Here is a 72,089-nt window from a genome sequence, read left to right on the forward strand (position 1 = left end):
ATCTATATGGGATTGACACTCCCACACCCTGACTGCTAGCTACAGTCCCCGGCCGACCAAGCCAAGGGGTGAAAAATGTCACATTCATTCCGACGCTTGCAGGGCGTCAAGTACTCTATTGTCAATCAGTATGGTTACGAGTATCTCCATGTTTACCTTATAATTCATGGTCTTAAGGTAACAAGAATTATCAATGCATTTCCTTGTTTTAGACTTTGCTAGTTGTATCGTTCATTCGATACTGTCTGGAGTCTGTATTTTCTTGTTTTAGACTTTGCTAGTTGTATCGTTCATTCGATACTGTCTGGAGTCTGTGTTTCCTTGTGTTAGATTGAGCCAGGCGTATTATTCATACGATACTTTCCTGGAGTCTACGTTGTCTTTTGTTTTAGTCAGCAGTATTACTGCTGAGGTATATGTTATTTTCCCCTGGTATTTTCACTTGTGATTTTCTCATTATTACTTTAAAGTAAATACTGTATTCTGATAACGATAGCATTTTTGGGGAAAATTACTCCTTAAAACGTAAATCCGTTGGGTCTTGGTAGAAGACTGCTTTTATTTAGAAAATATAGGATTTTCTGGAAAAGACGCTAATACACCGTAGATTCTAAACTACTATCTTTCATAACGTTATTTTGAATAAAAATGCGTATTTATACAAATGACACTAAATACTTATGGACTCACCAGCATTATAAAATGTTGGTACTCGCTTTCAAAATAACTTTAGGTCAACGATAGATAGGTACATCCTGGGAGCTTTTGTGAAGTCAGCCTAGTACCAAGCTGCATCTATATTATTCCTTGTATTACTTCGTTGTTGCTATGAAATGTAACCTATGTTGCTATGAAATGTAACCTATGTAAAACTATTACTATTAATGCAATGGCTGTTGTACTTTGATTACTATACTGCATATGTTGTGATACTTGACATGACGTCATCCACCCCAGAACGTTTCCGTCGTTCTGGTTTTGGGGTGTGACAGATGTTATTTTTGTATAGGCTAAACTTGGATGATATTTTTTGAATAATTTTGAATCATAGTTACCCTCCTAAGTCATTTCCCTTCTTATTTGTCAATTAACTTTTCCTTTAACCAATATTGATAAAAGATGCGGTCACCATAAGGTAACATTTCAAAAAAGTGCAGTTCGGTGATACTTTTTATACAGAGGTCTTACTTGGATTGTATTTTTTGTACAGGCCAAACTTGGATGGTATTTTTTGAATAATTCTGAAGCATAGTTACCTTCCTAAGTCATTTTTCATATAAGGTTAATACTTTGTAAGGGTGATGTGTTTTATGTATATATTTAGTGTATGTGATGTATCGTTGAACTATCTTATCATGTTAAAAAAAAATTATGATTGGTATCGTAAGTTTAACTTGTTTATTGGTATGAGTTGAACCTTCATTTATCTTTTGCAACCAACATGACTTTTCGATGAACTTGGTAGAAACAATTCATATCAAGAACACAGCTTGAAGTAAGATATGTGTTATTCATTGTTAAGAAACAACAAGAACAAGAAAGATATGTTATTCATCATCAAGAACAACCATTATGTTCGATTTCCTTATATTTTCGTGTGTTTTATTTTTGGATCTCTTTCTTGTAATCAAAGTACTAACTTGTAATGACCATCGTCTCGTTATAATGTGAATATATAAAAGATACATATACGAAATATGGATCAGGCATGGTTTGAATTAAAAACATCAATAATACAATAATAGTACACCAATATACCCTCCCTTTGCTAGTAGTAATAAGAGGTAGATTTTAAATGTTTAAACTGGATCTAAATCGAGAAATATAAATGAATGGATTCATTTGGAAAAGATATTTTCATATTAGGTTGAGGTGGGAACATGTGGTACCGTCACATCTTGTTCCGCGACAAAAGCGTCCAGGTTATGATAATGAAGTTGGATCACAGTTAACAAACATAAAATGAGTAGTACAAAAACTTATATGATATTACATACTTTCAGATCTATAATTACAAAGGTTTCATCAACTAAAATTCCGAAAACACAAGTTTACAAAACAAGTTCAGCAAAGCGTAATTTAACATAAACCGAAGGCCTGAATAGATTGGCCAACAACAAAAGACAATGAAAGATAGGTTATTCCATAACTCACGAGACTTGAAATCCAACTTCTAGTTTCCTGAGAATACACATGTTTAAAAATATGTCAACAAAAATTGTTGGTGAGTGTTACAGGTTTTGACTATGTGTGTTTTGTTAAAAGTGAAATTTTATATAAAAATGAATGACTATCAAATTATATAAAAAATGTTACTTTTATAACTCAAAGTATAAATAACAATGAAGAGTGTCAGCATGACTTAAATGTAATTGTACTTGTAATCTCATACAAGTATGGATGTTGATTCACTTATGAAATATAAGTTGAAATCAACATGATTTTGTATTGTATACTCTTAAGTGTTTATTTTGCTTAAATAAAACACTGGCACTTAACCATGGTCTAAGAGCATAACCATATACTACATATTGTCCTATTCTAACTTATATTAGTATTTTTATCATGAATTTTAGGACTATGTAGAGTTGATAACCGAGCTATATGACTTGAATCCGCCTCTGTGAAGCACAATAAATTAGGTAGTGTTGTAGTCCCATCAACGCTTCATCGACATCGAGGAAAAGAAATAAAATAAGAGTTATAGCCCGTTTTGTCTCGTCAACCGAATGTTGTAGCTAGCAACCACGGACGAGGAGTCAACTTGTATAGATCTATACACAATGTTATCCTCTCTTTAAGATTAACGGTTATTCCATAAGTCTTCACTAAGTTTGTGTTTTTAGTTTGATGAATATGAAAGTCACATAGAGATCCCGAGTTTGTTTACAATTATACGATTGTTTATGTTTGGAAAACTTTTAATTGTAATTTTAATAAACCTTAAGTGTAAAACTATAAAAGTTTTCTATCGAAAACCGGGCAGCATAACGGTTGCGTTTTGACTAAAAATCAAATTTCAACTCAGGTGAAATCAACCAAAATCTACCAATCTAAACATGTACAAAACTAGTAGCTCAAATGAGTGTGAGATATAAGGCAAATATTATGATGAATAATTATAACTAGAGGGGAATCATGCGTGCTGTTGGCGATGTGTTTGTTTTTTTTTTCCTTATTTCAAGCTGTACCAAATGGTACAACATAGTATAATATTAATCAAAACATGTTACATATACAGAAGGGGTCTTCATATGAGAATCAAATCATTGAAAGTATGTTGCTATTTACTGTATTTTACCCTAGAAAATAACCCAAAAAGTAAAAATGTTTTGAGATGATTTACTATTTGTTGCAAGCCACGACCAGAAGAAACAATATCTACAGAACCACTGTATCCTGCACTAAATCATAACCCCAATTTTATAATTTATACACAGCACAACACATCAGTGGGCAAAGGGTATTTCAGTCATTTACATAAATGAGAGAATGCCTACCGGGATACGATTTTTTCAGACCATCTGCCTTTGGCAATTTCTCAAGCCATTATATACCTTCAGACCTCATCCAAGCTAGGAAAAAATTATAAAAACCATATATAAATTTATATATATATATATATATATATATATATATATATATATATACACACACACACACGTGCTTGTTGGGCTTCAAGAATTGTTGGGCTTTTCTTGAAGCAAAACTATAGTCGTGCCGTGTTCTGGATGCAATCACCTCCATCAACATTAACGATCTCAAAATTAATATCTTAAACTTTCATTCAAGGAAACCGAATCAGTTTCCAAAACAGTTGACAAAATGGGTTTTCCACCTTACAAAACGTATAATCAACCCTTGCCCTTTGAAGACGGGTTAGACAAAAATAGAAAAATCTTTCAATAAATTGATTTGAATGATGTGTCAATTAAGTTGGTGAAAAATTATCTAAAAACAACGGATGGTAGGCTCACTTAATGAAAACTGAAAGCATGCAAATAGAAAATTAAAAAAAAAAAAAAATGAAATTGAACCTTCTTTTTATCTTTCTAAACCATACAAATTACTCTTGAAAGCTCTACAAATCTTTAAAAGTGATCATTGTAATTTAATCAATCAAACACTACAACAAAATAAATGAGGTTATTTTAGGAAATTACATGTTGTTCCCAACTGTGATGAATTTACGACACCACAATGACAATGACTTTCAGAAAACTCCTCTCAAACATATTACTCAACAGTTTATCCATACAATATTTAATTTGTAAAAAAAAAAAGAACTTACTTTATAGCCAATTTTATCAACCATTTCCTACACCACTTGATACATGGTTGGCCTGAAACAAAACATAGAACAACAAATTCAATTAGTCGAGACAACATGATGAAAAGTTAAAAAAAAGTGAAATCACCTTGCAAGGTACATCAACCTCAAGATTGAACTTGAATCAATCAAATAAAAATTCATTCATATAAGTTATAAAATAGGGAGAAAGATTTATTTAACTGTAAATATTTTCCTTTCTTTTTGGACATATAGATACAATGTCATGTATATATACATACATGGATTGATTCATTGGAGAGAGAAAGTGAGTTTTATGTTAACTTACTTATGATTAATTGGGTTTGAAAACAAAGCCCACTTCCAACTTATTTTAGATAATGTTCTTCTTCTTCATCATTCATTTAATGAAATGTCTACTTTCTTTCAAGAATCTATCACAAAGCGGTTATTTACTGTTAGTTTTAAAATTATGAAAAAACAATTAAAGTGTAGCACCTGGTTCCTGGTACGTAAAAATTTATCTAAGTAATTGTCATTTTAGCCTTGGACTCGGCGAGTTGTAGGTCCGACTCACCGAGTAAGGACGCGGTCCGGGGGCACGCTTAAGTTGGCAACTCGGCGAGTCCATATCCTGGACTCGGCGAGTCATCGTTGTTTGATGAAACCCTAATTCCAAGGGTTTGCCCCCTGTTTAAGCTAGCTTGTGCGATCCAAGCTCGCCCCCTTTCACCCTCAGAGCGCCCTACATCAAACCCTAACTCGTTTCTTGTGAGATTGAAGTGATTAGAGTGATTCCTTGAAGTTATTGGGAGAAGAAGGAGAGTGGAGCAAGAAGAGGAGAAGGAGACCAGATATCTTGGTGCTATTTCATATTTCTCTGAGGTATATCTCTACTCTATTCTGTTTGCATGCTTAAAACCCCATTAGAGCACCTTTTGAGCTCTTCTTGAACCTTTTCCAAGCGTGTGCATGAAGTAGAATTCGTAATAGGTTGAGTATCCGCTAGAACTAGTCATGTTTGAGCTCCAGAAGCTCAGATCTATAACCTTTATGGGAGTAAATTGTTGGAATGTCCTAGATCTACCTTCTTAGCCATTATTTCGCCCTGAATCCCCATTCTATGCATTTCTACACGTAAAGTTGGAAACTTTACATGTAAACCAGGTCCTAGGAACCCAGATCTATGAATGGCATGAGCTGGATCCAAGCAAAATCGCGTGTATGGTTTTTGCATGTGGCCGACTCGGCGAGTCGTTCATCTGACTCGGCGAGTCGGGTCGCGAGTCCCAAGGTTGTTCCCTTTTGTGTCTGCGAGTTGGAGTAGTGAGTCATAGGGTATGACTCGGTGAGTTGGAAGCCAGACTCACTCATGAAGTAACTCGGCGAGTCAATGCCATGACTCGGCGAGTTCATGGCAATCTTCTTGTCTCAAGAACAACTCGACGAGTTGTTCATACAACTCGGCGAGTCACAGCTTATAGTGTTCTTCGTATGAAGGCGAACTCGGCGAGTTGTTCATACAACTCGGCGAGTAGGATGAAGGACTATTGGACTTGGGTATAGAGAAAGGGACTCGGCGAGTCGGCAAGCCAACTCGGCGAGTCTGGTCAACTGGCAGTTGACTGTGACTTGACTCATGACTTGTTAAGGGTAAATGGGCAATTTACCCCGAGGGCGGTTAGCAGTATTTGACTAAGTGTTTGGTGGGAATTGCAGCCGGAGGATTTCTGGAGCAGCAGCAGCAGACAGACAGACTATTCCCACACAGATCAGCAGCTACTACGAGGTAAGTTACCTTCCAGTAGCGGTGGGTCTACGACCACAATGTCGGCCCACCAGTAGGAGTTGTATGATGGATGATTGTCTCTGTGATATTCATCTAAGGTTGCTACTACCTGTGATATGTTTATGTGCTAGTATGATATGCTGCTATGTGGTAGTGACAGTAGGGGGAGATAGTCCCCAGATTATCGGTCGATAGGGCCGAAGGGGCGGTCATGCCCAGCCATGCCAGATAGATTACGAGATATATGTGTTATGTGGTAGTAGTAGGGGGTGAAATAGTCGCAAGTATCCGGTTGAGAGGACCGAATGGGGAGACCAGCACCCAGATATGCTAGTAAGTATCCGATCGAGAGGACCAAAGGGGAGGCAAGCTCCCAGTTATGCTAGACAGTATCCGGTCGAGAGGACCGAAGGGGTAGGTCAGGCACCCAGATATGCCTGACGATATATGCATGTTATGTGATTGTATGGTATGTGGTAGGTTGGGGGAACTCACTAAGCTTCGTGCTTACAGTTTTCATTTTTGGTTTCAGGTACCTCTTCTTCGAAAATGAAGGAGCTGGCGCGGTAGCGGCCCATCACACACATGCTTTGTATTCCGCATCATGAGAACTTCCTGGGGATTTGTACTATGACATTATTATGTTTATTGAAATGTTTTCCAGACCTGCGATATCTTATTAAAATACTATGATCAGTAAATGTTTTAATTCGAATGTTTTGCTATAAATACGTTTTCAAAAATGAAATTTTTGGCTCGTATTTTGGGGTGTTACATAAAGTATGGAATATTGGCATACTCTTGCACACTGTATTAGCTTCTGAAAACTCCTGTTGTAGGGCACTTGTGATCCTACAAATAAAATAACTGATAAGTAAAACTACTATAAATCAAGACAAAACATCGATTTTTTATCAATAAAGTAACAAATCCACTTCTTGCATTCGATGCAATCCAATTTCACTCCATTCCCTTCACATCCAACAGCATCAGTAACCAAAGTCAATGGTCTCTCATCCATCACTTCATCTATAATCCCAAACTCTTTTGCCTATTCGGGAGTCATAAAACAATCCCTATCCATATTCTTCTAAATCACATCAACATTTTGTCCAATATGCTTTGCATAAAGCCCATTCAACGACTTCCAAACCCTAATAATATACATTAAAATATCTAGATTTAAAGTCAAATTTCCGAAATTCATAAGAGATATAATAAGCAGGTTGATTGTTGAGTACTCCAATTGAGTATAGATAATGACAAAATTTCCCTTTATTGATTTCTTATTTATAAAACTTCTCTTCACTATATGTAAAAGTATGCAAATTAATGTTTTATGAATTTCTTTTTAACATATTAGTAAACATTCCTAAATAACACAAAAGGTCAGATAGACCCTCGATCTCATGAAAATTGTAATTGTGAATAAAAGAATGGAGAGGTTGCTTTTGAGAAATAACAGGTTCCGATTTCATGCAACCCGTATACACTCTAGGCTATGGTTGATGCTTATAGACGATGGAAGGTAAGATGCCTGCAAAACGATCATAAATGGCAAATAAGTAATTTTAGCTTTTGAAAACCTATAAAATGAAATTTTGTCAGTGACTCCTGAAATGAAGAAATATCGGTGATGGGAGTGGAGACTAATGCAAGTTCCCATCCAGGTGGATCAAAATATTTTGTTGAAATACCACGAGGTCCATTCGAGACGCCATCTACACCCAAATAAATAAATTACCAGTAAATCATTGGAATCTCGGTTGTTGAAAGTTAGTGGGGGAGGGAGAGGGGGAGGTGAAGGTTCAGGGGCAGATTCATCACTTGACACATAATCGTCTGTCGACTCGGGTATACTTTCGTCAATGGTTGGCATAAAGCATCATTTTCCTAATCTAAAATATACCACGGAAAAGTAGCAAGTTAGATAATAAAATTCCTTATTAATATAAGTAATACTTTAATACGTGAGAGACTTTACATTTAGCCTATTTTTTTTTTGGCCCTGTGAATGTTGGGAAGCATACGGAGTCCATGTTGTAAGCGGATGCATTCACCAAGACTGTCGGGTTAAAAAAAGTTGAGTTCAATCATTGTACTTGAGTATAAGGAGGTGTTCTTTTAATCATAAAAATTAGTAACAAACATAACAAAATTGCATTCATACAAGTATTAAGTATTTAGTGAGCAAGCAAAGAATCTAACCTTCAAGTTTTTAACTTGATATGGACAAGTTGGTATAAAAACAGCATCACCAAGCTTTTGTTTAAAGCTCCAAACCTAATTTTTGCATAAGTGAAGAAGTAAAATTGACAACCTACCTGCTGTTACTTACCTATTTCCCTCGTCATCACTGCATCCGTGAAACGCCATACGCCGGAGGTTTTTAGAGTGAAGAGGTCTGATTAGTTGAGGCTTTTAGAAGGAGAGACAACTTTGATTGCTTTTGAAGAAACACAAAATTCTATCATCACATAAATGGCGCAATTAAGGCAAACAATCAAACCTAGACGATATACATAAGCAAGGGTGAAGGTACAGTCATAAAACCTATTGTTTAAGCATAGAGGAAGAGATGGAGCAACAATCGGTGTCCGAGAACATCGGCAACGACAATGTGAACCCTGCCTCTGTAAAAAAAGGATTAATTTCTTAGCTTTCTTGGAGGCGGTGGGAAGATTCATCCCCACATGTCCCAATAATGGTGGTGGCAAGGTTTGGGGCATGAAACGCTTCAACACATGGACTAACACTTTTATTAGGGTTCACCAATTTGGGAGAGGTTGATAGAGATACAAGAGTTGTTGATAAGCTTCACTTAAAACCAAGCATGAGACAGAAGACCCGCTAGGTTGAAATGGAGAAAACAAAGACAAAGAAATAAATTAGAAGGAAGGTAGAAGAAGGTTGGAGAAGGGTTTCTTGCATTGGTGAGGCGAGGCGGTGGAAACATAAAGATGAGGAAGGCGGTGGAAGATAATAAGGGAGGTAACTGTAACATTTAAAAAAAAAAAAAATTTTTGGCAAATGTTTATTTGTGGCAGAAATCAAAATCTCAAAAGGTTCTTATTCACCAACTTCTTAACAATTAATAGTATATACAATACTTATTTTTTATTTTCCATTTACGAGTATAAACATAAATGACAATATTTAAACATTTATAAATATATACTAACACCGCTTTGTAGGTGTGAGCGCGGTGCGATTCGGTGCAGTTATTAGCCAAAATTTCACCACTAACCGCAAATGTGGTTAATCCATTTTCAAAACCGCTTGGTGTGGTTATTTTTACGGTGCGGTTAGACGGTTATTTTTGCGGTGCGGTTTTGTTTTTTCTGTGTTGCGGTTATTAACCGCATGGTTTTTGTGCGGTTATTTTGTGTGATTTTTAACCACAATTTAGAGCTGAAGCGGTTTTAAGAGTTCAAACATATTACTTCTAATAATAAAAAAAAAAAACCATAATGTATAAGACAATTAACTTATATCACAAACAATTAATATCTTAAAAACGTCAAATCAATAGTAATTGACAATAAATTTCTTAAAATTGTTTAATTTTATTACTTTTCAAAGTTAAACATAACAAAATAACATATTTTTGTCTTCTAATATTTTACTCATCTTTCATTCATGAAACTTGTCTTATTTTTAATATTAATATATTAATAATTAATAAAAAAAGTTGTATATAACATATGCGGTGCGGTGTAGTTTTTTACGGTTTTTTTGAAAACAAATAACTATACAGCACTGCAAATTTGCGGTTTTTGAAAAACAGAAAACCTCACCATCGGTTTTTATTACGGTTGCGGTTTTTGCGGTTAATTTTAGTTGCGGTGCGGTTTTTGCTCACCCTTACCGCTTTGTATCGTAACACACACACATATATATATATATATATATATATATATATATATATATATATATATATATATATATATATATATATATATATATATATATATATATATATATATATATAATCGTTTTTTGCTATGTAAAATCGTAATTGTAAAATTGAATCGGATCGCAAAAATCCCATGCATTTTGGTAAAAAATTGATCAAATAGATATCAATCAGATTACACGAGAGATTCAGACAGAGCTCGACAAGCTCAACACAATTCTTGTAGCTCGGTTGATTTGTCAAATAAAACACTTTTTAAGTAACATGTGATTAACATCGGCTTGATAGTCATTTAACTTATATTTTTATAGAAAAGACGTTTTTAGATAATAATAATAATAAAAATATAAACATAATCATTCAAATAAATAACTCATTAAACTATATTTTTCTCTGAAATTAGCATGATGAATATTATCATATTCCAATTACACATAATTTCATTTCAATTTACACTCCGGATAAAAAGGTTAAATCAAAATCACCTCATAAGCTCATATTTAGAGCTCCTCAATCCTAACCTAATGCAAGAAGAAGTCAAGAAACCCTTAGCTATCTTAGCGGTTTCCGTCGTCTTCCCCGACCCATCGACGTCCTGAACCATCTTCTCCAAAACCGACGGACTCAGTCGCTTTTCCGGTGGAGAGTCCCTAAGCAAGTCCAGCAGAGTCATAGCCTTCATCCGCCCTTCCTTGCTTCCATCGACGGTTAACCGTAACACTCCCGGCATCGCACCTTCATTCAGAATGAGTTCCCGGTATTTACTTCTCGAGCTCTGGCATAATCTAAGCAGAGCTCCGATTGCGTGTTCTTTGCTAATTACCGATCCATCTTCGATCGTCTCCACCAAAGTTAATATCCCCTCTTCGGAATTTGTGATCGCGAGTCGTCCTTCTGGAGATTCCGAGATAATTTCGATTAGGGCGGTGGTTTTATCGGCGAATTTTGAGTACTTTTTGCATTCTTTAAGAAGGTTGATGAGCGGAGGGGCGGCGGTAGAGTCGAGAAGTATCGTTGGTTCTTGTTTGGAGGTCGAGAGGTTGTGGAGGGTGGTGACCGCGTCGACTCTTCCTTGAATGGTACCGGAGCTGAGAATTTGAACTAGAAGCGGGATCGCTCCGGAGGCGGCGATTGCCGGTTTGTTGGGTGGCGCCGATGATAATGTCAAAATTGCAGCTGTGGCTAATTCTCGAATCTTGCTCGTGTTTTGGAACTTGAGAAGGTTCACGAGAGGAGAAATGGCGCCACACGTCACTATTTGTTCCTTGTTTCTGAAATACAATCATTCATATGATCTGAAGATTAAATTTCTGTAAAACCCTAACAAATGACAATTTCATATTTGAATTTAAGAATCGATAACTAACCTTTCGTTTCTGGATGCGAGATTGAGGAGAGCAAGAAGGGAAGCTTCACGAGCATCATGATGCTGCGAGCAGAGCATAAGAACAAGGGGTTGAATAACACCGGCGCCGGCGAACTTGGCGCGAATCTTTCCGGGGGAATTACGATTACGGATCAAGCTACGGATTTCCATGGCGGCCTGAATCTTCGTCGGAAGTTCTCCATTAATCAATCTATCGGTAATTTCATCGATTATTGTTTGTTTCTTCTGATTCCCTCCCTCATTTTCTTCTTTCATCTCCATCTACCTATCTTTTTTTGTGATTTCTTGGAAGGATTCAACTTCGGTTTGCCATGGAATCGTGATTCTGTAGATTGAAAGGATTGATGAATACAAACACTTAATGGTGAAAGATGATCCGTTTTCAGTTCACAAGATTGCTGAATGATGACCCAACATGTGTTTTTGGTGGTATACGTTTGTTTTTTGGTCTAGAACTTTTCTTGAATACAACATTTAAATGTTTTCATAGTGGAGATGAATAAAAGAAACGATTTTGAATAGGAATATAAGATATTCTATTGTCAAACTGATTTGATGGAATTGGTCTTATATTTCCACGTGTTTATTTTATTATTTCCACGTGTTAATTTATTATTAATCATTCCGTTTAAAATAAAATTGCTTTACCTTTTGGCTTTTGTGTCAAAATTTAAAACTTACAATATGAAAGGGAATTTAAAGGATATTCCTTCTAATTGCTTGTTTTTATGTATCTCATATGTGAGTGTTTTGTGAATGTTTGAGTTTACTCTCATAATTAATAATTGATGTGAGTGAAAGATTACATAGGATAGCACCCAATTTAAATAGATTATATGTGCCGCTGTTTGATAAGTCTAGATGTACTCATCTTTTATTTGACTATTTTTACTTTATCATCTAAACATTACTTCTCTATATTTTTTATATTATTTTAAATAAATATAAAACAGTAATATATTATTATATTGTATAAATCGCTAAAATATTAACAAAAAAAAGAGAAAGAATACATGAATTTTGAATGCAAGGTGACCCTTTGGCTCAAACATTTCACCCAGGATGTGATGTTTTCACTGCACTGAAATGTTCATCTCATTCTACCGTAGTGTGTAAAATTCGGGTTGAGTATTTTGAATTGAGTATATGTCAAAGTGGTTTTCTAAGAATCAAGCAAAAAACTTGTAATCAGTCAAACTCGGGTCCACTTTGGAGGAAATTGATCTAATTCGGCGAGTTTGGAAAAACTCGATCAAATTGGTCAAACTCATAAATTTAAACTTTTTTTTAATAGAAAAACCATAATTGTTATTGATAGTCGCCTATTTTGCTATAAAATTTAATGGGTTTATGATATTTGTTACATGTATAATTTTTCTAAATTAGTTTGTTTATAATTTATCTAATCCGAGTATTTCCTAAATATTCTCCGTCTAAACCTTGTATTTGTTATTCACTAGTCAACCGACTTGGAAACACCTAGCATGAAATATATTATTATGATTTGAATATTTTTGTTATTATTATGAGTTGAATATTTTTGTTGAACATATGTATATGTATTAGTTTGAACAATTGGTATATAAATAACCCATTTTTTGGGGTTAGCGATGGGATGTGATATACAAGATGGTCAAACATATTAAATTTTGTTATATGTTATATTTAATTGTGGGGTTGACCGTTGACGGATAATTAAAATAACATATTAAGATTTTAAATTCAAGTGAGGAAAAAAAAACATATTTCTAATTTGGATGAGAGGCATTATTTTTGCGGGGGTTTGATGATAAATAATGTAAGTGATAAATAATGGACAAAATTGCAAAAATGATCCATGTGGTATGCAAATTTTTAGGGTTTTAGTTCAAATGTAACACCGAAAATTTTAACTAAATTTTTCAATTTTTATAAAACATAATTCTATCAATATTCATTAAAACAGTCATTTTAATTGTCCAACAAAAACAATACAAATCCCAAGATCATAACGTCAAGCTCCAAACGTGTGTGTGTACGGATCAAGCCGGCGCCTTCCCGCGGTCGTCACTAGTACCTGAAACAAATAACATCCACACTGTAAGCACAAGGCTTAGTGAGTTCCCCAAAATACCACATATAACACATATTAGCCACTCTAGGCTATAACTCTGTGGGTCCGTACACCCAAACTCTGTGAACCCTCAGGTTCTAACTCTGATAAACATGCACCACATAAATCACATAGATATCATGCAGTACAACACATAACATACATAGCATACAAATACCCCATCAAATAGCTCTGGTTACCTACTCAAGGTAAAGTATAGTGAGAAGACTCACCTCGCGTATCTCGGTATCTCACGAATCCTGGAAACCCCTCGTGCTCGATCCTCCGAGCTCTAATCCTCCTATAAAATTATACGTTTCTAATTAACACTTTATATCTCTAAGGTTGACTATCTATAAGAAGTCAACACAGGTCAACTTTGGTCAACGGTCAATGGTCAACTCTGACCGGACTCGGCGAGTACCATGGCGACTCGGCGAGTCTAGACGTTTTCACCTACCCTCTGAAATCCTCTTACTACACGTCGAGTATCCCTCCCTTTACTCGACGAGTTTCACCTGAATGAATCGCGGGGCCACCCCGACTCAACTCGCCGAGTCTCAAGGACAACTCGGCGAGTCCAAGTTTGACTTAGTCCACTCGTCATCCCTCTCCAACTCACCCTGACTCACTGAGTCTACCCGTGACTCGATTGGACCACTCGCTGAGCAGTCCCAAGGCAACCTTCAAGCTACTCGCCGAGTCGGGTGAATAGACTCGGCGAGTCCATGCCATGCAACCACTCAAACTCGCTTCTAAGGTCAGATCTGCTTCCAAAAACTATAGATCTGGCCTCCCTCGACTGATTCATCACGTAAAGCTCCTATCTTGGTGCTCATAACACACCCTATAGCTCAATAATGGAGTTTTGACCTAAGGCATGAGGATTCCAATCCAAAGCCTCCATTGATCCCCAAAAAGCTTGGGTAAAGGGACACTCTGGACCTCTAAGGGTCCAGATCTATGGTTCCAACCTCATAAGGGACCAAAAGGACACCAAATCTTGCCATAAAAGGGTTCAACAAACCCTAAATCGCAACAAGCTTCACTAAACAGAAAATGGTCCGAGATAATACCTCTAGAGTGATGATCTAAGCTCCAAATCCACGAAATAGCAACCTCCTTTGCTTCCTCTTGCCTAGGATCTCCTTCTTCTTGCTAAACAACACACACAAGGTCAAGAATGGCTCCCTTCTCTTCACAAATCGCTCAAGAACACTAGGGACACTCACTGAGGGTTGGGTGAGCACAAATGACGGCCATAAGGCCCTTTAAATAGGCCTCAAACCCGGAGATTTAGGGTTTCATTACACAGCGCAGACTCGCCGAGTCCATATCCTGGACTCGTCGAGTCCAGGCGCGCACCAATGTTCAATTCCGCGTCCCTACTCGGCGAGTCTGAGCTCCAACTCGCCGAGTCCCTCTCACAATATAACAAAAAAAATTAGATTACAAGCTACCTGGTAAAAATCCGGATGTTACAACTCTCCCGCACTAGAAATAGACTTCGCCCTCGAAGTCTCGCTCTAAAACAGCTCCGGATGCTGCTCCCGCATCATACCCTCCGGTTCCCAGGTCATTTCTGATCCCTTCCGATGTTGCCACCGAACCAATACCAGAGGTACCTCCTTGTTCCTCAAAATCTTGATCTTTCGATCCATAATAGCTACCGGTCTCTCAGCATAATTCAGGCTTGCATCCACCTGAATATCCTCTAGTGGAACCACTGCGGACTCATCGGCTATACATTTCCTCAATTGCGATACATGAAAAGTGTCGTGAATCTGCCCCAACTCTGCTGGTAACTCCAGCCGATAGGCTACCCGGCCTACCCTGGCAATCACACGAAACGGGCCTATAAACCGGGGCCCCAATTTGCCCCTCTTCCTGAACCGGATCACTCCTTTCCAAGGAGAAACCTTCAGGAGAACAAAGTCGCCGACCTGAAATTCCAGTTCGGACCGGCGTCTATCCGCGTAACTCTTCTGTCGGCTCTGAGCGGTCAGTAACCTCTGTCTGACCAGCTGTATCTGCTCTGTCGTCTGATTCACGATCTCTGTACTGCCCATTACCCTTTGCCCAACCTCTCCCCAACATATGGGAGTCCGACACCTCCTACCATACAACAGCTCAAAGGGCGGCATACCAATGCTCGAATGATAGCTGTTATTGTAGGAAAACTCCGCCAACGGCAAATACGTGTCCCAACTACCCCCAAAGTCCAATACACATGCTCGAAGCATGTCCTCGAGTGTCTGTATCGTCCGCTCACTCTGACCGTCGGTCTGGGGGTGGTATGCGGTACTAAAATGCAGCTTAGTACCCAACTCCTCATGAAATTTCTTCCAGAAACGGGAAGTGAAACGCACATCGCGTTCTGAAACAATCGAGATCGGCACCCCATGCCGAGATACAACCTCCCTCACGTAAATCTCCGCCAATTTCTCCGCCGAAGAACTCTCACTGGTGGCAAGGAAGTGAGCGCTCTTTGTCAACCTATCCACAATCACCCAAATTGCATCAACTCCTCTGGCAGTCCTCGACAATTTGGTGATGAAATCCATAATGATCTGTTCCCACTTCCACTCGGGAACCTCTAATGGCTGCAACTTGCCATGCGGTCTCTGGTGTTCGGCCTTTACCCTTCGACAGGTCAAACACCTCTCGACAAACCATGCAACATCCCTCTTCATACAAGGCCACCAATACTCCTTCCTTAAGTCCAAATACATCTTTGTAGCCCCGGGATGGATCGAAAATTTCGATCTATGAGCCTCCTCCATCAACGTAGTACGTGTACCGCCCACAAACGGTACCCAGATCCTGCCCTGATAAGTCATAAGGCCTCGACTATCCGATATAAACTTAGAAACCAACCCAACGACCCGCTCTCTCTTCTGCATCTCCGGACGCACGGCCTCGGCCTGAGCCCCACGAATGGCGTCCAGGACTGGAGCTATCACGGTCAATCTCAAACATACGTCTCGCAGTGGAGTACTCTCCGCCCTGCGACTCAATGCATCGGCTACCACATTAGCCTTGCCCGGGTGGTACAAGATCTCGCAATCATAATCCTTGACCACGTCTAACCATCTTCTCTGCCGCATATTTAGGTTAGGCTGATCCATCAAGTACTTCAAGCTCTTATGGTCCGTGTAAATCGTACAACGAACCCCATACAAGTAGTGCCGCCAAATCTTGAGGGCGAACACCACTGCCCCCAACTCCAAATCATGAGTGGGGTACCTCGTCTCGTGAGGCTTCAACTGCCTCGATGCATATGCTATCACATGACCCTTCTGCATCAATACCGCTCCCAGTCCTAAAATCGATGCATCACAGAATACCACAAAACCTTCCATCCCTTCCGGAAGAGCTAATACTGGAGCTTCACACAACCTCTGGCGAAGCGTCTCAAAGGAGTTCTGCTGCTCGGGACCCCATGAAAATGTAACACCCTTCCGGGTCAATCTGGTGAGTGGAACCGCAATCTTGGAGAAATCCTTAATAAACCTCCGATAATACCCTGCCAACCCAAGGAAACTCCGGATCTCAGAAGGTGACCTTGGCACCTCCCACCTCATCACTGCGTCAACCTTGGCCGGATCGACCAATATCCCCTTCTGGTTAACAAGATGTCCCAGAAACTGGACCTCCCGCAACCAGAAATCGCACTTGGAAAACTTTGCGTAAAGTTTCTCCGATCTCAAAACTCCAAGAACCTCCCTCAAATGCTCCTCGTGCTGCTCTCTAGATCTCGAATATACCAGAATATCGTCAATGAATACAATCACCGACCGATCCAACATCGGCCGACATACCATGTTCATGAGGTCCATGAACACAGCCGGGGCATTGGTGAGCCCAAAAGGCATCACCACAAACTCATAATGCCCATAACGCGTCCTGAATGCTGTCTTCTGGACGTCCTCGTCCCGCACTCTCACCTGATGGTAGCCCGACCTCAAATCAATCTTAGAGAACCAAGATGCTCCCTGTAACTGATCGAATAAATCGTCGATCCTCGGCAACGGGTAACGGTTCTTGACCGTCAGCTTATTCAATTCCCGGTAATCAATACACATGCGATGCGAGCCATCTTTCTTCTTCACAAACAGGATGGGTGCTCCCCACGGCGAGCTACTCGGCCGAATAAACCCCTTCCCCAGCAACTCCTGAAGTTGCGAGGATAACTCTTGCATCTCTGGAGGCGCAAGGCGATACGACACTTTAGCAATAGGCGCGGCTCCCGGAACCAATTCGATACCAAACTCCACTTGCCTCACGGGAGGCCCACCTGGTAACTCTTCGGGAAAGACATCTGGGAACTCACGCACCACCGGAACTTCATCCACTGAACTCGGTCTCTCGGAGATCACTCGCGTATCCATCACATACGCCACAAAACCCTTACAGCCCTGCTGTAAACGCTGCCTCGCCCTAGCAGCCGAACAAAAGGCCGATCCAGAACGTGTGCCCTCGCTGTAAACCGAAAGAACTCCCCCACTAGGATCTCGCATAGTCACCAGCTGACGCTCGCAATCGATAACCGCACCGAATCGGCTCAACCAGTCCATGCCCACTATAACACAGACATCACCCATCGCAATAGGAATCAGGTCGATCGGGAATTCAACCCCGAAAATCTCCAATACACATCCCCGGAGGACCTCTGTAGCACAAATCACTCTGTCGGCGGCTATGGAAACCCGCAGGGGCCGACTCAATGCCCCACGACTAACACTGATACGCTGACTAAATGCCAAAGATACAAAAGATCGACTCGCACCCGAGTCAAATAACACTAAAGCAGGTACAGAATTCACAAGGAAGGTACCTATGCATAGCATAATATAAGCATAATATCTCAACACCATAAATAATAATGAAAAGGAAACGTACCAGCCACAACATCGGGTGCAGCGCGGACCTCTTCCGCAGTCAGCTGGAAGGCTCTTCCCCGAGCCCTCGGTGCCTCGGCCTTCACGGGCCAACTCTCTGCAGCAGTAGCTCTGATGGCGGCGGGAGCAAACCCCTGAGATGCTCCGCGCAGCAGCGGACACTCTGCCTTCCGGTGTCCGGTCTGGTTGTAGTGGAAGCACACTGCAAATCCCTTGGGGCAATCCTTGGCCATATGCCCCTCCTTGCCACATTTGTAGCAAGACCCTGCCCGACAGACTCCATCGTGACCCTTGCCGCACTTCCCAAAAGTGCGGCCCTTCTGGCTCCCGGGTCTAGGATCAGCGGGCTTGGCCCGCTTGGCTGCCGGTTGGGACTGTGCCGGCCGCCGATCCCTCCCCAGAGACTCCGCCTCCTCCCTGGCCTGAGTCTCAAGCTCAATCTCCCTCTTCCGAGCATTTGCCTGAAGCTCGGCAAATGTCCGGTACGAGGAATTCGCAGCGAACTCCCGAATCTCCCGTCTCAGAATGCTCAGGTAACGGCTCATACGTGCCTGCTCGGTGGACACGTGCTCAGGGCAGAACATCGCCCTCTCATGAAACATCCTCGTAATCACTGTAACTGACTCGGTACCCTGCTTGAGGGTCAGAAACTCCTGTGCCAGACACTCCCTCTCCACCTGAGGAACGTACTCATCTCGGAACATGGTAGTGAACCTCTCCCAGGTCACTGCCGAAAGCTCAGTCGGTGTGAAGTGCGCAGTCACAAACTTCCACCAGTCCTTCGCTCCCAAGCGAAGCTGGTTCAGCGCGAACCGAACCTTCAAATGCTCAGGGGACGAGCAAGTGAAGAAGCATCCCTCCATATCAGATATCCACCTCATAGCTGCCACCGGATCCTGCGTACCATCAAACTCTGGTGGCTTGGTGTTGCTGAACTCCCTAAACAATGTCGCATCACCTCCCTGGGGTCTTGCCGCAGCAATCGCTGCGGTAGCCGCTGCAACCGCAGCCTCAGAAAGAGCGGCATAGCGCTCGTCAAATGTCTCAATCAACGCAGTCTTAATGGACCCAAACATCTCTGGTAACTCAGCTCTGATGACCGCAGCCACCTCCTCATGAATGATCTGTCGAATCTCCTCATCGCTAGTCCCGACATCCTCCGGCATGTGACGTGTCCTCACCATGATCAACCTCTGAAATACAACATGCGATAATTAGAATTCACTCGAACACTCTTACATTCGACAATCCACCCCTCCTTGACTCTTGGCATCCCAAGATTCTTATTTGGACTGTGTACCGCACCGGTGCTTTCAGTAGTACGGGCCCAATACTACTGTCCGCACCGTCCCAGTACACACCCCAAATCTTCCTCTTCGGATCCCAATCCACAAGTACTCTATTATACTGAAATCACTCTGTAACAGGTCTCTCACAAAGCTCTAGCTGCTACCTAATTACTCTCAGCATCTCATAGCAGCTCACCATTCCCTAGGCTAAGGCATCACGAAACAGGCCATCCTAGTCCTATCAGCAATACCTAGCCTACTCAAGCATGCAAACACATCGCATTAATAATTATCACGTAATAAAAGATATTTTGGGAATTCACCGTTCGGGCGCTGGCTGATCGTACACACGTTTCTTCCTGGAAAATCTCTGACTCTTAGAAAATTTTTGGTTTTTATTTTGAAAATATCTCTTTAATTCCTCAGTTTGAGTTCAAATACCCCGAAGGTGTACCCGAATCCCTCAAACCAAGGCTCTGATACCAATTTGTAACACCGAAAATTTTAACCAAATTTTTCAATTTTTATAAAACATAATTCTATCAATATTCATTAAAACAGTCATTTTAATTGTCCAACAAAAACAATACAAATCCCAAGATCATAACGTCAAGCTCCAAACGTGTGTGTGTACGGATCAAGCCGGCGCCTTCCCGCGGTCGTCACTAGTACCTGAAACAAATAACATCCACACTGTAAGCACAAGGCTTAGTGAGTTCCCCAAAATACCACATATAACACATATTAGCCACTCTAGGCTATAACTCTGTGGGTCCGTGCACCCAAACTCTGTGAACCCTCAGGTTCTAACTCTGATAAACATGCACCACATAAATCACATAGATATCATGCAGTACAACACATAACGTACATAGCATACAAATACCCCATCAAATAGCTCTGGTTACCTACTCAAGGTAAAGTATAGTGAGAAGACTCACCTCGCGTATCTCGGTATCTCACGAATCCTGGAAACCCCTCGTGCTCGATCCTCCGAGCTCTAATCCTCCTATAAAATTATACGTTTCTAATTAACACTTTATATCTCTAAGGTTGACTATCTATAAGAAGTCAACACAGGTCAACTTTGGTCAACGGTCAATGGTCAACTCTGACCGGACTCGGCGAGTCTAGACGTTTTCACCTACCCTCTGAAATCCTCTTACTACACGTCGAGTATCCCTCCCTTTACTCGACGAGTTTCACCTGAATGAATCGCGGGGCCACCCCGACTCAACTCGCCGAGTCTCAAGGACAACTCGGCGAGTCCAAGTTTGACTTAGTCCACTCGTCATCCCTCTCCAACTCACCCTGACTCACTGAGTCTACCCGTGACTCGATTGGACCACTCGCTGAGTAGTCCCAAGGCAACCTTCAAGCTACTCGCCGAGTCGGATGAATAGACTCGGCGAGTCCATGCCATGCAACCACTCAAACTCGCTTCTAAGGTCAGATCTGCTTCCAAAAACTATAGATCTGGCCTCCCTCGACTGATTCATCACGTAAAGCTCCTATCTTGGTGCTCATAACACACCCTATAGCTCAATAATGGAGTTTTGACCTAAGGCATGAGGATTCCAATCCAAAGCCTCCATTGATCCCCAAAAAGCTTGGGTAAAGGGACACTCTGGACCTCTAAGGGTCCAGATCTATGGTTCCAACCTCATAAGGGACCAAAAGGACACCAAATCTTGCCATAAAAGGGTTCAACAAACCCTAAATCGCAACAAGCTTCACTAAACAGAAAATGGTCCGAGATAATACCTCTAGAGTGATGATCTAAGCTCCAAATCCACGAAATAGCAACCTCCTTTGCTTCCTCTTGCCTAGGATCTCCTTCTTCTTGCTAAACAACACACACAAGGTCAAGAATGGCTCCCTTCTCTTCACAAATCGCTCAAGAACACTAGGGACACTCACTGAGGGTTGGGTGAGCACAAATGACGGCCATAAGGCCCTTTAAATAGGCCTCAAACCCGGAGATTTAGGGTTTCATTACACAGCGCAGACTCGCCGAGTCCATATCCTGGACTCGTCGAGTCCAGGCGCGCACCAATGTTCAATTTCGCGTCCCTACTCGGCGAGTCTGAGCTCCAACTCGCCGAGTCCCTCTCACAATATAACAAAAAATTAGATTACAAGCTACCTGGTAAAAATCCGGATGTTACATCAAACCTCGAGTTTTTTGAATTCATGGTCCTTTTGGAATGGTTTGTATGTGAAAATAGTCCCTCTGAAAATTGAAATGACTATAATACCCTTGGGGTATTTATTTTACATTTTTCTTTCATTTTTTTAAAATTTATTATTTATTTATTCATTTTAACAATTAAAAAAATAACACAGGACCCACTTCTCTCTCTCTTTCTCTTGACACATGGTAATACACTTACGCACACCTATTCTCAATCTCTCCAGATTTTTTTTGGTTTTTAATTTTAAACACACACAGTGCTAAGAACAAGTGCTCAAGAACAAACACAATGCTTAAAAATCGATTCATATGTGTATGTTTTCGTTTTCGAAATCGATATGTGCGTGTATGAATCTGAAATCCACCATCGACTCTTTCCTCCTCTCTTGCTCCTCTGATTACTTAACATCTGCCCATCGCCTCAGGTAGATTACGTTCTTAGAGATAACCCTGTAAGGGAGGTTGCATTAGGGTTTTTGCAAAGGATGTCTTCGGAAAAGGAGGGAGAGGAAGTCTTTGTGGGTGTTATGTGGTTGTTCAATGACGAGTGGTGTTGCTCATGGAGGTTCCATATGCTCCCACTACCCCAACACAAACAACATCGACCCTCCTCTATCGATACCATCTTCATTATGGTCTTCAGCCTCCTCTACTGCTGCCATCTCCACTGTCTAAAAAGCCCCTTCGGTACCCCCCCAAGCATCTTCCATCGATAGAGATTTAGATTAAGTGAATGCTGGAAGTGATCGATCTGAAAATTGGGTCTACTTCAGCGGGTTTTGTAAGTTGAATCAAATCGATTTAGCCAACTGGAAGATAAGCTACTGGAGGATAACTGTAAACCTATGGGGATTACTTACATAATTTTGATCGAGGCAACCATTTTTAACGGTGGGATTACTGAAGCAATGAATGTGATTTAGGAATTTTTTATATGAATGTGATTTAGGAATTTTAATCGAGGCCACCATCTTCAACCCGATATGAATGTGATTTAAGATTTTTGAAGTGATTTGGCTATGAAGGAGATAGGGATTCTTGGTCGTAAATGAAGGAGGAGGGGTGAAGTTTGTAGAGAGAGAGAGAGAGAGAGAGAGGTGGGTCTTCTTATTTTTCTTTTAATTAAAATGAATAAATAATTATTAAATTAGAAAAAAAAATGAATTTAAAAATGGAAAATAAATACCCCAATGGCATTACAGTCATTTCACTATTCACATGGACCAAAAACGCAACGAAACTAGCTCAAAATGACCACCAATCCAAAAAAGTTATGGTTTGAACTAAAACCCTAAAAAAATACATACCACAGGATCATTTTTACAGTTTTGTCTAAATAATGGGTTAATGGGATAAAGGACCCACATAACTCATTAAACTAAACTCTCGATATATGTTTGTAAGTTGTAAATAAAGGTAAAAATGTCAAAACAAATTTTAAATTGAAGAATCAAATAGACAAGTGAAAATCGTTTTTATTTTGTAACATTGTTTTCGAATTTGGGTTTGGTTACTTTTTATTATTATAATATATGAATTAAAAACATCACTTTATAGAAGAAAATATAATAATTAAAACTAAAACAATAATTTATTATTGTGTCAAATGACAACATATTTTCAAATTTAGAAAAATACAAGTAATATTTTTAACTAACAACTCCAACACAATATTTGTAAAGTATAAAATAGCGATTAAACATTGATAAAATAAAACAATTGCTAAATGGGTATCTCTGTGTGAATGTAACCACTTTGCATTGGGTCACTACAAAATGGGCCATTTTCCACAATGAGGCTGAGAAAGTGAGAAATCGCTGTGAAATGGGCCAATTTTTTAATATGTAAAATGGTCATTTGAGAAACTGAAAATCCTTATATTTATAATACGAAATTTGAACTTAAATTTAGGGTTGAAAGAGCTTTACATTATAATATCGTTGAAAATAATAATAATAAAAAATTGGCTTTTATGGGTAGGACATTTTGCATGGGCCATTGCGAAATGTGGAAACCCACAGTAAAAAAAGTCTTATATGATGTCGTTTCGAAGCATCTAAGGTCCTCTATTTAGGCTTCTTTGAAATTTGTGATTATTAAATAGAAAATGCTTACTTTTGCTTATTTCTTTATAAAAACGGTTATTTTGAAATATTTTTTCTTAAAAAAGGCATCATGTATAATTTCAAGCAGTGATTAGTTGATTACTAACCCACAAAAGTGAAATATTACGGATCAAAACGTTCTAAAAGATTACCTATTTAAAATAATGGTCAATCAATATTAATGCAAATAGCACGTAAAATGAATATATTTCGAATTTTCGGTCAACTTCTAATTTAGGAAATTATCTTGTCAAGGCTATCAACAAAGACCGGTTTCCAACAAGTCAAATTCAATTTTGAGAGACAAAGATTTCTTATTTAATATATAGAATGTGTATTTTTTAAATGAAAAAAAATAATAATAATAACTTTTATGTGAACATTGACCCATTTTTAATGCATGAATCATTCTAGACAACCTAACTTTACTCCTTATCCAATTGATGATGCAGCCGATAACACCTTTCAAAAAGATTTGATATTAACATTTTCACATATCTTATAAGCTAAACAGATAATTAAATGTCTAGAAAATATATTGTTACAAATAAAAATATGATTAATCACAGAATGGTCCATATGGTTTGCTTAACTTCACAGTTTCAATGCAATTTTCAAAAAGTTGATACAATGCGTACGTAATGTATGCTATTATAAGTAATGATGAGTTGTTGGTTTATTTAATTGTAGTAGTGAATTGACATTTTTTTAATATGATCTGGCAATCTATCTATCTCTTTTAATAAAAGGGTATAAATTTCTTCATTTTATCATTTTTTTTTATAGTTTTTAATTTCTTTTTTCCTACTATCTAAAAATGATATATGTTTTTTTCTATGATTTTATATTTAAATTTAACTTTCTTCTAAATCCTTAAAATTAACATTATTAATAGAGATTTGAAGTTCAAATGTTTGGTAATAAATTGCATGATCCTTGATAAAAAGAAATAATAAGTTATAAATAATCTCTAATTCCACTCATTTTGTTCATTTTTTTAGATTTTAATAAACACCCTTTTATAAATTTGTTTAAATATGTTTGTTACAATTGTTATCTATTTTATTTTAATTTATCAACCGTATATTATACAGGTTATAACTTAGTTATCAAATATAAAATAAAAGTTGGTTTTATGTTTGTGTCAAATGATAATAGATTGTTTCAAAAATGTTAATTTGGTCGTCAATTAGTTGCGTGAATTAACCAAAATTAGGTCATCACAATAACCGAAATAAGACATGAAATTTTGAAACAACAAACTCTAAAAGTGATCATTTCCAAATAAGACAACTATTACTTCCTTGGATTAAGACCTTACTTCATTGGCTAAGACATTCATATGTTGTTCTATTTCTCTTTTATTTGGCATCTCCATCTGCAAGACTATTAGTTATTGTAGATAAAATGAATTTAGAAGTAATATAAGAGCATAAGTCATGAAACATATTTATGATAGCCAATAACATGCATAATGGCGTATTAGTAATTTATCATTTCCTACTAGTACAAGATTTGTCCCTAATGTTCACAAATCACAACAAATTGGTCATTCCAAGGCTTAGTTACGTCTACTAAAGATACACATGTACTATGAGGCACCCTTTTTTATTTGGTCTACTAATGATAACTAGAAAGTTTAGTTTTTACTAAATATTACAGCTCTCAAAAAGGCAATTTGAAACAACTTTTCATCAAATCCTTCTTATTAATCCCTATAGTACTCCAATGCATAAATAATTTTCTTGAACCTACCATTTATTAGTTTGGAGTTGAATATATCACACATGATATATTCAAGAAAACATCGAAGTGTGATCTACATATTGCAAGTATAAGATATAATCTCACTCAACATTTATATCACCCACATTGTGAAATTCACTCATGTGGACCTCAATATCATCTACAAGATTTTGTCATCCATAATAAAGTCATTATACTACTTGACCCACCCTCACCTATGACCTAGATTGTGCTTGATGAGTCATCTCCATTCATATCTATTGCATCCAAGTGTTCTTCTACATATGCAATGTATTATGATGCTATGTTGATCTTATAAGCATCCTCAATGTTACCATGGTAAGTTACATGTTGTACCCCACAATCAAAAAAATGGATCAAGGCAACCCAATGCAACTTTATCAAAATTTAGGGGTCGTTTGATAGTTGCTGACTGGGTTAGAAGCTGACTGGGTTAGAAATGCTGATTGAGTCCATATCTGACTGAGTTTATGTTGTTTAATTATTTATTTGAATGGTTGTGCTGAATGAAAAAATAACCATATTACCCTTGTGTTATCTTTTGTGCTGGATAAAAAAAATTATAGAAACACAAATTATCATATAAAATCCAAATTAAACATACATCAATTTTGATTTCATACAAATAAATTTTAACAAATTCACAGCATATAACACTTTCTTATCTTAACAAATTTTGATTTCTTATCTTAACAAAATTCACAGCAAATAACACTTTCTTATCTTAACAAATTTCATACAACATAAATTTTGATTTCATAGAAATAAATTTTGATCTCATAAGTATATAACACTCTCTTGGGCATTTTGTCAAACACGTTGTGTGCACAACTTATCTCCTCCCTTCTCTAGCGGATTTTAGAGTGGCATTGCTCCAAAAATAGATTTACAAACAGATGTACATTCAAGACCATTTGAAACAAGACAATGGAATCAAATCAAGATTCTATATTTTTAAAACCAGTAGATTTCTGCACTTGGGTAAAGTCATAAAAAAAAATAAAAAATAAAAAATAAAAAATAAAAAAAAACGTTACCTGCAGTAGAGAGAATGGCGCAGGAGGTGCAGATTGAGGATGGCGCTGTGTAATAGTCGCCGGAGAAGCTGTTGGCGACGGAGGCGATCAGCAGCAGGTGTCGCTTTTGTGTAGGTTAACAGCGAAGGAAGCTGGAGGTGAGCAAGGGTACGCTTCTTATCTTATTTTCAGTCAGGAGTTTTTTTTTTTTTTTTTTTCTTACCGGGTAAGTGGATTGGCTGACCGAGGTTAATTGGAATGCTGACCGAATCAGCTATATTTTGTATTTATCAAACAGCTGACTGCTGACCGAATCAGCAGTCAGTACTGACCGGACCTAGTAAGTTTCAGTCAGGAATGTTTTTTTTGCTTACCAGGTAAGTGGATTGGTACAGTCAGGAATTTTTTTTTTGCTTACCAGGTAAGTGGATTGGCTGACCGAGATTAATTGGAATGCTGACCAAATCAGCTATATTTTGTATTTATCAAACAACTGACTGCTGACCGAGTCAGCAGTTAGTACTGACCGGACCCAGTAAGTTGAAATCAAACAGGCCCTTAGATCATCTTGCACCATTGGTATAGGTGTATAAACTATAAAGTAGTCTTATAATGTTAATGAATTATAACTTTTTATTTAGCCTTTGTTTAACCAAGATCAATTACATTCACAAATAACCAAAGACTATGAGTTGAATTTACGTATGAAAAATCATATGCAATGTATTATGATGCTATGAAATAAGTTTCCAAGATAACTTCTAAATGCACAAATATGAATTTTGAATGCTGCTTTTTGCTTCTGCTTATACCAATTACCAAATACCAATTACAACATTTCAAGTACATCATAAACCCCTCTTGCTATCAAAATTCACTTTACATGGAACACCAAACCAAACTCCCTAAAACCCCAATCATCAAGTCCTATAAAACTTCAATTTTTTTTCAAATGAAAAAACAAAAAACAAGAATCAAGAATCAAGATAGTCAACTCTACCGGTCAACTCAAGCAACTAACTCAAAAATTGATCAAATTATCAGTTACATGAGAGGACAACTTTCGCCTTTTATATCTCCCCCTTCCTATCAAATCAAAAAAGATACCGACTTTAGATGATTTACACTCAAATCCAATCCACCACTTTTGTAACACTTTATCATCATCAAGATTCAAGATTCAAGATTTAAGATTCAAGATTCAAGATTTGGGTATTTGTTTTTGTTGGTTTGAAAAAGGACTCGATGTTTGTTCAGTAGTTATTAGGCCAGTTGATTTGGGTAGGCTGAGGTGGTGGCTGTTGTTGCTGATACATGCTGGATGTGGGTCCCACCATATCAACACCTCCCGTCATTGTCTGAGGCTGGTGGAGGAGTGGGTGGAGGGATGTGGTGGTTACTGGTGGTGCAGGGTGGTGATAGATACTAGCAAATGTAGGCTGTGTTGGTGTATATGCAACTTGACCTCCTTGAGGAAGATTATAAAAAGAACCAGAAATGTCTCTTCCAGGAGCTGTAGCAATCCATACACCTGGATTTTCAGTCTACAAACAAAAAATATAACAACACATCATTTCCGGAATTACCCCTGGGTCAAATAAAGTCAAAGAAACTAACCTGTTGCCCTGTAACATAGACATTACTTTCCTTAAACTGGGGTCCACCAAGATCTTCATTAGAAGCCGAATTACCACCCTGGGTCGACCCAAAATGCCCATATCCTTGACCCGGATTTCCGGAATTACCCCCGGGCTTATATTGCTGACCTGGATATTTACCAGTTGCCACTGGTGGGCCTGGGTACATATTCCCACTTTGCCCTTGTTGTGGGAATCCACCATTACTCAAAAACTGATGAATAGCTGGAGGTGGAATGTAAAATGGTGAAAAATAGGGACCATATGGGATATAATTTGGAGGGTAATGTGGTAAATGTAACCCTGTTGGTTGTCTGAACACAGGCAGTGGTTGCTGAGTCACTGCTATTGAACTCTGCATAACTTGTGTTGACATTAACGAGTTCCCAACCTACAAATTCACATTTATAGCAACATATCAATTTGCCCTTTATAAAACCTGAAATATATATATATATATATATATATATATATATATATATATATAAAGTATTTTATAAAATCTATAATGCAGACCTCTTGAGAAGATAAAACTGCAACATTTCCATTGTACTTAGGTGGGGCCCCTGGCCCTGGTGGATGAAAGGGTGACACCCGCCCATCATTATCAGGGGCAGAACGGTAAAAATGAGGGTAGTAGCTCGATGGATCAAACGGTTGTTGAACCTGTTTTTTATTAAATAAAAAAAATTATACATAAAAATATAAACTTTGTATAAAGTTTTCAAGATTATTGTCATTTTGTTAAATACTTACAACAAAACTTGGGACACGAGAAGGTTGGGATTCGGTGTTTTCAAAAGGTGCAATGTGGGTCCCGATTATTGGAGGCATGAAGCCAAAACTAACCAGTGGATATTGATGACCTGGCGGAGAAGGCTCTTGTTTGGGCTCGTGGGCCACACTTGATGACATGTCACCTTCGGTTGATAAGTTTTCAGATGGACGATCAGGATCATGATCATCTACATCATCAGCAGTTACAGTTACAACTGTATCTTGTTCATCTATATGTTCAGTGATTCCTTCAGAAGGGTTGGAAACAGGACACTTGTCACTCACAGGATCATTCAAAGAGACTGAGTTGAAATCAAAGCTTCCAAAACGAAACCCTAGTTTTTCAGCTTCAGGAACATGAAGGTGGTTTGGGATTATAACATGTTGAGTGTCCGGAATGTACGATTCCGATTCCGGTTCTGGTTCTGGTTCCTCTAGCTTGATCTCCTTTGGGTCCGGAATAGTGGATTCCGGTGTTAACAAAGAGACAGGTTCGACTGGAATAACGGGCACCGGAATGGAATCAGAGGTTTCAGGGTCTTGAACTTGAACAGGAATAGGATTTGTTGTTGGTGGTTTTGGTTTCCATTCCCGTTTGATTGTACCAACAGGAATCCGTGAATCCTGTGATGGCATAAGAATTGGATCTGAAGCAGATAAATGAGCATCAGGGACAGAAGTAGTTTTCTCAGAAACTGGAATATCAGGGGCAATATTGGAAGAACTTGAAACCATGGATTTCTCTTTATTCTTCTTATCATGAGTTGCAGGTATGATTACACCATCATTTGCACCTTGAAGGATTTCATTTTCCTTTCCAGAAACAGCATTCCTGTTGCTTCCTGCATCTAGATTTTTGAAAAACAAGAGTAAATGGATTGTTGTTTATCCATAAAAGCGAATAAAAATACTTCAGTGTGTGAATTACCATGAGAATTATGGCGTGATGAGTAGGCCCCACTTCCACGACCTCCTCTATTCCCCCTTCCCTGCATTCCAGGTTTCCATCTAGGCTCTGTAGATTCTTTGATGGGATTCTGTAAAACAGATTGTAGATTGAAAGTAAAAAACACAAATCGTAAAACAGTTCTTCAAGAACACAAAAGAAAAGGATTTATAAGGTTATTCAGATACGGAAAAAATGATCTTACCTCTTTCTTTCGGTCGCGTTTCCTCCTTACTTCATGAAATGGATCTGTGCAAAAATGAAGTAAAGTATAAACACATTAAACACCAATTCAGCTGTGGGGGGGAATCAGAAAATCAAAGAGAACTTCAAAAACGACTCTAACCCTAACGAAAAGCATACCACCAATTACAGGATAAATAAAAACGAATTTTTCAGCACCAATCAGATAAAATACACAATCAATAGCACTTGGAAAATCAAATCAACGAAAATGACAAACATGTAAAAGTCACAAAACGAGGGCAACATCATGGATCTCGTAGCGAAATCGAGAGAAGAAAGCCTACCCTGCAAAAGGAGCTTCTGGGTGGTCTCGTTTGGATCCATGGAACACTCTTTAAGCATTGCATATATCTCATCTTCACTATGATTACCCGTGATCTCCTTAATGTTCTGGATCGTCTTTCTTACGTTGTTTGGAATGGAAACCCTAACCCCACTATTCATCTTTCCTTATTTAACACGAACAGTAACAAAAGCTCTTCAATTTGTGTACCGATATATCAATAACTTTACATATAGATATGGAAAGGAAACGACCGAATAGAATGCTTAGACAGGAATCAAAGAAATGGGGAAGGAAGAAGATGATGAAGAAGAAGAAGAAGGGGGAAAGATAGAGACTTTGGTTAAGGGTTTTTGAATTGATCTAATTTTGTGTTTAGAGAGAGAAAATAGAGAGAGAGGGCGAGAGAGAAAGAGGGGGGAGAAGAGAGCAAAAGGAAGTGTGTTCTGCAGTGTAGGGCTTTTCACTGTGATTTTTTTCCTTCTTTCTTTTTTAGAATTATTTACAGAAATGAATTTTCACAATTAATCATTTTTGGTCCTCGTGTCTGTAGTTGTTACATTAAAGTCCTTTGGATTGAGTTTCGTAATTTATGTATTAGATACTTGACACGTTATCATATTATGTTTTCTATTAAAAATTCATCTATATTTTACTTAATCGAATTATGTAAGTTTAGACTTTAGAGCGAGAAAACAACAAGAGGTATTTTCCACATAGGGACCAAAAAGTAACTATTTAAATGCTTAGGGTTATTTTTGAGTGTTTAAATATAAAATACAACCATTATTTGTTTCTGAATTTGGATGGGGATATCATTTGCCATATGTTTTCCACCATCCTTGACTTTGAGTTTTTTGAGTCAATTATATAAATAGCCCCTCATGTATCTCGATCATCAATTTTCGTCCATGACTTCTGATTTTGGGTTGTAATAAAGATCTTTAAATAGTTTTATGTATTGTTACGTTACCTTTATACAAGTATAAAAGTCATGTCATATACGTGTTATTACATGTGTATCATAGTTGAGACTCGTAGGAGTATTTCATGCACCAATTATGCATAAATACCACACCTTTAGCTATGTATTTAGAAGTTAAAACTATGCATTTTTACTTAGGTGCTGTTTGTTTTTCTGAAGCCAAAATGTCTGCTGTCTGCGGACCACATCTGCAAGCCTCTGCAGCAGAAGAGGTGGACCAAACCTCTGCAGTCTGCAATAAGAAGTCTGTTTGTTTTTTAACATCTGCAGACTGCTGAAATGAACTGAATTTTAAATAAATTGATTTTACAAACTTAAAATGTTTTCTCAACACAAAATTTTAACAATAATAGTCGTACAACATTGGAAAAAAAATTCATCCATACACAAATCTAATTTCAAAAGGTATTGTAGCAAAAATTAATTTAACATCATGCATATTACAAACATTTCAGCATAAAAAAAACAATATATAATAACTATTTTCAGCAACATTATGCAATTTTCATAACTATTTTCATATTTTCAGCATTATGTTCATACTTTTATCATGAAAAAATTTGATTTTCAGGCGTATAATGACTATTTTCAGCAACATTATGCAATTTCCAACATTAATTTCATATTTCCAGCACTATTTTAATACTTTCACCAAGAAAAAAAAAATTTGATTTACAGCAATGTTATGGAAGTTCCAGCAAAATACATCCAAGAAACGCCATTTTCAGCAAGATTTAACAAGAATTTTAAGCAACAAGAAAAAATTTCAACATAACTTTGGGATTTCCAACATCCAACAAGAAATTTAACCAACAAGAAGCAATTTTCAGCAAAAATAAATAACGAATTTCACTAAATTAGATAGTTTTCCAGCAAGGTTAAGCAATAATTTCAAGTTAGAAGTAAAAAAAACGAAACAAAATGTGCAAACTTGTTCGTCTTCAGTGGAGATCGGAGAAAAGCAGTGGCGGCGGCCGACGGTCGTGGTTTGCGATCGGAGAAGTCTGCGGCGGTTCTGATCGGTGAAAAAGAATGGTGCTTTGTTGCTGGAGCGAGGCTAGGCTGCGTCGAGGGGGAAGCTTCGAGGGTGTGAAGTCGAAAGAAGATGGAGGCGCCGATAATAGAATAGAAGCGTGTTTTATTTTTTTAGGTTAAAAGTATTTTGCAGACCTTAGAAGTGGTTGGTCCATGTCTGTGTGGTGAAGACCTCGTGCAGACATTTTTAGATCTGCGCACTTCAAAAAAACAAACGCATTGCGAGGATGTATGTCTGCGCGTGGTCTGCGTGGCGCAGACAAAAGTGATTTCGCAGATCTTCAGAAAAAAAACAAACACCACCTTATTTTCGATTATTTCTAGCCTATAAGAGGAACGCTTTTATTTGCATACTTTATAATGTTTTTCAGGTGAAGATGAGGATGCGCTATGAAGGTATCAAGGGAGCCCCAAACAAAATTTAGAAGCAAATAAAACCGAACGAATAAGTAGAAAAATCAAGACGGACCAAAACAATGGTTTTCACATAGGGCGTGTGAAAATAGGCATAAAAATCACGCGGGGCGTGTAAAACCCAAAATCAGCAAAATTCAACATTCTACTTCTAGAGACTTTCCGATCATAACAACATACTTTCCTTCCACATTGGGTGTATGGAATCAGTGGCGGACCATAGTGGTTCCTCAGGGGTCCCGGGCCACTGCTTCGATGCCGGCACGTAGTGTAAAAAAAAATTAATGTTTTTTCTATTGGGTGCACCGGCTTAAAACACGAGTGACACTACTAATATAGATTTATTTGAAAAAAAAATAGTGTCACCCCTACGAAAATGTTCTACGTCCGCCACTGTATGAAATTAGCCTAAATCCACATAAGGTGTGTGGATCCTCATAACTGGTTTTTTGGCAGTTTTTCCTAATGACTTATTAAGGGATTTTTAGGGTTTTTTGACATTATCTCTCATTTTAGACGACTTGTAGGCAACTCTACCAGAAGTTCTTGCTAGGTATCATTTGGATATCATTTGAAAATAATTTATTTCATATTTCTAAGCAAGCTAAATTATCTAATTGCAAATTTTGTAATTGTTTTGTGAATTAGACTACGTAACAAGCATTAAATTGATTTCCATTAAAGGAATTTAGTGCAAGTCTTATTCACACACTCTTACACTTTCGAGCTTACGAGAAGTATTGGGCGTTGTTGGGAACATTCACATTAAACTTATGTAACACTTGTTTTCCATAATAGATCGGTTGAGGGTTTGGAAGGATTAAAGGTAAGGTTTTTAGGAAAAAACTTGTGTCATGACGTGATGAATATAGCATCACGGCGTGACATGCCAATTAGATGATCACGTTTTCGGGATGGCTGTCACGACGTGACGAAAGGTTTGTCACGATATGATAGCAGCTGTAGCCCAAGCCCATGATCTTTAGGGTTTCTTCCATATTTAAGCCCCTAAACTTAAGGTTTAGGTCATCCTCTTCAGCCTCCAACCGTTTTCAACGAAAACCTAGCCTCCATTAACGAGTTCTTGAGCTTTTGGTGGTGTTTGGTGTCTTGAAGGAGAAGGAATCATCCCTGGTTCATATATCTAGCTTGCAAATCTCATTATTATCTTCTAACACTTAATCTGGACCTTTGTGGATATTAAAGCTCCAAGCATTATGATTCTATGTTGCTAGATCTAGACGTTTATGCATTATTCTCCATGTTTAGACTAGTCGGAGTGTTGGGATTCCATAAAGTCGGCAAGTTTATGAATCCTTAGATTTCATTTGTGGTTATATGTGCTAGATCTGAAGTTTAGTAGAGTTTTGAGCTCATACATGAGGTTTTGACCTCTTTTTCATCATTTTGTGACCTGATTTGAGCTTAAAACTTGCATAGGGCATGCATGTCTCTAAAGCAGCAATTTTTATGTCTCATTGGGGTGTAATGAGGCCTTATAGAAGAGATAAGTGTGTGGCTTAATGGATTAAATTAAGTTGTTCAAAAACAACTCTAACGACATGACGATATGCTACCACGTCGTACGTTTGAAGTCCTCGCGACTATTTTTTCCGGATGTTCCCACGATGTGACCAAGAGTCTCCTACGTTGTGATGAGGGTAGAACGTTAACTTTTTTACCTAGTTGACTTTGGTTCAAACTTGAAGGAATTGGGTTATTGATTAAGGTCCCACCTTGGTTTGATACTAGTTGGTTCAATAAAGCAATCAATATAGGGAGTGAGTGTGTTGATTTGTTTGATTGGGTCTTCGATTCATGTGAGTTTTCTCGTTATATTACCTATTTCATAGTAGGGTGTATGCTAGACTAGGTGAGTCTTAGTATCTGATGGCTATTATGAGTATTTACCGAGTTGTTGATAACTCCATGACTGTTGATAGTCCCCAGGGTTGCTGATAGCATCCTAAAGTTATGGATAACCCATAGTTGTATATATTGACATAAGGATAATGGTACATTGGTTAGAGTACTAAGAGGTTAGTGATTGTCTAGTTAAATGCGTTAGGGGTTGTATGAAGTCATGTAGGATGGCCTGAGAACTCTTGATCTAGGCTTTCCTTGTATGTTCCTTGTTTGGTTGTGGCTCTAGAGTGGGATCACATGTTCGACTGTCTATCTCACCTCTGATTACATATGGTTATGCATTCAATATTGGTTTGTAACGGGTGATGTAGAGTAAGGTGTGAGGCCCAACATGTGGTAGTGAACTATTAGTCCAGTAGACTAGTGTAGGTGTTGCCTATGCTTTTGTTCTTATTTTGTTGATTGTTGTTATGTGTTACTGAGCTGCTGATAGCTCTAGGATATGGTGTTATGCCATTAGGAATGTTAATAGTTCCCAAGGTTGATGATAAACCACAGGGCGTGCTATTAGCCCACTGGGATTGATGATATTGTCCCCATGGTTATTGATAACCTACACGTCGTGATATTAGCCCATTAGGATTGCTGATAGTCCCTAGGGTTGCTGATAGCACTTAAAACATGTTGTTAGCCTACAGGTCGTTTTGTTAGCCGTTGGGATTGCTGATAGTCCCCAGGGCTGTTGATAACCCATAATTGTTTATTATACTGTGATGTATGTTATATTTTAGGGGATCTCTGTAACATCCCAAAAATACAAGCCAAAATTTTCATTTTTAAATACATCATTATAAAACCAACAGTGTAATAAAACATTTGTAATATCATGTCATGTCAAAACCAAAGTAGAAATTATCAAACATGTTATCGTGAAACAATATCAGAGTGTAATCCCAAAGATCTCATGTGCGGAAAACCATAGTGTGATGCGCTGCGATCAAGTCGGCTCCTTTCCTTTAAACACGAAGTACCTGAAACCAAAACTGAAAACCGTAAGCACGAAGCTTAGTGAGTTCCCCCATCATACCACATACCATATAATCACATAACATACATATATTGTCAGGCATATCTGAGTGCCCGACTTACCCCTTCGGTCCTCCCGACCGAATACTAACTAGCATATCTGGGTGCTGGTCTCCCCTTCGGTCCTCTCAACCGGATAATGACTAGCATATCTGGGTGCTGGTCTCCCCTTTGGTCCTCTCAACCGGATACTGATTAGCATATCTGGGTGTTGGTCTCCCCTTCGGTCCTCTCGATCGGATATTGACTAGCATATCTGAGTGCTGGTCTCCCCTTCGGTCCTCTCGACATGATGTTGGGGACTATTTTACCCCTACCACTACCAAATAACACGTATCACATAATCTATTTAACATGGTTGGGCATGACTGCCCCTTCGACCCTATCGACCGGTAACCTAGGGACTATCTCCCCTACTATCACTAGCACATAGCATCATATCATACAAACACATAAACATAACACAGGTAGTAGCAACCCTAGATGAATATCACAGAGACAATCATCTAATCATACAATTCCTACTAGTGGGTCAGCATTGTGGCCTTAGACCCACTGCTACTAGAAGGTAACTCACCTCACACTATTGGAGTCCCGAAGACACAATCCCACACTGCTGAAGTCCCGCAGGCTGAGCCCTAGCTATTGGTTGACAGATTCCCGAACTGTTAACACCAAAATAACACCCAATTAATAATTGGGTCCCAACACATAACCATAATACATACTTGAATAATTACTACATTACCCCAGGCTTGGCTTATTTAAGCTCAGCAAGGCCCAATCCATAGGCCCAAAGCCAACTAGGAATCAAAGCCCGACATATGGCCCAATTTTCTAAATTGGGCCCAAACCCTTACAAGGTCTTACCATAAGGCCCAACCATTTAGTCCAGTCCAACATTCAACATTATAATGGCCAAATATCACATAATCATAAAGGCCCAAACTATGGCCCATCTATGACCTAATTTTCCAAATTGGGCCCAACTCCTCATATGGGCCTTACCACAAAGCCCTTTAATTATTCTAGTCTATTTGCTTGATCTTGGATGGCCCATTTATAATCCAATCATCAAGGCCCAAATGAAAGGTCCAATAATAAATCCAAGTGAAATTAGGGTTTCACATAAAATGATGATTAGGGTTAAGTTTCCTACTTAACCCATTAAGGACTTAATCCATTAAGTCTAATATTGCTTAGATTAATCTTTGTCAATGATTATTATTTAATATCTCAAGTTATTAAATAATTCTTGTGTGTGTGACCCCATTAATTCTTAAAGTTAGGTTTTTATTAGCATTAGGGTGTTCAAATACAAATATTAGCCCGTTTATCAATTTGTTGGCCTTTTATGACAATTAGGGCTTTATTGGGCCTAATAAGCCCACTAAAATCTTATTAATCGCATACGGGTTTAACTGAGTCCATTAGAGTCCATTAAGCTTCACTGGGCCCATTAGAGCTCCTTTGAGCCCATTAGGGTTTCTAGCACCCCAAACGAATCTATCACAAGAGGCAAAGCGCACCGCCACCCGACACGGCGGCCGGTGGCGGCAGGAGGCGGCAGCCACCACCCCACTGTGGTGGTTTGAGTTTCTTTTCATTATTTTTCTTTCTGGTTACATTTTACAATGCTAAAACCCCAAATAATCACACACACACACACACACTAATACAAACACACATAGCCACCTTAAGGTGGCCGGCGACGGCAGATGGTGGCAGCCACCACTATGAGGTGGTGGTGGTGGCTGTTCTTGAGAATTCCGACCCAACCAACACTACCTACATGAAATAACAAACACTCGTACGATCTCTTTCTTGCAACAAGTCCAGCTACCCTCCTGGTGGCGGTTAGCGACAGCAGCACCATGGAGAGGTGGCAGCGGCGGTCTTGACGGTTGCCTAACACTTGAGAGATATAGAGAAGGACTTGGGGCGATGCTAATGGCAGCAACAGCTATGAAAAAAAAGAACCATAGCTCGGCCTTTATTGACGGCGACGCAACAACAAATGTGTCACACCCCCAAACCAGAACGGCGGAAACGTTCGGGGGCGGAGGACGTCATATTCAGTATCATAACAGTTCATAGAAAGGAAAGTACACACCACCATATATATTAAATTTTCCAAGATGTTTACATAATTGTATTCATTACATGTTCAAAAGATAAATACATAAACATCATTCAAAAGAAGTAATTAACGCCAGCGCGTTAATCCCAAAAGTTGATTCCCAAACCTGCTTAGCGGTTCCATGAGAATACAAGTTATTTCAAAAAAAAAGTGTCAACAATTATGTTGGTGAGTTCATAAGTAGTTTAGAAAAATTGGATGCCATTCCAAAATGGGTTTATGTTTTCCAGAAAAACTCAGTATTTCAAGTGTGAAGAGTTGTGACTTGTTGTATTGAAAATGAATGTATTAGATCCAGAAAATCCCATATTTTCCCTAATGGATGAGATATGATTTGTTGTATCTTCCAAGAAAAACCCTTATTTTCTTATAAAAGTATGAAATGCATATAAATGTTCGTGTCATAAGTTGTAAATAATTGCACCAGGAAAATCCCTTATCTTCCTATTAGTTGTTTGGTTTGTATACAGGAAAAACCCTTATTTTCCTAACATGGCTGGCAGTCTCTAAGACCGAAAATCGCAAGAAAACGATGTTCTTAAAAGTTGTGTCATAGTTTTATATAATAAAGCTATACGAAGATCGCGTTTGTTAGTTGAAGAATAGTTTTAACAGTCACTCGTTTATAAAAACATAATACCATAATAATTGTATATCCGATGAGTTTTATAACCATACTAAACATAATATGCCTGTAACGACGTTCTTCAGGCGTCGCAGCGTTATGACAACTGTCACCCCAAAGGACGAACTGTAGCTAACAGTCAGGACGCGGGATCATGACTTCCCGTATAGATCTATACACATTTGACACGTTCTCCGAACGGGAGACTCTGGTTATAGACAGGACTTGCAGCATTACTTTCTAATAAAGAAAAGTAACGTTTGAAGATATACACGTCTCATGGATTCTCAACTAAGCCTGTATTAAAGTGATAGTTTTTGTATGCAAAGTTTATCCTTTTTCACAATGTTTGACGAAACATGAATCATAAGTTTTTAGAATGTATAAAACGACTTAACAATGAAAGGTACTTTGAAATCATTATATACTTTGCATAAGTCTAATGCACACAAAGTATGACATGAGTTTTCCATAATAGTAATGAGTTCCAAGTGATTTATTCGGTAAAACAAGTGAAGTGAAACTTTATAAAATACACGATAATAACCTTATGTTTACTTGTATTCCCCCCTAAAAGAGTATAAAAGCATTTAAAATGTATTTAAAGTGTGTTTGAAAGGGGTATGAACTCACTTGGTTGAAGTGGTTGATTTGATGTAGTCGGAAGAAGAATCGAGCAGAACTTCGATAGGAAGAGTTGAAAACGGGGAAAAATCTCGGGATTCTCGGGAATCTCGAGAACACAAAACCTTCCTTCGGGACTTGAAGGTGAAAACCGGGGCTTTGGGAGGGCTTCGGGAGCTTAACCGCAGAGTTTCGACACGAGAGATGGAAGAATGGAGCACCTAAACCCGGCACCCCAAGAGTTCTATTTATAGCGGCAATTCTGGTGTGCCACGTCGTGGATAAGGTTGGCCACGTCGTGGGGGGCAAGACTTATCCTCTTCCATTGATTGGACGCCCTCAGTCACTTGCCGGGTCGCGACGAGCTTGTGCCACGTCGTGGGAGGCCTGACATCCTCGGATTTTGGACCCCGAACTTGTAAAATCCATAACTTTCGCGTACAACCTCCGTTTTCGATGTTATTTATATGCACGCGTAGCTAAAAATATGATCTACAACTCTCGTTTAGACTTCATTGGCTAATTTTGACTTTATTTTTAATTATTTATTTTTAACGGGCCGGGACACGAAAATTCCGTTAAAAATCCGTAACTTCTTCATCCGATGTCCGTTTTCGTCAGACTTTTCACCGTTGCGCTACTAATGTTGAGACCTTAGATTCTAATTTAGGTTATTTTGGTCAAAAGTATCTCGAGCTCTATTTCGAGTTTTTAGCTGTCTACTACTATACCCGAATCTTGGAAAAATTATAACTTTCTCATACGAAGTCAGATTTGGACGTTCTTTTTATGTACGCTCACGGTTTGAGGTTATCTATAACTTTCATTTAGATACTTAAGGCTAAAAATTATTGTATTGAAACTTCGCGTTTTTCATTTAATCGGTGTTGCCGGTTTTGTCGGAAATCTTAGAATGGTCATAACTTCTTCGTTATAACTCGGTTTTTCATGTTCTTAGTATTTCTATAAACCTTGACACATTATCTAACATAATATACATCCCTATAGAGACTTTTACACATTTCATTTTTTGAAGTTAATTACATTATTTCAAAAGTAGCTACAATAGTTGACTTTTTAGTTCGATCTCATTTTTAACTTCCCTATCCATGATCTCGACGGGTTCTTCCACAAAGTTAAGATTTTCATTTAGTTCGATCTCATCGAGTGGAATTACAAGTGTCTCGTCGGACAAACACTTTTTCAGGTTTGATACGTGGAATACTGGATGTACTTTGTTAAGCTCGGTTGGAAGTCGGAGTTTGTAGGCCACTGGACCAACTCTTGAAATGATTTCGAAGGGTCCAATGTACCTAGGATTTAGCTTCCCACTTTTTCCAAAGCGTATCATGCCCTTCCAGGGTGAGACCTTCAGTAGTACACGATCGCCAATCTGAAATTCCAAGGGTTTACGTCTTTTGTCGACATAGCTCTTTTGCCTATCTCTTGAGGATTTCAGTCGTTCTCGTATTTGCACGATCTTTTCTGTAGTTTCTCTGATGATCTCCGGACCAGTGAGGGTGATATCAGGGACTAGACCTTTTGCTAATTGGGTGTCACCCACTTCCGTCCAGCACAGAGGTGATCTGCACTTACGGCCGTAAAAGGCTTCAAATGGAGCAGTATTGATACTAGTATGATAACTATTGTTATAAGAGAACTCGACCAAAGGTAAGTAAACATCCCATGCCTTACCAAAGTCGATTACACATGCTCGCAACATGTCCTCCAAGGTTTGGATCGTCCTTTCACTCTATCCGTCAGTTTGGGGGTGATAGGCTGTACTCATGTCCAATCTTGTTCCCATGGATTTTTGCAATGATTGCCAAAATCTAGATGTGAATCTGTTGTCTCTGTCCGAGATGATAGACATTGGCACTCCATGGAGTCGTACGATCTCTCGGATGTAGATTCTCGATAGCTTTTCCATTTTATCAGTTTCCTTGATCGGTAGGAAATGAGCGGACTTGGTTAATCTATCGACGATTACCCAAATAGTATCTTGGCCACCCTGAGTTTTGGGCAGTTTTGTTATGAAGTCCATGGAAATCTGCTCCCATTTCCACTCAGGAATTTCAGGTTGTTGGAGTAGCCCTGAGGGTTTCTGGTGTTCTGTTTTTATCTTGGCGCAAGTCAAACACTTGCTCACATATGTAGCGATCTCTGCTTTCATGTTTGGCCACCAGTAGAGTTGCTTGAGATCTTGATACATCTTGTCTGACCCGGGATGCACGGAGTATGGAGTCTTGTGTGCCTCGCTCATAACTACCTCTCTAAGTCCACCAAACTTGGGTGTCCATATTCGGTTCATGAGGTAGCGTGCTCCGCCACTCTTGATTTCTAAATTCTTGTCCATTCCCCTAAGGGTCTCACCTGTCACGTTTTCGGGTTTCAAGGCCTCTATTTGAGCTTCCTTAACTTGTGCTGACAGGTGCGAATGGATCGACATGGCTAATGACTTCACTCTTCGGCCAAAGTACTCCTTACGACTAAGGGCATCTGCCACGACGTTTGCCTTTCCCGAATGATAACGAATCTCACATTCGTAGTCGTTGAGCAATTCGACCCAACGTCGCTATCTCATGTTCAACTCCTTCTGGTCGAAGATTTGTTGTAGACTCTTGTGGTCTGTAAAGATAGTGCATTTGGTACCATATAGGTAGTGTCTCCAGATTTTAAGAGTGAATACCACCGCCCCAAGTTCTAAATCATGAGTGGTGTAGTTGACCTCATGCGTTTTCAGTTTTTGTGAGGCATATGCAATAACCTTTCCCCTCTGCATTAGTACACAGCCCAGCCCTTGCTTCGAAGCATCGCAATACACCACAAAATCTTCGGTCCCTTCTGGAAGAGAAAGGATGGGCGCACTGCAAAGGGCCTGTTTCAAAGTCTGAAATGCAGCATCTTGCTTTTCTCCCCAATTGTAGGTCACACCTTTCTGGGTTAAGGCGGTAAGAGGCTTTGCGATGCTGGAGAAATTCTGAATGAACCTTCGATAATAACCAGCAAGGCCTAGAAATTGGTGAATTTATGTTGGTGTAGTTGGTGCATACCAGTTTTTGATAGCCTTGACTTTTGATGGATCCACGTGGATTCCTTCCTTGCTGACCACGTGACCGAGGAAGTCCACCTTTCTAATCCAAAACTCACATTTTGAGAATTTTGCATACAGTCTCTCAGTCCGTAACGTCTCTAAGATTTGCCTCAGATGTTGACTATGCTCTTCTTTATTCTTTGAATAAATGAGTATGTCGTCTATGAATACTATCACAAATTTATCCAAGAATGGACGACATACCCGATTCATTAGATCCATGAATACGGCCGGGGCATTAGTTAGTCCGAACGGCATTACTACGAACTCGTAATGTCCGTATCTCGTTCGGAAGGCCGTCTTGGGAACATCACTCTCTAGGACTCGCAGCTGGTGATATCCCGACCTCAGGTCGATCTTGGAGAAGTAGTTGGCTCCTTGGAGTTGGTCGAATAAGTCATCGATTCGGGGTAGGGGGTATCGGTTCTTGATGGTAAGTTTGTTGAGTTCTCGGTAGTCGATGCACATTCTGAATGATCCATCCTTCTTTTTCACGAATAACACGGGTGCTCCCCATGGCGAGAAGCTCGGCCTGATGAATCCTTTTCCAAGTAGCTCATTCAGTTGGCTGGATAGCTCTTGCATCTCTGTCGGGGCTAATCGATAGGGTGCTTTGGCTACTGGGGTAGCTCCGGGAACCAGATCGATTCTGAACTCAACTTGTCTCGCGGGAGGTATCCCCAGAAGGTCCTCGGGAAAAACGTCGGGAAAATCGCATACGTCGGGCACATTCTTGATGTCCTGGACTTCGCGTTTCACATCTACAACATGTGCCAAAAACGCGTGACACTCCTTGTGTAGGCATTTCCGAGCTTGGATACTTGAGATGATACGAAGAGTGGTACTGGGTTTGTCGCCCAAGACAATGATGGTTTCGCCGGTTGGCAGATTAAGGCGAACGGCCTTATCGTAACATAAAATGTCCGCATGATGAGAACTCAGCCAATCCATGCCAATAATGACATCGAAACTCTTAATCGAGACTGGCATGAGGCTGATTGAAAAGGGATTATCGTTTAATGTTAGGGTGCAGTTTAAGTATATCTCCTTAGTGCCTTCGGTTTTCCCGTTGGCCATTTCTACTATGAATGGTTCACTTAATGATTGTGGTATTGATTTTAGTAGGCCTTTAAAGTCGTGACTAACAAAACTCCTTTCCACTCCACTATCAAACAAAATGCATGCATATGAGTTATCGAGAAGAAACGTACCCGTAACCACAGTAGGGTCCGCAATGGCTTCATCTTGTCCCATTGCGAAAACTCGGCCCCTTCCGCCGGTATTCTGGTTGTTTGCCTTTGGGCAGTCCCTGCGGTAGTGCCCCGTGTCTCCGCACTCAAAGCAGGCGCGGCTCACTCCGGTATTAGCAGTGGGGACGGATGGTTGGGTTGGCTCTTTGCAATAGCGGGCCGTATGTCCCTTTTTATTGCACTTGGTGCATTGAAGATCATGACAAGGACCGTGGTGGTGGAAGTTGCATCGGTTGCACTTAGGAAGTTTCCCATTATATGAGCTTGTGGGGGCAGGGTTGGCAGGTACAGTCATAGCGTGGGTCGCTATTACTTGTTGTTTCTTGGCGTTTTCCTGGAGGGGTTGTCCCCTCCTTTTGTTCCAAGGCCTACTCTGGCCCTAAGCCTCCCTAGATGGATTTGCGGTTGTTGAAATGGTACCGTGTTTTACTCCGTGGTCGATGAGTCGCTGAGCCAGGCGTTTAGCGTTGTTGTAGGTAACAGGGCTGGAAGCTAGGACATGCCCTTGAATCTGGGGTGACAACCCCCAAATGTACCTTTCAACCTTCTTCGATTCTGGGTTGACCATGGTAGGGCACAGTGCAGCGAGGTCGTTGAACCTAGCTGTGTAGGCGACTAGGTCAGACCCAGTCATTTTCAGATTCCAGAGCTCCTGCTCAAGCTTTTGCACTTCGCCCCTTGGGCAGTATTCTTCCAGTAGTAGAACCTTTAGATCATCCTAACTCATGGTGTTGGCGACAGTGAGCGTCACCGAATTCACATGGCTTTTCCACCAAGTGAGGGCTCGATCTATGAAAGTGCAAGCAGCGAACTTGACTTTGCTTGCTTCTAGGCATGAGCAGATCTCGAAGACCGTTTCGGTCTTCTCGAACCATTGCATTAGTGCAATGACTCCCCCAGTTCCATTAAAAGTTTTTGGCTTAGCGTTAGAGAACTCCTTGTAAGTACATTCTCTTACTTGGCCATGACCAGTGCCATGATTTGGATGATTTGTGCTGCTTCCTGCCCCTCCATTTCCGTGGGAGTTTATTTGCGAGAGGGCTGCAGTTACTGCTGCTGTGATAGCAGCCTGGACCATGGTTGGATCATAAGTTGGTGGTGGAGGTGGTGGTGGTGCCGTGCCCGGCCTGGGCCTTAGGTTTGGACGAGGAGGCATCGCGCTGCCAAAAGAAAATAAAAGATTTATAAGTTTTGGTAGTTCAGAGTAGAATGATATTGAGTTAACTTCCAATAGTTCTAAGAAATTGGGTTTGACTGACACAAGGTTTTGAGCTTGAAAATAAAGTTTGAATAGATGTACGTATGAATTGAACGAACTACGCATGATTAACAACAAGAAAAGGGATATACCCTTATATATTAAACATATGGTTGTGTTACAGCGGGGTCTAGACAAAAGTTCTTGATCTTTCTAAAGGCATCCGATTACAGAACAATTTAAAGAAAATAATACTTTTATCCGAAGTCCTAATTTATAACAAAATTTGAGAGTCGGCAAGTTCTACTTGTGGCGCGGTTTGCGTTTGGAGCTCGACTCCGTGTCGGACTACTTCGACTCCATGAGGCGCCTATCAAACGCAGCTTTTTGTTCCCTTAATTCTGCGAAGGTTGCATTTGCTTGTGCTTGAAATGCTTCGGTGCGAATGTGGATGTCGTTCTGCAACATCTCTAGGCGGTTGATATCGGCCGTGTGGATTTGTACTTCCACATTGACCTCTCGGATTCGGTTGGCTTGCACTCCGGATTGATAGCAATGGTTGGCGAGTTTGCCAACCATGACCGGAAGTGCTCGGTCGGCTGATCCCCCGCCTCTGACATCATAGAAGTATCATAACAGTTCATAGAAAGGAAAGTACATGCCACCATATATATTAAAGTTTCCAAGATGTTTACATAATTGTATTCATTACATGTTCAAAAGATAAATACATAAACATCATTCAAAAGAAGTAATTAACGCCAGCGCGTTAATCCCAAAAGTTGATTCCCAAACCTGCTTAGCGGTTCCCTGAGAATACAAGTTATTTCAAAGAAAAAGTGTCAACAATTATGTTGGTGAGTTCATAAGTAGTTTAGAAAAATTGGATGCCATTCCAAAATGGGTGTATGTTTTCCAGAAAAACTCAGTATTTCAAGTGTGAAGAGTTGTGACTTGTTGTATTGAAAATGAATGTATTAGATCCAGAAATCCCATATTTTCCCTAATGGATGAGATATGATTTGTTGTATCTTCCAAGAAAAACCCTTATTTTCTTATAAAAGTATGAAATACATATAAATGTTCGTATCATAAGTTGTAAATAATTGCACCAGGAAAATCCCTTATCTTCCTATTAGTTGTTTGGTTTGTATACAGGAAAAACCCTTATTTTCCTAACATGGCTGGCAGTCTCTAAGACCGAAAATCGCAAGAAAACGACGTTCTTAAAAGTTGTGTCATAGTTTTATATAATAAAGCTATACGAAGATCACGTTTGTTAGCTGAAGAATAGTTTTAACAGTCACTCGTTCATAAAAGCATAATACCATAATAATTGTATATCCGATGAGTTTTATAACCATACTAAACATAATATGCCTGTAACGACGTTCTTCAGGCGTCGCAGCGTTATGACAACTGTCACCCCAAAGGACGGACTGTAGCTAACAGTCAGGGCGCGGGATCATGACTTCCCGTATAGATCTATACACATTTGACACGTTCTCCGAACGGGAGACTCTGGTTATAGACAGGACTTGCAGCATTACTTTCTAATAAAGAAAAGTAACGTTTGAAGATATACACGTCTCATGGATTCTCAACTAAGCTTGTATTAAAGTGATAGTTTTTGTATGCAAAGTTTATCCTTTTTCACAATGTTTGACGAAACATGAATCATAAGTTTTTAGAATGTATAAAACGACTTAACAATGAAATGTACTTTGAAATCATTATATACTTTGCATAAGTCTAATGCACACAAAGTATGACAAGAGTTTTCCATAATAGTAATGAGTTCCAAGTGATTTATTCGGTAAAACAAGTGAAGTGAAACTTTATAAAATACACGATAATAACTGTATGTTTACTTGTATTCCCCCCTAAAAGAGTATAAAAGCATTTAAAATGTATTTAAAGTGTGTTTGAAAGGGGTATGAACTCACTTGGTTGAAGTGGTTGATTTGATGTAGTCGGAAGAAGAATCGAGCAGAACTTCGACAGGAAGAGTTGAAAACGGGGAAAAATCTCGGGATTCTCGGTAATCTCGGGAACACAAAACCTTCCTTTGGGACTTGAAGGTGAAAACCAGGGCTTTGGGAGGGCTTCGGGAGCTTAACCGCAGAGTTTCGACACGAGAGATGAAAGAATGGAGCACCTAAACCCGGCACCCCAAGAGTTCTATTTATAGGGGAAATTCTGGTGTGCCACGTCGTGGCTAAGGTTGGCCACGTCGTGGGGGGCAAGACTTATCCTCTTCCGTTGATTGGACGCCCTCAGTCACTTGCCGGGTCGCGGCAAGCTTGTGCCACGTCGTGGGAGGCCTGACAGCCTCGGATTTTGGACCCCGAACTTGTAAAATCCATAACTTTCGCGTATGACCTCCGTTTTCGACGTTATTTATATGCACGCGTAGCTAAAAACATGATCTACAACTCTCGTTTAGACTTCATTGGCTAATTTTGACTTTATTTTTAATTATTTATTTTTAACGGGCCGGGACACGAAAATTCCGTTAAAAATCCATAACTTCTTCATCCGATGTCTGTTTTCGTCAGACTTTTCGCCGTTGCGCTACTAATGTTGAGACCTTAGATTCTCATTTAGGTTATTTTGGTCAAAAGTATCTCGAGCTCTATTTCGAGTTTTTAGCTGTCTACTGCTATACCCGAATCTTGGAAAAATCATAACTTTCTCATACGAAGTCAGATTTGGACGTTCTTTTTATGTACGCTCACGGTTTGAGGTTATCTATAACTTTCATTTAGATACTTAAGGCTAAAAACTATTGTATTGAAACTTCACGTTTTTCGTTTAATCGGTGTTGCCGGTTTTGTCGGAAATCTTAGAATGGTCATAACTTCTTCGTTATAACTCGGTTTTTCGTGTTCTTAGTATTTCTATAAACCTTGACACATTATCTAACATAATAGACATCCCTATAGAGACTTTTACACATTTCATTTTTTGAAGTTAATTACATTATTTCAAAAGTAGCTACAATAGTTGACTTTTTAGGTCATTACATAGAGTTGAAATATCGGGTTGTCACAAAATGTCACCGGGAAAGGTGGAGGTGGTGGCGTTAGGCGGCAATACCACGGCTCCTCCGTGATACAACGACAGACATAGGCTGAGGCAGCCAACCAAACACGAACATCAACGTACCCACGAGCGGCTTCCCAATCCCCCGAGTCTCTTTGTCTTGCCGGCAGCGGAACAAGGTGGCTGCTTCGGTGGTTCTTTGGTGTTGGCAAGGAGGCGGCAATGAAACAGTAGCGAGACAGGTCTTTGCCGTCGGCCAAGCCATGATGGCATCTCGATGGTCGTCCCAGTTGCTCATAGCATCACCGACAACGAAACTATGGTGGTGACGGTCTTTGGCAAGCAGCTGCGGACGAGGGTGGCTCCATCACAGTGGCGGCTGGAAATTGAAGGTGGAGAGATGACGGCTGCAACCTTGTTCTAGGGTTAGGGTTTTTTGTGACATATATACCCGCTCCATCTAAATGTCTCCCATATTGACAATAATAGTCCCTCCCTTCATATTTTCTTTCAAAGTAGAGCTAATATTTACCATTCAAACTCTAAATACATGAATTTCTTTCAATTAAGGTCCATAATTTACCCTTAAGCCCTAAACTTCTAAATTTACGACAATTGGCCCCTCGAGACCATCTTTTGGTATATAATTAGTTATTTTAGGGTTACTATTCATTCATTATTTTATTTATTTATTTAATAAATAAATGAGTGTTACAAGCTCACTAAGCTTTGGCTTATAGTTGTGGATTAAATGTTTTTCAGGTACCCTTGGTGATCGTGGGAAGGCGAAGGTATAACTATACACACACATCAGCAACAATGGAGATTCCGCATTATTTATATTACTCTAATTTTCAAATGACTGTATTTTGGAAAAATGGGATTTTTTATATCTTGGGTTCTGAGTAAAGGGTGATTTTACCTTATTAAAAAAAATGAAAATTTTTCTCGTGAAAATATGACATTAAAAGTTGGTATCAGAGCCCTAGTTTGAGGGATTTGGATGAACACTTGTGTGGTTCCATACTCAAACTAAGGATCTAGGAATTTGTCATAAAAACCTTTTTGGAAAATATTAAATTCTAAAAGAAAGAGAGGGAAGATATGATGTATACATTCAACCGAAGCTCGAGAAAAGTGATTTCACAAAATATCCATACTTGTTTTATATGTTATGGTTGAGTTGTTGTTATATGATCTTTTAGAGATACATGTTAGCTAATAGGCTAATGATCCCTTCAGGAATTGCATGATAGAGTTACATGATTTCGTGATGCCTTATAGCCTATGGATTTGCTTGTTACATGTTATTTGATTATGTGAATTGCTAAGGTATGTTGCATAGTTGTATACGATTATGAATTTATGATTACATAGCCTTAAAATGACTGACTTAGCCTTATTTCCTCTTCCTTGTTTGGTTGTGGGCTTAAGGTATAGTCATTTATTTGACAATCTATCTGATATTTTACTGTATACAACTAGCATGGATAAGCCAATCGAAAGTGCAGAAGCGTGATTTAAGAGAATCCTAGGAGGAGTTCCTATGAAGTTAGTTGCATCTATTTAGGAGCGGGTGGGTGCTAGTGCACCTAGAGGTGGACTGGTATAGTAACTTAGGAACGTGAGGTGAATTCTAAGTCGACTACGAATAGGTGTGGAAAGTACTATGAGCCCGTACTACTGAAAGTACATGATCCGTATGAGAATCATAAGGAATATCAAGGCTACTAAGGAACTAATAAGTGAAGGCATAGTGTGATTGAGCAATATGTCTTAATGCTTGACATTTATGTTGTATGTTTTAGTATGGTATCTATCAGAGGATTGGGGTCAGATGCTAGCTACCCAGAGATGACAGGTTCAGGTTGTGACATCCTCATTTTCACGGCTAGAAAATACCGATTTTGTATATGCTTTATAAAAATCAGAGTACCACTTTTAATAAAAAATGTTGCAGAATTTGTTCCCAGTAAAACATGATAAATACATTATCAAAGCATTTCCGAAGAAAAGTATTTTTATTCAATTTAAAACATTTGGGATGTCATCATCAATACAGTAACATAAGCATAAACGAAACTTACATTCATTATCACTAGTGATTTATACCCCCTTAATCTCTCAGTGTAATGTGACTTCATATCAACACTTGTGATATAAATAAATTGAGTGGGTCAGGTTGGGAAACTTGGTGAGTACATAGGGTTTTCAACCCACAATAATATAACTATTATGTTTAATCATTAAACAATTAACCCAATTACTCATCCCCATTATCTTCTTTACTCTTAAGGATCTACCCTAAGAATTAGCGATTCCTCGTTCATTCATTCCTAAGGACCATCCTAAGGAATTGGCACAAAATCCATCGTAGTCAGGGTTTACTCAACAGGCACTAAGTCGCATAGTAGCCAGGGGTTAGGCACTAAGACTCATAGTCGCCAGGGTTTATACAACAGACACTACGTCGCATAGTCGCCATGGTTTAGGCACTAAGTCTCATAGTCGCCAGGGTTTATACAACAGGCACTACATTGCAGTCGCCAAGGTTTAGGCACTAAGTCTCATAGTCGCCAAGGTTTATACAACAGGCACTACGTCACATAGTCGTCAGGGCTTAGGCACTAAGTCTCATAGTCGCCAGGGTTTAGGCACTAAGTCTCATAGTTTCCAATGTTTACTTATATCCCCTTTCATTTATCCTCGTTCATCTACCTATGTTTTACCCAACATATTCATAGATTTAAAATACATATAGAGTTTAAATCATTTAAAACATGTATAAAATCGTTCATCCAGCATAGATAACAAGTATACAGATAATATGAACACATAACACATAATTTATATAAAATACTTCATATCTACGTGTAAGCTGAAAGTAACTATGCACTCACCTGATAAGGTGGTGACTCGGCGCACGGACAACACTTCGTTACTATTAAAACAATTTCCATCGGACAAAACCTAGTATCATTACCATTAGAGTTTAGTCTAATGTTTGACGAGACTAATTAATAGTCTACCTAATATTACTATTATATAAGTGTTAGACAATACTCTTCACCCCTATGTACAGACAGGGGTCAGACATGGAACACCGGAGGACAGAATAATTTTGGCATATAACACTTTTGAATCCAGCAACCCAAACGGCCCTCCAAACAAGATTCCTCGTACTGCGAGTGGTTAAAAATATATTATAACAACACTTAAATGACTCATAATAATAGCCCAAATATTTATTATAAGGTCCTAATAATATTACTACATTTAAACATAAGCTATACTAAAGATGGGTTAGGCGTAGCTCACTTACAACGGGTTTTTTTCTCAAAACCGGGCTCCGCTGGAGCAGTGTTCCCGAGCCGAAAGGCTCTTTTCTTGGACCCGTCGGTCACTTCGGGGCTTCCGCCTCGTGCTAGGGAGGTTCCCTAGGCTTTCGGGGGGTTTCAGGGCTAGAGAGAGGTTATAGAGAGAGGGGGTAGTGATAGGAGGTATGAGGAATGAAGAGGGCTTCACCTCTTATTTATAGGGGGCTGGAGGGTTACTCACATCGTGAGTTTTATGATGCTCATGTCGTGAGCCAACTTGGGCTCCAAGTCTGAGCCTGATGCTGACACGTGGCATCGCAATAAGGGTAAAAATCGGCCGATTTTCAAAAATTCATAACTTTCGCACACGAGCTCCATTTTCGACGTTATTTATTTCTACACGTAGGTAAAAATAATATATACAACTTTCATTTTGACACCGTCAGCTAATTCTCGACCAATCATAAATTTAATAGTAGGAGGAGATTAAACTGTTAAATGACCGCAAATAATTCGTAACTCCTTCATATGGACTCCGTTTCCGTCTGTCTTTTTATCATTGAGTTCCTATTAATGATATATTCAACTCTCATTTAGATCGTGTAGGCCAAAAACCACTCGAACTAAAATTCAAGTTTCGGATCGTGTACTGTTGTGCCAAATTTTAGAAAATTCATAACTTCCTCATACGAAGTCAGATTTAGGCGTTCTTTTTTCACGTTCTCGGTTTAACGTATACTACAACTTTTGTTTAGATCACTAAGGCTAAAAGATCCTCTATTGTAAATTCACTATTTACATCTCCCGGTGTCGTGCCAGTTTTGCCGTAAAAGTTCAACGAGCCATAACTTATTCGGTATAACTCGGATTTCGACGTTCTTTATATGTACGGAACCCTTGTAACATATACTACCACTTGGTTAAGATTATTACTTCTAAATAATCTTCCATCAAAAACTCATTTTTGATGCTCATTGTCTCTAAATTGACTTGCCCGAACTGCGAGTGTTACACGGGTGATGAGGAGATCCACAGGATCATTGCTGCTGAAGTGACAACGGCGATCAGGGAGGCAATTCCAGAGTTATTTGGGTCAGCTAAGACCATGATAATTGAGGGGTTTGATGGTCAATATGTCGCCGTCATGCAGGTTACCGTTGTTGCAACTACTGCAGCCATCATCGTTGCATGACTTTAGAGAGGCAAGAAGATGTAATATCGGGAGTTCGGTAATACGAAGCCTCTGGAGTTCAGAGGCAACAAGGACCAAATTATCTCTTTGAGATGAATATTTGATGTGGAGGAATGTTTATATATGTTTGCATCTCATGATGACCAGAAAGTGAAATTTATGTTGAATCTTCATTGGTGAGGATTGTGACCCAAAGCTTTTCACATGTAGAGGAGTTGCAGTGACTTGGGAGCAGTTTTTGGAGGTGTTCTGTGTGAAGTATCTAACGCCCCGATTCTTAGGTTTTGTTCAATTATAGTTTCTTGGTTTTGGCCCTACTCGACGAGTTGGTTCCCCTACTCATCGAGTAGCATCGGGCTTGGATCACAAATTAAGTGACTGACTCGGCAAGTCTCGACGAGTAGGAGCTGACAAGTGAAACCCTAATTCATGGTGTTTGTGTCCCTATTTAAAGGAGCCTTAGCCTCCCTTCGGCCTCTTTACAGTCTTAGAGAGTCTCTGAGAGGTCTAATTTGAGTGTGTGTGCTTTGGTGAGTGTGTGAAGCTTGATTTGAAGATTTTGGAAGAAGAAGGCTTGAAGGAAGAGGAGGTTGGAGCAAGTAAGGTGGGGAAATTAGCATTATTCTCAGTTGTCATCTTCCAGAGGTATTCTAAATCACCATCTCTTCTGTGATTTTTCTTTTTTATGAAGTTCTAGGGTTTTCTATGGACCTTAAGGGTTGATAAGGTGAACAATGAGTTGGATCTGAAGTTGTAACTTTAGATCTGAACCCTCTCTAAGCTCTAGCAACATAAAGTCGCAGAATTAATCATGCATGAGGTCCCTCTTGGGCATAAATCCCCATTAAGAGCATAGATTTGGCATTTAGAGCCTTAAAATCAATGCATGTACGTAAAGTTTGTGACTTTATGTGATAAGTATGCCATAGAAGCCTAGATATATGAATTTGAGCCACTACATGGCTCAGAATAAGTCTGTATGGAAAAAGGACCGAACGGACTCGGCGAGTCACAAGGATGACTCGGCGAATCTGATGCAGAAAGTCGTGAACTCGACGAGTTGGATGAACAACTCGGCGAGTCCGATGAAGATCGTCATGAAACTCGGTGAGTTGATGAACAACTCAGCGAGTCGGATGAATTTCTTCCAAATTTATGCACACATGTGTACCCGTCGAGTTTCATTTAGGAAACTCGAATAGTGGCTTTAGAATTCAGCCGAGAAACGACTGAAACTCGACGAGTCACTCGATGACTCGGCGAGTGCACCGGAAGCCAAGGAAACTCGGCGAGTAGCCGAGGGAACTCAGTGACTTAGGTCAACATGGATTGTTGACCTTGACTGTTGACTTTGACCATTGACCAAGGTTGACCCTTTGACTTTTGAGGATAGTTCTAGAAGTATCAGAAACTTACGTATACAATTCGTGATAAATATAGGTGGTGGAGTTCGTGACAGTGACCCGAGGGTTGGAACTTATTTCTGTAAGTTGACGTTGCAAGGTGAGTTATCCTCACTATACTAAGGGGTCTAAGGCACCAAGGCTGGCCCATTGGATTTCATGTCCTAGTAGTTATTGATATGTTGAGTTGAGTTAGTAATGTGTGCCAGTTGATATGCTAGTCGGGTAGATCTATAGGATTGCCTGTGATACTGATTGATTACCAGTATGTGCATTTTTCTGTTACATGTCGACATGTTATGTGGGGTGGGTTGAGGTTGTAATGCTCCGTGCGGTAGCCAACAAACCCGAGAGTATTCTAGATATGAGCTGAGGGCCCGGTAGGCATTCCAAACTCATACTGAGGACTCGAGATCATTCTAGATATGAGCTGAGGGCCTGGTAGGCATTCCAGACTCGTACTGAGGGCTTGGTGGCATTCCAGATATGAGCTAAGGGCCGGATAGGCATTCCAGACTCGTACTGAGGGCCCAGGGGTAGTCCAGCTTGTAAAGTTGTGGACCCAGTGCATGTTGTTCTGTTTTATTGATATAATATGCCAATGTTGATATTGTTATGTGAACTGTATGTGTATCTGTATTTTAGGGTATCTCACTAAGCTTTCGGGCTTACAGTTTCAGTTTATTGTTTCAGGTACCTCAAGGGATCGCGACAAGGCCAAGGCGTGATCGTACCGCTCCTCCTATTATGTCATGTTTTTGGGAAAAGACACTGATAATCAATGTTTTGAAAACAAAGTTGTAATATATTGATGAACTTGACATGTTTTTAAAAGTTAAAATTTGTTTGAAATTTTGGATGTTACAAAGTATGTTTCACTTATGGAGAGAGAGAGAGCGATTGGAACAGGAGTACCTGTCGATAACATTGACGACTGATTTGGTGGCGGAGATCACCAAGATGTTCACAGAAAGAGCCCTTTTCTAGCCCAGAGTATCCCGCTTCAGAGCGGGAACATATGTTGCTATACTTTAGTATGCTAAAGACGGAGATTCGAGAGCTTGTGTCGACTCAGCCGTACCGGGCCTTGCATAAGTTGGATTCGAATGCCAAGATGATAGATATTGAGTTAGATACCCATAGGAAGGAGGAAAGGCTAGGTTAAGTATGGTTGCAGTTGGCGACCAAGCGGTTCAAGTCTGCCGACACGAGAGCAGTACGAGTAAAGTAGAGGAGTTCTATAACAACCCAATTTTCACATCCAAAAATTTCATTTTTAAATCAATAATTTGAAAAGCATTTGTGAATAAAACATTGTCTGATCAAATCATTCCACAATCATATACCGTGATTGAAAAACCAAAATACAAAATCAATTGAATATCATAGTACAATTCCCAGAACAATCTCGTAAGGCAAAAAAAAGTGTATGTGTATGATGTATCGCTACCGCGCCAGCTCCTTCCCCTTTGATGAAGAGGTACTTGAAACCAAACTGAAAACTATAAGCACAAAGCTTAGTGAGTTCCCCCAACATACCACATACCATACAATCATATAATATACAATACAATCATATAACATACCATACTTGTCAGGCATTTCTGGGGTGCCCGACCTACCCGGTACGGCCATTCTGGGGTGCCGACCTACCCGTGCGGCCATTATGGGGTGCCGACCACCCTTCGGTCCTAACAACCGTGTAACGTCCTGATTCCAAGTATAAATTTAATTAAAGAATAATTGGTATTATGTCCTACTCGGCGAGTTGGTTGCCCTACTCGCCGAGTAGCAGTGGGATTGGAACGTGTGTGTAGTGACCTACTCGGCGAGTCCGCCAAGGGACTCGACGAGTAAGAGCTGACAGATGAAACCCTAAATTATGGGGTTTTACACCCTATTTAAAGGATCATTGGCCTCCACCAGCCTCCCCTTATGCCTCGTCTCTCTCTCAAACCCTAAAACGTGTGTGTGTGTGTTTGGTGTCCAAGCTTGAAGGAGTGACTTTGGAAGGGAACAATTGAAGAAGAAAGGAAAAGCAAGGCCAGGAACTCGGGAAAAGCTAAGGGATTGCATCAAACATCACTCTCTGGAAGGTAATAAGCTATTCCCTTAGGCTCTTTTCACTTTGAACCTCCCTTGGATGGGTGCTATGAAGGACTCTCCATGTTTAAGCTAAGATCTGAAGTTATAACTTCAGATCTGGACTTCCCTTGACCTCTAGATCCATAAAGTTCCCGGATTGTGCAAGGTTAAGACTCTCCCAAGGTGTAAAACTCCATTAAAGAGCTTAGATTGATCATTTCGGGCCTTTAGAGCCTTGCATGTACGTAAAGATTGCAACTTTACGTAGTAAACGTGCCTTAGGAGCTTGGATCTGTAATTTAGGGCCTTGCCATGGATTAAAAAGTAGATGCATGGATTAAGATCTACATGGACTCGGCGAGTTGATTAAGGGACTCGACGAGTCCGTTGAAGATGGCCATAAACTCGGCGAGTTGGATGAACAACTCGGCGAGTTCGTTGAAGATTGCCTTGAACTCGGCGAGTGTTAGAAAACTCGGCGAGTCGGAGACCTGCACTCGGCGAGTCGAGTCAACATGGACTGTTGACTCTGACTGTGGACCTTGAATTGGACCAAGGGGGTTGACCAATTGAATTCTGTGGGTCTTTGGGATTGGGAGATTTATGAAAAAGGGTTGTGTGGTACTTTTTAGGTGGTGAAGTTCGTGTTGGACCCGAAAGTTGAGCTTTCTTATTTCCGACGACAGTTGCGAGGTGAGTTATCCTCACTATACTAAGGGGTCTAAGGCACCAAGGCCGGCCCATTGGATTTGATATCCTAGTAGTCATTGATATGTTGAGTTGAGTTAGTAATGTATGCCAATTGATATGCTAGTCGGGTAGATCTGTAGGATTGCCTGTGATACTGATTGATTACCTGTATGTGCATTTATCTGTTACATGTCGACATGTTATGTGGAGTAGGTTGAGGTTGTACTGCTCCGTGCGGTAGCCAACAAACCCGAGAGTATTCCAGATATGAGCTGAGGGTCCGGTAGGCATTCCAGACTCATACTGAGGACTCGATGGCATTCTAGATACGAGCTGAGGGCCCGGTAGGCATTCCAGACTTGTACTGAGGGCTCAGGGGTAGTCCAACTTGTAAAGTTGTGGACCCAGTGCATGTTGCTCTGTTCTGTTTTGATTGATATGATATGCTAATGTTGAGATTGCTATGTGAACTGTATGTGTATCGGTATTTTGGGGGTAACTCACTAAGCTCTCGGGCTTACACTTTCAGTTTATTGTTTCAGGTACCTTAGGGGATCGCGGCAAGGCTAAGGCTTGATCGTACAGCTCCTCCTATTGTGTTATGTTTCTGGGGAAAACTCTGATATAAATGTATTTTGAAAACAAAGTTGTAATGTTTTGATGAATTTGACGTGTTTTTAAAAATTTAAATTTGGCTTAAATTTTGAGTGTTACAAACCGAACCTCGGGGACTGTTTCACCCCTACCACTACTACTATCACATATCATAACATAACATATTGTCAGACATATCTGGTGTGTCTGACTACCCTTCGGTCCTAACAACCAAACTCGGGGACTGTTCCTCTCCTACTACCCCTAACACATATCTCAGATCATGTTATCATATAATCATGACATCACATACTGTTAGACGTATATGGGGTGTCTGAATATCCTTCGGTCCTAACAACCGAACTCGACTACTATAACACATCAAGCTAGCATATAACATATCAGGTAGTAGCAAAACTAGATGATATCATAAAGACAATCATCTAACACACAACTTCTACTGGTGGGCCAACATTGTGGCCGTAGACCCACCGCTACTAGAAGGTAACTCACCTCGAAGTACCTGTTGATCTGTGCGGGAACTGTTTGTCTGCTGTTGCTGCTCCGGAAATCCTCCGGCTATAATTCCCACGAAACACTTATGCAAACACTGCTAACTGTCCTTAGGGTAAAATGACCAATTCACCCCTGACCAAGTCAAAATTCAAAGTCAAAGTCAACTTCGAATTGACCCGACTTGCCGAGTTGGCTCGCTAACTCGTCGAGTCCCTATCCAGTCGATTTTCCTCACTCCCGTCCCTACTCGTCGAGTTAGGTATTGACTCGACTAGTTCTCCTTCTATACAGATATCCAATAGTCCTTCATTCGACTCGCCGAGTTGTATGAACAACTCGTCGAGTTCATCTTCATCCGAAGAACACTCTGGTCCGTGACTCGCCGAGTTGTATGAACAACTCGTCGAGTCTGTTCTTGAGGCAAGAAGATTGCCTTGGACTCACCGAGTCAGGGCAGTGACTCGTCGAGTCCCTCCATTACCGAGTCTGGCTTCCAACTCACTGAGTCCACTTAAAGCTCACTGATCCCACTCAGCGTAACACAAAAGAGGAAAAATCGGAAACTCGCGGCTCGACTCGCCGAGTCGCATGCATGCAATTAATATATACTTTATTATGCTTGAATCTAATGCATTCCATTCATAGATCTGGATTCTTAGGGTAGGTTTTACACGTAAAGTTTCCAACTTTACGTGTATTCATGCATAAAAAGGGAAATAAGAGGCTTATCATGGACTAGAAGAGTAGATCTAGGACTTATACACAAGTTAGGCTCATAAAGGCAATAGATCCAAGCTCCTATTGGATTTTTTGAGCAATCTAACACTTCCTAAGTGTGCATGCAACCCTAATAAACCCTGGATCTATGTTTGTCTAAATACATGCAAAATAATATTTTTTCCAAGGTTTATAACCTATCTAACATGGCATGGGGAACATTTCAACATAAAGAGTTAGAAGAGATTACATACCTTTTTGATGAGTTTGGTTCTTGAGGAGTTTGAGGGCCAAGAACCAATAGTGTGAATGCCTCAAATGGAATCACAAAACACCGCAAACTCTTGGAAAAATTTGAGAGAGTGTATACACTTGTATATTTCTGCCACACACACTAGTTCACTAGTTACACTAAGGCACCATTTCATGCTCCATAAGCATGCTTATATAGTGTGCATGGTTAGGGTGAAATCCTAATAACCCATGACCTTTCCTTTCCAAGGATCCATGGGTTAAAAGCTCCATGGATCATCCATGGACTTCCATATTAGCTTAGCCCATTAACAAATGAGTATTATCCCACACTATATAAAATATAATAGCCCACAATTAATTAGTCTTCCTTTTAATCTCTAAATTAATTCATAATTAATTTAAGACTAAGACTAATTAAATAACATGACTTCATATTAATATATTATAACTTATAATATATTAATAATCATATGTGTATAACTCTCATAAAATTATCCATAAATAGTTTGGATGAGATGCAACCCAAATGGACCATGCCGGGTCGGGTCAAGTATATACCAAATAAGTTATGGACTTAGACACCTTATCCAACAGACTCCCACTTGGATAAGTCTAATAACTGTATTTGCGTATGTTACTTCAGGAACCAACCAGCAATCGTAGCTCTCGAAAACTCCGTTGAACTATGAATACTCTGTTGAACTATGAAGCGCCATTTTAGATAAGTGATCATATTATCCTCTGTCCTCATGATATCAGCCGGACAAATACATGGAACAACGTCGTACTTATTGTCCAACAGTTTGTTTCCCGATTTCTGATTTGTTTGACAAAGAACTTAATTGAACACATCAATTTAGTTCTGACCGGCCGGTACATAGGTCACGACAAAATCATCGAGGGGCCCAGATATCGCTTCTATTTCTAGAAGGAACAGATAAACTTCGACTCATATACTTGTTCTACTATTTGTTGAATTGTGCACAAAGGCACGTTTTATAACATCAAGTTATTGATGCGTTTACGTGCAATCAATGCACAACCAACTCATAGGTAACAACTCGTATCTCTAGGTTTGAAGATTTATATGATATTACCGTCTCACGATCACTTGAGATAAATTCCATGAAGTGATACAAGTGAGCGTGGGTTTATTCCAATACTCATAACTTATGAGCACTCATGAATGTTGTAGCAACCATTGCTATGACTAAACCCATTTAGCCATCTACAAACCCGATTCATGACAGTCTTGATTCATACCTACTTCCAACATATGAACGACTGTGGAGTGTTTAAATAACATAGTCATTCGGAAAGAATAACCTAGCTATTTTGGAAGTCAAAACATGCAAAGTGAAACACAATAATAATCGAATCCAATATGGTCTCATAACCCTTTTGAATATAAATAGAACCACCTTTTATTTATCACCATATTGATTACTCATTATTCATTGTATAATGTTTCAAACAATCAACTTAAGACTTGAATAAAAACAACAATCGTCCCATGCTCCTGCCATGTACACTTTGTTTTTCTAAACAATAGTTATGCCATACTCCAAGTATGCTCACTATGTTTATCTATGATACTTACATTGTGATGTAGATCAATTGAACATGATTCCAATGATACTCATTTCACAATCCCAAATCCTTATTGTAAATGTGAGAATCCCCGATTCCTATCATTTACCAAAAAATTTGTTAGATTTTAAACTTTTATGCAATGTTGCTCTTGTAATGATTATTCACAAAGTCACCAAAACCTTGTCACCAGTCATTACAGAGTATTCCAAAGAAGGTCAACTTCTATGGAATGGAAGTCTCATATTCAAAGTACATTGCTTTTAACATCCTTCTTGCATTAAGGTTTTCTAATCTTACATAGATTGAATAACTTCCACCTATGGAGACATTTCCATAGTCCCATTTTGACTATCATTTCCGAACAAGAGTTACTTCTTTTCAGAACATGTCAATACGGTCCTTTCTGACAACTTACATCATACTTCCAACTTGCCCTGAGCAACCAATCTTTGGTGAACCTCAGATTTGTCCTCGATAATTGCTTAATCACTTTAGTCATATCCAGTTCTAGACTTTTCCCTCCTCAATGCCTTAAGCATTTTAGAAAATTTAGAAAAGATGAATATTATAGCACATGCAATCGATCCTATATCCGAAGCATATGGGACACGATTCATGATGTCTCACATAAAGACATGATACTAGACCAGTCTTTTGCTACAATATTTTTTATTTGCCATGTTCTCAAAATTTAACTATGAAAAGGGATGCCGTAGTCATAATTGAATTTTGAGAACGCGATATATATATAATTTCTTCAAGTTGAACCATTCCAACATAAAATTCATATATATATATATATATATATATATATATATATATATATATATATATATATATATATATATTCTTGACTAAAGATGATTAAAATCAATCTCAATCTAAGCTTTAGAATTGAAATGAAGTATAATTTCCTCTCCCTTAATTATAGCAAAACAACTTTTCAACCCCTGCAACTTCACGAATTGAAACTTTGTCTTCTATAATTAACCTTGCTAACTTGCAACACTAAACATAATTATCATGCTCCCACTAACATGATGATTATCAGCATAACACTTATGCTCCCACTAGCTCTGACATATTTCCATAAATCTGCTGGACTTTTGAAATTTAGATTCATACACCGTTTCTTAGATAGCTCACAAAAGGGATGTCGTAATCATAGTCTCAATTGCTTAGGCATTTGCCATTTCTCACAAGTCCATGTTAGTGTGTCGGTTAACCACACGCGCTCCACTAACGACTTTTGAAAATGCAAATGACACAATTGCTATCTACTTAAAATCTACTTAGTGAAAGCGTTTCCTCACCATCATTTTCATGAATCGGAGAGAAACCTTATGACACTTAGATTTTATGGTGTATGATTTCCTATCCATGTTAATTTGTCAAAACCATAATCACAAGACAAGGTTAGTGACAAATTCAAACTCATATGGATTGAACTTGTTCAATCTTAATTTCTTGTCACCTTGGTAGCACAAGGCCCACCAATGCTTCCAAGTTGAACTCTGATAACTCATATGCAAAATCAACTTATTTGAAGTAGGTACATAAATAAGAATTATGTCAACACGATAGGTTGCAAACCTTAAGTCGTGTGCTAGTGATAAATTACAGGTTTTACTCTTGATTAAATCTTGAAACTCTTTCAGGATCTTTAAGGCTCCTACTGTCCCCTTGACATATAGGTTTCCCCAGTCAAGAACCATTCCTTGACAAAACAAATATTCAAAGGATAGTGCAGATTCTTATCAAGACTAACACTTCACACAATTGGTCTTAGTTGGTCTTTGTCTCATCCAAGACATCACAACTTACCAATCTCAAATGTACAAGAGTAGAAAACATTTTACTCTTACATTTGACTAGTGTTAATAAATCTTCCTTTATGTCACTCAAGGTTACAATCTTGGAGTAAGACTCTAAGAATTGTTTTGGAACGAAGTATGACTCATCTTCTTGATTTTAACCAATCCAACAATTCATGACCTCTCTTCTTAGCCATAACAATGCACTAAGACGTCCTTAGAGTATGAATTTGTGATATGGTTTCATAATCATTAAGATGATCATGAAATATGATACTAAAGTACTCTCCCATCCTTTCAGATTTGAGAAACTTTTATCTTTCTGCCTAATTTGATTCTTCTCATTTGTTTTGTCATACATTGTAACCTTTCCAATGTTATAGAATTATACTTAACCTTATAAGTATAATCATATTTACTAATCTTTAGTAAATCATGACAAATCAATCTTTGTAGTGGACCTTGACCAGCACACACCCAGTGTACCTAATCCTTAGTCCTTCAATTGACTCACATATACATGTGATCAAAGAATTAGTCTTAATTTTCAAAGATGAAAATTCTCATTCATCATACAATACAACTTGTATGATTCCAAGTTTCTGTCCAATTGAAACTTGGGTGATGAAAAACTTTCTTCATTTGGTAAATTCAGACACTACCACAAATGAAAGAATCAAATCCACTTTCCAATATTGCTATTACTGGAAACATATAAGCAACAATTTTCCACATATGCCATTGTAAGGATATTTTTTAAAATAAATAAAATTAAAACCCTTTTTTTTCTTTTATTTAAAAACTTTGCGGAAAAACTTATCCTTACAATCCACATGAAAACCTTGTTGTTATCTATTCATAAGCAATATATTATAACTCTTAAGCAACAGCTCAAAATTCTGATTACCGAACCATGCGATCGAAACCCACCTTCGCAATCAGAATTAACATATATTTACTTTAAGCTTCCTATCTTTTCTTTTGATTCTTAAAACATCAACATGTGACCCATTCACATTATGTAATAAGAATCTCCAAATAGAAACTTAATAGATTTAGTCAGTGGACTTTAACTGAAGTATAGTCAAACTTTTTTGACTTGATCAATCTTATGATCTTTAAGGTAAATATGGGAGCTTCGCAACCAATGCCCTTTACTTTGGCAACAAAACACATGGACCCTTTAGTAATGGCACATGAGACTATCTCAGACTTAGCCTTTCTCTTTACCATTTGGTCAACCGAGTTGACTATGGCCTATCCCTTTCCATTGGGAAGAGAAATGTTTTTCTACATATCCAATACTACCATTGCCAATATCCATTTAAGGTTTGGGAAGTTGATCAAAATTTGCTTTATTGGTGTTCCAAATCATTGCTGATTCCGCAGCACAAAGCAAATAGATAAGATCATTAAGGGTCATGTCATAGTCTGTCTCATAGTAGTCCCAAAGAGACTCACTATGTTACTAAGAAAGTGATTGAACATCCAACTTTCATGAGACTTTGACACCCAACTCTCCCTGCTTGTCAATATGTGACTTTATCTCCAAGATGTGAGCACACATAGACTATGCTTGCCAATAGGGATTGAGTGACTTTAAACTTTTCAAGAACTTGTGGGTGAGGGAGAATAATTGGAGGAGGTGGAGGAAGTAAAGTATGATGTTGAGGAACACCATCTTCAAGAGATTTGGGAAGATCATAGTTGTCTGAACCAAACATCTATAATGGGAGAAAATCAAGTTAGTTGATTCAAAATCCTTAATATATCACCCAATATGAAATATTAAGGCTAGGACCCAACACAATATTTTATAATTTGGAAGAGGGATGCCGTAATCCAAACTATAAAATATTTGAAGGTAGGCGAATGACGATTCACCAATTTCCACCATGAAAAACGAAATAATTTATTAGGTTTTAATTGGATTTGAAATTCCTAGATCTTTTGAGATTCATTGAACTTTTCAATGGCATGTTTAAATCTCGAGTGTGCCCTCTCAAATTTTGTGACTGGGATGCCGAGGATCACAAAACAAGGTGTAAATAACCATACCAATTCACTTGGTAACCTTAATATTATCACCTAATCAATGTGCCGGTTAACCACACACGCTCCATTGATCTATGACAAACATTAAGTCACCCTTTGTGGTCCTTACTAGTCCAAGTTAGTGTGCCGGTTAACCACACACGCTCCACCAACGACTTTGTAAGGTACAAAGTGTGAATTCCATGGTCTAGCACCGAATTCACATTTTTCCTAAAGTAACTAAGATTGGGAATTAAATAAAAAAATATATATATTTAGTTACTTTATAATAATCATTATACTTTTAATGAGAATTTAAAGTCATTGTCCTACCCGTTCGGCTAAAGACCCTCCACCAATCAAGCAAGCGGTGGGTGAGAGTGGACACCCATTAAGTCGCCATTTTATAGGCAACAACCTTATACCCACCTTATAGACCGGCTTCGTGAATGAGGCCTACTAACGGTAAAACGACTTGTTCTTATACACACACACACACACACACATATATATATATATATATATATATATATATATATATATATATATATATATATATATATAATTAACCATTAATGTTATAAATAGTATAAGTGTTGAATTTTAACTTTTAAAATTCTAAGTGTTGGAATTAAAGTTTATTAAAGTGTGTGAAACTTTTCCAAATTCCAAAACTTGAGGGTAAGTTTTGAACAATTCATAAACTTTTGGATATTCATAACTTATGAGTTTTAATTAAGTGTTTAATACTTTTAATGAAGAGTCTCTTGGAAATCCATAACTTGAGGACAAGTTATGGAGTCCATAAAACATTTATGGGAAAAACTCTTCAAGAATGTAACCTACAACTTCTTAAAAAAACATTTAAAAGAAAACCTCTTGGAATTCCATAACTTGAGGACAAATTAAGAATTCCATTAAAACACATTAAGATCAATAATTAACTAACAAACAGTTTGCAAATAATTCCTATGATCTAACAAAACTCATATGAACATGAACATCCACATCAACAATTTCAAGAATCATATGAACACATATAAACTTGAAATTTTGATTATAACTTTGAAATTGGTCCACCATCATCATTACCACATCAAAAACAGGTTTTATGAGTCCAAAACAGTTTAAGGTAATGATTCTAGACCAATTCCAGCACCAAAACTCGAAGATATGCTGTCTGGGGGTCCAACTCGTCGAGTGCATGAACCAACTCGCCGAGTTGGATGAGTTTTGCCTTGGACTCGTCGAGTCCCTTCATGGACTCGGCGAGTCAGCTATGCAGACAACATAAAATCTTCGATTTTCAGCAATTTGCATCAAGTATTCAAACAAGCAAGCCTAGGCTCTGAAACCACTGTTGGGTTTTAAGCAATCTAACACTTCCTAAGTGTGCATACAACCCTAATAAACCTTGGATCTATGTTTGTCTAAATACATGCAAAATAATAATTTTTCCAAGGTTTATAACCTATCTAACATGGCATGGGGAACATTTCAACATAAAGAGTTAGAAGAGATTACATACCTTTTTGATGAGTTTGGTTCTTGAGGAGTTTGAGGGCCAAGAACCAATAGTGTGAATGCCTCAAATGGAATCACAAAACACCACAAACTCTTGGAAAACTTTGAGAGAGTGTATACACTTGTATATTTCGGCCACACACACTAGTTCACTAGTTACACTAAGGCACCATTTCATGCTCCATAAGCATGCTTATATAGTGTGCATGGTTAGGGTGAAACCCTAATAACCCATGACCTTTCCTTTCCAAGGATCCATGGGTTAAAAGCTCCATGGATCACCCATGGACTTCCATATTAGCTTAGCCCATTAACAAATGAGTATTAGCCCACACTATATAAAATATAATAGCCCACAATTAATTAGTCTTCCTTTTAATCTCTAAATTAATTCATAATTAATTTAAGACTAAGACTAATTAAATAACATGACTTCATATTAATATATTATAACTTATAATATATTAATAATCATATGTGTATAACTCTCATAAAATTATCCATAAATAGTTTGGATAAGATGTAACCCAAATGGACCATGCCGGGTCGGGTCAAGTATATACCAAATAAGTTATGGACTTAGACACCTTATCCAACAGCTCTTAGAGCTCAATAACGCCTAGATCTGAAGTCCCTTAACACTATAAGCTCATTACTCAAAGATCAAGACTAGAAAAGGCCTTAAAATGACTATCTTAAGCTCTTAGTGAGATAATAATGAAGGAACAGAGAGGGTTTCAAGTCTAATACCTCTAGAAGCTCTGAAATGGCACAAAGATTCTCGATCTTCTTCCTCTCCTCTTGATCTATCTTCTTCTTTTCTCCAAAACTTCAAGGAATTGCACCAAAAGCACTCAAATTGCTAAAAGAAGGGTTAGGGCTTAGTGAGGGGTGTTCTGGACGTAATGGGGCCGTTATGAGGCACAAAAAGACGTTTAAATAGGGTGTAAACCTTTGAAATTAGGGTTTCATCCAGACTGGCGGACTCGCCGAGTCCATAATATGGACTCGTCGAGTCGCCAACTTAAACGTGCTCGATATCTCGTCTCTACTCGGCGAGTCGGGCCTATATATCGTCAAGTTCAAGCTAAAATGCAAAAAAACTTAGATTAAAATACATATCAGGAACCAGGTGCTACAAATCTCCCCCACTTATTTTAGACTTCGTCCTCAAAGTCTGCCGCTCGCTGCTGGAAAAGCTTGGGATAGTGCTCCCTCATCTCTTCTATCGGTTCCCAAGTCCACTCCGAACCCTTCCGGTGCTGCCATTGCACCTTTACTAGCTCCACCCTCTTGTTCCTCAGATCCTTTGACTTTCGGTCGAGGATTGCTACTGGCCGCTCAATGTAATTCAGGTTATCATCAATCTGAATATCCTCTAAAGGCACCACCCCTGAGTCGTCCACTAGTAATTTATGCAGTTGCGAGACGTGGAAGGTGTTGTGGATCTGAATGAGTTCGGCTGGCAGATCCAGCTGGTACGCTACCTTGCCCACCCGGGCTAGAACCCAGAAGGTTCCAATGTACCTGGGGCCCAACTTGCCCCGCTTCTTGAATCAAATGACGCCCTTCCATGGCGACACCTTCAGGAGAACCATATCTCCGACCTGGAACTCCAGGTCTGATCGGCGCTTATCGGCATAGCTTTTCTGCCGACTTTGAGCAGTCTGAAGCCTACTCCTCACCTTCTGAATCCTCTCGGTCGTCTTCAGCACCACTTCGATGCTCCCCATGACCCTCTTGCCAACTTCGCCCCAACATATCGGGGTTCTGCACCTTCTCCCGTACAACATCTTGAAGGGAGGACGGTCAATACTCGCATGGTAGTTGTTGTTGTTGTATGAGAACTCGGCCAAAGGAAGATAAGTATCCCAGCTATCACTGAAGTCTAACACGCATGACCGCAACATATCTTACAAAGTCTGGATGGTCCGCTCACTCTGACCATCTGTCTGCGGGTGAAAAACGGTGCAAAAATGCAGACGAGTACCCAACTCGTCATGGAACTTCTTCCAAAACCTGGAAGTAAACCGTACGTCTCTATCTGAAATCACGAAGACTGGCACTCCGTGCCACGCCACCACCTCTCGAATGTAGATATCGGCCAACTTCTCTACCGAGATACTCTCCTGGATCGGTATGAAGTGGGCGCTCTTGGTCAACCGTTCTACGATGACCCATATAAAATCCACTCCCTGTGTGGTCCTGGGAAGCTTGGTGATAAAATCCATCGTGATATCTTCCCATTTCCATAGCGGGATATCCAACGGCTGCATCTTACCGTGAGGTCTCTGATGTTTAGTCTTGACCTTCCTGCAGGTCAAGCACCACTCCACGAACCATGCCACATCCCGCTTCATGCAGGCCCACCAATAGTCCAGACGAAGATCCCTATACATCTTCGTCGCCCCAGGATGAATGGAGAACCGAGATTTGTGCGCCTCCTCCATCAGAACCTGGCGCACACCCCCGTGGTATGGCACCCACACCCTACGGTGTAGTGTCAGTAATCTTCGACTGTCATAATCGAAGGAGGAAACGTTCCCCACGATCCGCTCGCTTTTTTGATGTTCCTTCTTCATAGCCTCCTGTTGGGCCTCCCGAATCCGCTCCAACAGCGGAGTCACCATTATCATCCTCAGGCAGATATCCCTGATCGGCGCTGCCTTGCGGCTAAGCACGTCGACCACCACATTGGCCTTACCCGAGTGATAAAGGATCTCACAATCATAATCCTTTACCACGTTCACCCACCGATGCTGCCTCATGTTTAGATTCGGCTGATCCATGAGGTACCTCAAACTCTTATCGTCCGTGTAGATGGTACAGCGAACCCCATAGAGGTAATGACGCCAAATCTTGAGGACGAATACAACATCCCCCAACTCCAAATCATGCGTCGGGTAGTTCGCCTCGTGAGGCTTCAACTGCCTCGACGCGTAGGCGATGACATGCCCTCTCTGCATCAATATTGCGCCCAAACCTGAGATGGATGGCTCGCAGTACACAAAAAAATCCTCCATGCCCTCTGGCAGGGCTAAGATTGGTGCCTCGCACAATCTGTGTCTCAGTGTCTCGAACGCGGCCTGCTGCTCATGCCCCCTATCGAAAGACCACGACTTTCTTTGTCGGTCGCGTCAAGGGTACTGTAACATCCCAAAATTTCAGGCCAAAATTTTCAGTTTTAAATAAGTTATTACATAAAACCATCAGTATAAAAACATTCATTATAATATCTCATGACAAACCAAAGTGTCGGTAATCAAAACATATTATCATAAAACCATATCAAAGTGTAATCCTAAAGATCTCGTGTGCAGAAAACATAGTGTGATGCGCTGCGATCGAGCCGACTCCTTTCCTTAAAAACAAAATACCTGAAACCAAAATTGAAAACCGTAAGCACGAAGCTTAGTGAGTTCCCCAGATACCACATACCATACAACCCAACTGATCCATACATGCCATACATAGCTAAGATCCATACATAACCAACATATCCATAATCAAGTAAGGTGCTATGTACCAAACATAGTCTTGCTAAGGTGCTATGTGCCAAACATAGTCTTACTAAGGTGCTATGTGCCAAACATAGTCTTGTGGTTATGCCACAGGCCGCACATGGTCTTCTTGGTCAAGCCTGGGGCCACTCCCTGGGTCTTACAGACAGGTGCCAAGGGTCACCCCCTGGTCTTTCATGCAAGTATCATAAAGACAACTATACATACTACTCTACTAGGCTACTCCGCATATAGTGTGCCAGGAGCCACCTCCTGGTCTTTCATACACAATGGCATACAGTGCGCCAGGAGCCACCTCCTGGTCTTTCATTCATATTACCTAGGGCTAACCCCCGGGTCTTCCTATCATACATAATAACATATTGTGTGCCAGGAGCCGCCACCTAGCCTTTCATGCATAATGCCTAGGGCTAACCCCCGGGTCTTCCTATCATACATATTAACATACAGTGTGCCAGAAGCCACCTCCTGGTCTTTCATGCATAATGCCTAGGGCTAACCCCCGTGTCTTCTTAACATACATAAACTAAATGGTCCGGCATTGGTGCCTTATAACCATACAAACAGTGAGGAGACTCACCTCGCACTGCTAAACTTTGTTGATGATCCTCTGGCTGCTGACCGACAACTCTCTGAGCTGCTACTCCACTAGCTCCACCAGCTACTAATATCAACATACACTTAGTTCCAAACTGAACCCTAGAAGCCAAACTAAGTCAACTATGGTCAAAGTCAAAGTCAACCTTCCAGGTCAACCCTACTCGCCGAGTCTGCCTACTAACTCGCCGAGTTCATACGCTCATAAATATTTCATTCGCGACTCGACTCGCCGAGTCAGCCCCTGATTCGCGAAGTCTACCGATTTGCGAGTCCTGCACTATCCAACTCACTGAGTCCCCACTCAACTCACTGATCCGAGTCTTAACTTGAAGGGTTTGGGGTTTCGCGACTTGACTCGCCGAGTCCAAGAACAAACTCGTCGAGTCCAAGGTCATCTTCAACAGACTCGCCGAGTTGTTCATCCAACTCGTCGAGTTCATCCCCATATTTATACTACTCGCTGAGTCCACTCGAAGGACTCACCGAGTCGCTTCAGTTCTTAATCCGTACAGTGGCTTTTTGAGCCATGCCGGGGCTCCAAACTGTAGATCCACTCTTCCCAAGCCTATTCCTCACGTAAAGTTGCAAACATTACATGAAACCAAAGAGATATGGGCTTAAAACACTCTAGGGCTAGGGCTTGGGGCAAAGTTGCTTTACCAACACACCAAAAACTGATACTTTATGTGTCTCTAGGCCAAGACACACCTAGAGTTGAAGGGATCCATCTTGAGGATGTCCAAATCCTGAAATGCATCATACTTGGTCCAAAATATCATAAAGAGGGACATGAAGAGATCTAACAATAACAAGACAAGGAGGAAACTTGGTTACCAAAATGAGTAGCAAAAGAGATGAATCTTCTGGATCCACAACCTTCCTCTTGAACCCTCAACTCCTTCTTCTCCTTCTAGGCTTCAAGAACACTCAAAATCCTTCAATATTGGCTCACACACTCAAAGAGAGCACTAGGGTTTCGTGGGATAACTTCTGGATAATGGGGGATACAAATGAGGCTGATAGAAAAGGAATGAAATGCTTAAATAGGGTACAAGTCCCGAAACTAGGGTTTTCCCAACCCAGAACAGACTCGCCAAGTCAGTCTCCCCGACTCGCCGAGTTGGTCACTTAAGCCGCGACACGGATCACGCTCCGACTCGTCGAGTTCCTCCTTGGACTCGACGATTTAACCCCCCTTGACTTAGGGTTTTCCTTTACTTTCTTGACCTTTCTGATTTCGGATGTTACAACTCTCCCATACTTAAACTAAACTTCGTCCTCGAAGTTCGCTATGGTCAACTACCTTACCATCTAGTCACCATTTAACCACTAGGTACACCCTCCGCCCATCCGATCCAAAACTTGAAGATGTCATCTTCAGATACTCCTGTTACACTTACCCTTGATTCGCAAGGGGTTTACCCTTCTAAATTATTTTCCACAAGCAACAACCTTCCCAATTGCCTCCGAGGACCGATCTTTTGTTGAAACCGCAATTTCGGCCACTCCCAGTGTCGACCATCATACTAATACTCACAGAATAACCCCAATACTGAAGGCTCCACCCTATCGTGACAATTCAGACAATCCTTTGGGTAGCAAATCCCTCTCTGCTACGCTTAAGGCTCAGACGAGAACGGCGCCACCGAGTCAAATCCTTTACTCTGAGATCTTTTGATCCCGCGATGAGCAGCTTAGCATCATCCGATCAGTTCACGACTTTTCACACCGAATCCTTACCATCATTCCTGCCTGAAGTCCGGATGACTCTTATCCGCCTACCGGATGAACCGAGGCTGCCCCAATCCCGACTGATCTACCATTACCCGGAATACCGGTTTCCCCCATGCTACCTTGGAGATACGGGCCCCTCGCCCACTCTCCGCGAACCAAGCTACCAATGAAAGCTACGACTACCCGTAGTCTTACGCCACTCTTGGTCTTCAATGACCTACCATCTCCCGGACCCAAACATAATGTGGTCCACTAACATCCGGGCGGCTGCCCCGCCCTGAACTTAACTATCTGAGAAACCCGGCCAATGGATCACACACCTGATATATTCGCACCAGGGAATAGGGACCAAGGAATGATACGGACCACCCCGTAGTCTCACTATACTCGCTCTACCAACTAGGGAATGCTACGGGCCACCCACATAGTCATACAAAACTTCGGCGATGCTAACCATCTAAAGCTATAGGCCACCCCGCAGTCTTGCTACACTAGTGCTACA

The 72,089-nt window shown here is 39.7% G+C and overlaps 2 protein-coding genes and 1 long non-coding RNA gene across 3 annotated transcripts; 1 reads left to right on the forward strand and 2 right to left on the reverse strand.

Moving 5' to 3' along the window:
- Positions 1 to 10,395: 10,395 nt before the first annotated feature.
- On the reverse strand, positions 10,396 to 11,644 carry LOC145017703 (U-box domain-containing protein 17-like). Its single transcript, XM_078975687.1, has 2 exons — positions 11,364 to 11,644; positions 10,396 to 11,267 (listed from the first exon to the last, which is right to left on the reverse strand). Exons 1-2 carry the CDS (start codon positions 11,642 to 11,644, stop codon positions 10,478 to 10,480), a joined length of 1,071 nt encoding a protein of 356 aa, XP_078831813.1. The 3' UTR covers positions 10,396 to 10,477.
- Positions 11,185 to 11,977, forward strand: LOC145017704 (uncharacterized). Its single transcript, XR_013666627.1, has 2 exons — positions 11,185 to 11,308; positions 11,384 to 11,977. It is a non-coding gene; the product is annotated as an uncharacterized LOC145017704 (long non-coding RNA).
- Positions 11,978 to 27,523: 15,546 nt separating this feature from the next.
- LOC145015201 (GBF-interacting protein 1-like) lies at positions 27,524 to 31,092 on the reverse strand. The gene is made up of 7 exons (XM_078973646.1): positions 30,638 to 31,092; positions 30,313 to 30,356; positions 30,090 to 30,198; positions 29,141 to 30,009; positions 28,901 to 29,050; positions 28,365 to 28,775; positions 27,524 to 28,291 (listed from the first exon to the last, which is right to left on the reverse strand). Exons 1-7 carry the CDS (start codon positions 30,795 to 30,797, stop codon positions 28,001 to 28,003), a joined length of 2,034 nt encoding a protein of 677 aa, XP_078829772.1. The 5' UTR covers positions 30,798 to 31,092; the 3' UTR covers positions 27,524 to 28,000.
- Positions 31,093 to 72,089: the final 40,997 nt, after the last annotated feature.

Source organism: Lactuca saligna, chromosome 9 (genome assembly GCF_052625555.1).
Source record: "Lactuca saligna cultivar CGN05327 chromosome 9, ASM5262555v1, whole genome shotgun sequence".
Classification (NCBI taxonomy): Eukaryota; Viridiplantae; Streptophyta; class Magnoliopsida; order Asterales; family Asteraceae; genus Lactuca; species Lactuca saligna.

Coding starts and splice junctions, on each gene's coding strand:
- LOC145017703 (XM_078975687.1), bottom strand. CDS start 11,644: ATGGAGATGAAAGAAGAAAATGAGGGAGGGAATCAGAAGAAACAAACA. Junction 11,268..11,363: donor CTCGCATCCAGAAACGAAAG/GTTAGTTATCGA, acceptor ATTGTATTTCAG/AAACAAGGAACAAATAGTGA.
- LOC145015201 (XM_078973646.1), bottom strand. CDS start 30,797: ATGAATAGTGGGGTTAGGGTTTCCATTCCAAACAACGTAAGAAAGACG. Junction 30,010..30,089: donor ATCACGCCATAATTCTCATG/GTAATTCACACA, acceptor TCAAAAATCTAG/ATGCAGGAAGCAACAGGAAT. Junction 28,776..28,900: donor CAGTTTTATCTTCTCAAGAG/GTCTGCATTATA, acceptor GTGAATTTGTAG/GTTGGGAACTCGTTAATGTC.